The sequence below is a fragment of the Lepisosteus platostomus genome, chromosome 3 (genome assembly GCF_059453375.1).
Source record: "Lepisosteus platostomus isolate fLepPlt1 chromosome 3, fLepPlt1.hap1, whole genome shotgun sequence".
Classification (NCBI taxonomy): domain Eukaryota; kingdom Metazoa; phylum Chordata; class Actinopteri; order Semionotiformes; family Lepisosteidae; genus Lepisosteus; species Lepisosteus platostomus.
Genome location: NC_142613.1, coordinates 73,048,682 through 73,120,770, shown reverse-complemented (window position 1 = coordinate 73,120,770; position 72,089 = coordinate 73,048,682). Strand labels below are relative to the sequence as shown.

Below are 72,089 nucleotides of genomic sequence, written 5' to 3'. Positions count from 1 at the left end.
CATACTTAGCATCTCTCTTTACTCCCAATCAGGGCTTTCTGCCCTGCTGAAGGACACCTTTTATCACCTTCTTATAGGTGCCTTGTTCCACAACTCTGGAATTCATGCCCTGCGAATCTGAGAAATGGAAAGTTTTTAAATCTATACTAAAGATGTATCTATTTAGTCAGACTTTTAATTAGTGTTTCACTTTTCTCCTTTTTTATTTTTATCTTTATTTTTATTCAATTTTCTTTTCAGTGTTCTGTGTTTTGATTAAACCTGTAAAATAATAATAAATATAATATAGCGCTTACATAGTGCTTTTCTGGACACTCCACTCAAAGCGCTTTGCAGGTAGCAGGGACTCTCCTCCACCACCACCAGTGTTCAGCCCCACCTGGATGATGCGACGGCAGCCATAGTGCGCCAGAACACTCACCGCACATCAGCTATCAGTGGGGAGAGAGCAGAGTAATGAAGCCAGTTCAGACATGGGGTTTATTAGGCGGCCATGATTGGTAAGAGCCAATGGGAAATGTGGCCAGGACGCCGGGGTTACACCCCTACTCTTTTTGATAAACACCCTGGGATTTTTAATGACCACAGAGTCAGGACCTCGGTTTTAAGTCTCATCTGAAGGACGGCGCTTGTTTACAATATATTGTCCCAGTCACTATACTGGGGCATTAGGACCCACATGGACCGCAGGATGAGCGCCCCCTGCTGGCCCCTGCTGGCCCCACTAACACCTCTTCCAGCAGCAACCTTAGTTTTTCCCAGGAGTCTCCCATCCAGGTACTGACCAGGCTCACACCTGCTGAGCTTCAGTGGGTTGCCAGTTGTGAGTTGCAGGGTGATATGGCTGCTGGTAATCCTTGTAATCCTTGTAATGCTTGTAATCCTTGTAAATACAGTATGTGTTCGAGGTCGTAACCATTGTAGTTGTGCATCAGCCTTGTGAGTTATTTATTATTATCAAATATTTGTTAGTTGATGGGACTGGACTTGATAATTACTCTGCTAGAGAATAAAGGGCATATGTGCTGCTTAATACGTACTAGTCCATAAAATTAGAGGATACAAATATTAATCTTTATGACTTGCTTGAAGGGAGCCATGGTAGTTCAGATGGCTCAATCTGACGGTTCAATCTCCCCGGTCCACTCAGCCTGCTTTCCAAATGAGTGCCGGGGCTTAATCCTTCCGGGAGAATTAGGCCGGCCAGAATGCAATGCTGACCACATCACCTCCACCTCCAGTGTCGGATGGTTGAGAAAAATAGTGGCCCTTGCCCCCCATTCCCCATGGGCCTTTATGGCCTGAAAAGGGGATCTAACCTGCCTACCATGAGTTGCTTGAAAGATGGGGTCAGGACCTAATCATGTACTCCTTAATTTGGAATTTTAACATCTCTAAATTTCTAACAACATCCTCTGTGATATTTTTAATGTACAGTAACTTCTTTTTACCTCACTTTTAAACTTCAGAAATGATTAATTGCGGCATTAGGTAGCACTCCAAGATAGTAACACAGATCAGCCAGTTTCTTAAACTAAAATTACCTGCTTTCAAATAAATGCGTCATTGTCCATTAGTGCATTGAAACTTTATTTTACTCACAAAATAATTGGTATTAAATGAAAATAAGGAGAAGTGAAATTGTATCGAGCAAGTTAAAGAAATTGAGCTGTCCTCACAAAACAGATTTTTCAAGTTCATGTAATGAAGTGCTAATCCTTTGAATGAATTCTAAATGTAGTATTACCAAAACAAATTTAACAAATGCACCATCACAAAATTGAATACCATTCTCATATCATGGAAGAACACTGGTTTGATACTTTAGGGAGAAATAAGGTGCAAGAAATTATAACTACAGTACTTAGTTTTAGACTACGTTTTAGGGAATATCTAATATTACCAACTCCCTACAGGAAGGGGGACTAGGGATAAGTGAGAAAAGCTAAAAGCCTTAAAAGCATGAAGAGGATTTAAAAAAAATAGTCTGTTGTTAAGACAAGGGGGAAGTTGTGATCAAAGTTTAAGAATAACTTGGCCTCTGAATACAGACAGAACGGTCAGTGAAATCATGGCCAGGAGAGGTGAAATTGGGAACAACTGTCTTTAAGAGCTCTTACATTCTCATTGCTGTACCGGATACATACAGTATTTGCAGTCTTCTGTCATACGAAAGTGTGCCTGGTGTGGATGGTGGCTGTGGACAGTTATGCAAACTGTGGACAAGGTTGCATAGATGAGGAGGTCGATGTTATTAGACAACATAGTCAGCTAGAAACCTAACACACCTTCTCCACGTCTCTGGGTCAATTGGCATTCCTCAATGAATAAATCACTCCACGTTTTTCTCTGCTGCCACCTCAGATGTTCTGTGACCCACAGAAGATGACAATTTTGACTGTCACCTATTATTGCTCCTTGCAAATGTGAACCATCGGAAATGCAAACAACACATGGCTGAATACATGGTCCAATGAAGAAGGCGCTTAGTCGCTCTGATCCAGTGGAAACCATTACCATTACCATGGCAAAGTGTACAGTGATGTGTACAGAACCAAATATATACAGATCAATTCAGGACATGGCCAGGTCTTCACTATTCTTTTAATTATTAAATTCATGTCTCTTTCAAATGACGGTCTTACATCCTTAATCAAGTCATATCATTACTGGATCTCAAGTCAAATACCAGCATATTCAGGACCAAGCACCAGGCATATTTAGGAAATCCTATTATTTCAGTTTAGTATTTTGTTCACCCACAAAACAAAACAATCAACCGATACGTCATTTAAAGTAAGATCAATAGCATAAAGGTATCCAATGAGCTATTGTCGTAATAGTATTGTATTTCCATTGCTGCCTAGCAATTAAACCACCATAAAGGATGGTTAAATAAGATGAATGTTGATATACAGTCTGGTGGGGGAATGGTCAGTGATGAATGACCTTTTATAGGCTGAAGCCCAGAGAAGCAGTCATAACTAGGTCATAAGTTGCATCTGAGAACTTATTTTTAACTTAGCACTTCCTCTTACAGGCACAGAACGAAAAATACTCCTTCTGTAGTCCTTAAATCACGGTTCCCAACAGAGCTCAGATTTTTCCCTTTTGGCTTTTACAGGTTTCCTTCTTTTTCTGTCCCTGCTTCTCTCTCACTTCTGCTTCATTTTCGTTTGATGTTCAGGCACAAGAAAACTGTGTATGACTTGCCATATTCTCTCCATTAGTCTCCCATTTTTTTTTACCCACCTCGACTCTCAAAAAACAGATTCCCTCAGCATAGTTTGTAATGCATGCATGGGTAATGTGAGGGTTCCTGGGAACTGTAGCCATTTCAATGGCCTTGTAGCCATTTGATGTATCCATATGGAAATGTAATAATAATAATAAACTTTATTTTATATAGCACCTTTAAAGGTGGCTTCTCAAAGTGCTTTACAGGATGACAACAACAATAAATAAAAAGACTACACAAGATAAAACACAATTACAATATACAGAGGAGACATGGATGGTGGTACTAAGAAGAGCAGAGGGGTGAAGAATGGAACCAGTTAAGTAAAGGCTTTTCTGAAGAAGAGGGTTTTGAGTCTGGATTTGAAGGAGTTTAGAGAAGGTGGCTCTCTGATATCCTTGGGCAGAGAGTTGCAGAGCTTGGGGGCATAACAGGAGAAGGCCCTGTCACCCATACAATGTAGACGAGCTTGGGGGACAGTAAAGAGAGCAGAATGTAATCTCTCACCAAACATTTTACATCCTTTTAACAGCACTCATTTTTAAATATAATATTAAAAGAGACAAGGATGGTCTTTTTGAGGTGACCAGATGAGTCATAGTAAAACCACAAGGATCTAAAGACTTTTAAATTGAGAGGGATTTAATACAAATGTTTCAAACATTACACCATACTTATGGAATCTGTGTCATTGTCATTACCACCAAATGTGTTTATTGTAAATGCTTTTGCAAGTCTTCGTGTTTCATATCGGAACCATCAAATTCAATTTGAATTACAGAAGATGTCATTTTGAGCATATCTCAGAAATGTTAGTGCACACATTCCATATCTGAATACTCATTAGATTTATTTTGTGTGTGTTTTTAAATGCCGATGTGGAAACTGTTTTGAAATGTTGTTTTTTCTTGTAAAATAGTTTTTATCTTTTACAAGGATATCATGCTCAGTATTTCTACTTCATAGGTCCAGTAGCTTGAGGGTTCATACAAAAAAAAATGTAAGATTGTATGATTGAAGAGATATTTGTAAGCAGAAAATAGGACCTTTGAAATAAATATTTACAATATTACAATCAGTAATGCCTCTTTGTTGGTGTTCTCTGTTTACTGCAGATAAAATCATTGTTTCAAATCTAAAGCAGTTAAAATAAGCATAAAATAACACAAACACATTACAGCATGAAACACAAATCATTCAAACATATGTGTGTAATCTCAAACTACAACTGAGACAATTGCTTCATTTTAGAATTTAAAAGAAGCCCATTTTAATTATGAAGTTCTTTTTGATTTCCTTACAATGTACTGTTCTCATTACAGAATCTTTCATAAGTCAACATAAAAAAATGTAACATTTTGCTACACAGCATACTTGTTTAACAACCACTCATATTTCATATACCATAAAAAGCCTGAAATTTACTTTTTCACATTCCATTAAATTTTTGTTTTTTTCTAATAACCTATGTATTTTCAGGAGAATGAACTTCATAAAACATCAACAGTTCATCTTCTTGATCCGTAAGCCCAATCTAAATTCAGCATATAGTGCATTTTTTTATTTCAGATGTCCACTATGTAATGTAAATTTTCATGGACAATTTAGGACAAGGCCCAGGTAGAACAGTATAGGTTTGCAGTATAATAAAAAATAATGTGTATATATGCTTAGCCTCAGTAGGCAGCGATTTGGAAAGTGTAATTAGCGGAATAATTAGCAGAATAATTGTCTATTCCAAGTGTGCTTAATGCATATTATGAAAAACAGGAAGAGGTAATCCATAGATCCTGTCATTCGGTGTCACTTTACTTTAAGAACTGTATGTTGACCTTTTTCAGATGAACACTGAGGATAAAGTATTTAAAATTGAGGATTAAATCATACTACTTTGGTGATGTTACAATTAATGTGTAGCTGAAGTCTCTAGGGGTTACACATTAGACTCCTAGGGAGATTATTATAACAAACCCAGCTTTAGGAGGAACACAGATGGATTATAATTTCGTTTTGGAGATATGCCTCATACATAAAACAAAACACATTATGTTTCTTTCTTACTTTCAGGAGCATTTAAATCCAAGTAGAATCATGATCCAGAGTCAGAAACCAATCCTTCACATTCCAGTTAAGGTAATAAATCTTAAAATCAATCTAAATAGTCCTAAATAGTGAAGTTGCCTGTTTTAATTAACAGAAATTAAATGTTGCCAGTTTTCATTATCATTTAAAAAATCATATCTCTTTTTTTACCTACTTTTGGAACCACTGGTTCTCTTTTAATTGGACTCACCTTTGCAAGTATTAAGGCTTCATTAGTCCTTTAAAGGAACAAACTTTTAGGGTTTTGCTACTGTTTCTGTCACGACAACCAGGCAGTCAAGAACAAAGCGTAAGCGAGCTAATCAGACCCAGCAGCGGGTGATTATTAACAAACGCCGCCGCACGAGTTAAACCATCTGCGCACTGCTATTTAAACCATCTGCACCTGCTTCCCTCTGCTCGGTATTGAGTCTACTCCTTGAGAGCTCTACCTGGCGTTTTTCCCCGTACCTCGTTTATTCTGGTTTTTGGATTCCCCTTCTGCCTTTTCGACTTTGCACCTCGCCTCTCGACTCGGACTGTCTGCTACCGGTGAACTTCCTGGATTACGACTTGCCTTTCGCCTTTTGACTACGACCTTGCCTCTCGTTCTGGTTTGTTCGCCTGCCTCATCTATCACCCGTGCCTGCGTCTGCACAGGATCCGTGTATCTTCTCACCAGGGATTCCTAACAGAATACCGAGCCAAAAGATGGATCCCGCGGACGCACAAGCTTTTGGCTCACTTTTTAATCGCCATTCCCAAGCTCTCACCCAGCTTCAATCTTCGCTTCACATTCTCTCCAATCACGTCGCTAGCCTTCCGCCCTCCCCTGTCCCTTCGCCTCCAGCACAGACCGCTGCTCCAATCCCTGTAACCCCGCCCACCTCTCCCGTAGCCTCACCGTTTGTTCTCCCGGAAAGATATGACGGCAACACCGCGGGCTGTAGGGGTTTTATTGCGCAATGCTCCTTGACTTTCCAGTTGCATCCTGAGTTTTTTTTTTCTCCCCGGGAGCAGATCGGTTTCGCCCTTTCCTTGCTCACTGGCAAGGCTCTGGACTGGGCAGCTGTGTTGCTTGCTAGGGGAGACTTTCAGTTTGCTGATTTCCAGCTTTTTGCTGACCAGCTCCAGGCACGTTTTTCTCCAGTCAACCCGGACCTGACTCATCTCCGGCTCGCCTCGCTTCGTCAGGGTGATGGATCTCTGAATGATTATGTGGCTGACTTCCAAGCCCTCGCCACGGAGTCTGACTGGAACCCTGAAGCCCTGATTTGCCTTTTTTGTAAGGGTCTCTCTGAAGATCTAAAGGACCACCTGGTGCTCTCGCCACTTCGCAACCGCTCTCTCGAATCGGCAATCGCTCAGGTGGTTGAACTGGACACCCGCATTCGGCTGCGGAGAGCAGAGAGTCATGATGGAAGCAGTCCTGGCCGTCCTGAAAGTACTACCCCCACGGTGCCCACTCGGCATCATGCACCCCTTTCCTCGGAAGAAAAGGAAAGGCGCCGTCGGGAGGGACTGTGTCTCTATTGCTCTGCACCTGATCACCTTCTCTCTGCTTGTCCCTTGAGACCCCCTTATCCCTCTCGAACCCTTCCACAGCCTACTGTTAGAGTCGGTAGTGCTGTTTTTTCTCAAACCTCATCAGGCCCTTTATTCCCAGCTGAAATTTCTTGGGCTGACGCACAACTTCCCCTTTTGGTTTTTGTTGACTCAGGGGCAGCAGGGAACTTTATAGATGTCACTTTTGCTAAGAAGTGGGATATTCCCCTGGCTCCGGTCTCACCCCCAATCTGTATTCAAGCTCTGGATGGATCCCCGATTGCACCTTGACGGATTACATGGCAGACCGTCCCTCTCTCTCTATCAGTTGGTGCAACTCATGTTGAAGAAATCTCACTCCTTCTCCTGGACTCGCCTGCCTACCCGGTAATCCTGGGTCTTCCTTGGCTCAAGAAGCACGATCCCCACATCTCCTGGGACAAGAACGAGCTCATTGCCTGGAGCCACTCCTGTCATGTCAACTGTTGTCGTCAGCCGGTTAAGGTTGCTGCTGCAGTAACCTCTACAGAGGAGCACTCTACCATCCCGCCCCAATACAGGCATCTGAAACAGGCCTTTGATAAGCAGAAGGCTCTTTCGCTTCCACCTCACCGTACCTGTGACTGTGCTATAGAGTTGCTTCCGGGAACCCTTCCACCCAAAGGACGGATCTACCCTCTCACTCAGGCAGAGAACCAGGCTTTACAAGATTATATTAAGGAGGCTTTGGAGTCAGGATTCATTCGTCCCTCCTCTTCTCCAGCCTGTGCGGGCTTTTTCTTTATTGGAAAGAAGGACGGCTCCTTGCGACCGTGTATTGATTACAGAGGACTGAACTCCATTACGGTCAAACATCGTTACCCCCTGCCTTTAATTCCAGCCGCTTTGGAGTCCGTACGGGGAGCCTCCATCTTCTCGAAATTAGATCTACGGGGGGCTTACAACCTAATCAGGATACGGGAAGGGGACGAGTGGAAGACGGCCTTTATGACCACCCATGGACATTATGAATATCAGGTGATGCCTTTTGGTCTTGTTAATGCCCCGGCTGTCTTCCAGTCATTCATGAATGACATCTTTAGGGACATTATTGGGAATTTTGTTTTGGTTTACCTGGATGATATCCTCATCTTTTCTGCCAACCCTAGGGATCATGTCCACCACGTCCAGGAGGTCCTGACTAGACTCATTAACAACAAACTCTACGCCAAGCTTGAGAAGTGCGTTTTCCATGCTTCTAAAATTCACTTCCTGGGTTACATCATTTCCTCAGTTGGTGTAGAAATGGACTCTGCTAAGGTGGCGGCCATCAATGACTGGCCAGCCCCTCGTAACTTAAAGCAAATTCAACGTTTTCTAGGTTTTGCCAACTTTTATAGACGTTTCATCCGGAACTTTAGCTCCGTCGTGGCGCCTATCATCGCTCTAACCCGCAATCGACCAGGCTTGGGTAAATGGAACCCGGAGGCTAACCAGGCATTTTTACGCTTAAAACAACTCTTCAGTTCGGCACCTTTACTACGACACCCGGATCCCTCTCAGCCATTCATAGTGGAGGTGGACGCCTCAGCCTATGGGGTTGGGGCGGTCCTCTCCCAGCGCCACGGGGATAAGCAGATTCCACATCCCTGTGCCTTCTTTTCGAGGAAACTCTCCCCTGCTGAGGTTAATTATGATGTTGGTAATCGTGAACTCTTGGCTATCAAGCTGGCCCTGGAGGAATGGAGACACTGGTTGGAGGGGGCTCATCACCCCTTTGTCATTATCACGGACCATAAGAACCTGGCCTACATTCAGTCGGCCAAACGCCTCAATTCCCGTCAGGCCCGTTGGTCTCTTTTCTTTTCTCGATTTAATTTTGTGATCACCTATACACCTGGCTCGAAGAATGGGAGGGCTGATGCTCTCTCTCGGCTCCATGATCCCCAGGATCTGGACTACACACCGGAACCAATCATTTCACCTAACAGAATCCTCGGGGCGATCCACTGCTCTATTGAAGATCAGATCAGACGTGCCCTCAAGGGAGCTATAGTTCCTGTGTGCTGCCCCCCGGATAAGCTTTTTGTACCGGACAACTTGCGTTCTGCTGTCCTGCAATGGGGGCATGACTCTCGGTTTGCAGGCCATCCCGGGTGCAGACGCACTCTGGACCTACTCACCAGAGATTTCTGGTGGCCTTCCATGCGATCAGATGTTGCAGAGTACGTCCGAGCTTGCCCGGTCTGTGCCAGGATCAAGACTCCGCGTGCCAAGAAGACCGGTCTCCTTCACCCTCTTCCGATCCCACACCGCCCTTGGTCCCACATAGCTGTGGACTTCATTACGGACCTTCCTAGCAGTCAAGGTCATACGGTAATCTGGGTGATATCTGATCGTTTTTCCAAGGCAGCCCATTTCGTCCCCCTCCCAGCATTGCCCACAGCCCAGGAAATGGCATCACTGTTTGTGCAACAGGTCGTTCGGATACATGGGTTGCCCAACGATGTGGTCTCAGACAGGGGACCTCAATTTGTCTCGGCCTTTTGGAAAGCGTTCTGCCAAGCTTTAGGGACCCATGTATCTCTGACTTCGGGTTATCATCCTGAGGCCAATGGTCAGGTGGAACGGACCAACCAAAGCCTCCTTACCTTTTTGAGAGCCTTCACCTCCAACTCGCAGGATGACTGGTCATCGCTACTTCCCTGGGCAGAATATGCCCATAATTCTCTTACCTCCTCCTCCACAGGTCTCTCTCCCTTCCTCTGCTCACTAGGTTATCAACCCACTCTCATTCCTGCCAACCCTCCGGACACGGCGGTGCCGTCGGTGCGTCAATATATTTCCAAGCTGCGCAGGACCTGGAGAATGGCGAGGACAGCTCTCACCAAGTCAACCCAGCGCCAGGCCAAATTCGCAAACCGACACCGCAGACCAGCCCCCCGTTTTCGCAGAGGCCAGTTTGTTTGGCTTTCAACAAGGAACCTACCTCTACACCTGCCTTCCAAGAAGCTCGGGCCTAGGTATATCGGCCCCTTCAGGATACTCTCCCGGATCACCCCAGTTACCTTCCGTCTTGCACTTCCCCCCACCCTTAAAATCCACCCGTCTTTCCACGTCTCCCTCCTGAAACCCTTCTACCGCTCACCTCTGGCGGCTCCCCAACGTCGCCCGCCACCCCCGCGTCGCATTCGGGGGCACCAGGCATATACAGTCCACAAGATCCTCGACTCTAGATGGAACCGCGGTACCCTTCAGTATCTGGTTGACTGGGAGGGTTATGGCCCTGAAGAAAGATCCTGGGTTCCGGAGAGGGATATTTTGGACCCTGCGCTAATCGGAGACTTCCACAGGGACTATCCCGATCGGCCGTCTCGGGCGTCGGGAGCCGCCCGTGAAGGGGGGGGTACTGTCACGACAACCAGGCAGTCAAGAACAAAGCGTAAGCGAGCTAATCAGACCCAGCAGCGGGTGATTATTAACAAACGCCGCCGCACGAGTTAAACCATCTGCGCACTGCTATTTAAACCATCTGCACCTGCTTCCCTCTGCTCGGTATTGAGTCTACTCCTTGAGAGCTCTACCTGGCGTTTTTCCCCGTACCTCGTTTATTCTGGTTTTTGGATTCCCCTTCTGCCTTTTCGACTTTGCACCTCGCCTCTCGACTCGGACTGTCTGCTACCGGTGAACTTCCTGGATTACGACTTGCCTTTCGCCTTTTGACTACGACCTTGCCTCTCGTTCTGGTTTGTTCGCCTGCCTCATCTATCACCCGTGCCTGCGTCTGCACAGGATCCGTGTATCTTCTCACCAGGGATTCCTAACAGTTTCATTCTGAGTCCAGAAGAAGATGAACAAGTGTCAACTGGAAGATAACATGGATACTTCAGAAGCCCCAATGATACCAGCCACTTTTGTGTCACTTTTAAGTCAATTTAACTTTAATGCCTCCTAAATTCTATAAGTTAGATTTGCTAACTAATAATGTGCAGCATAGGCAGACACATCTCCACATCTTCACTGAAGGAATCACTGGATTCCTTGTGTAGTTTCTCTCTGAAATAATGAGATTACCATTATAAACACCATAAGAACAAGTACAGTATAATTAAGGCACAACATTATAATCCTGTTTCAGTCCTTTGTACATTGTATATTTCAGAAGTTTGAACAAATTGCCTGTACAAGGAAAACAAAGGGAGAGGTAGAAAAAATGAAAATAGTAAATCACACAATAATATTTTTTTTTGATCCTGTATTTTTTCATGACTTCCCACCAATGGATTTGATATCTATACGATTTAGGTGTGTTTTGGTTGAATGAGTGCAATAAAGTAAAAATCAAATTTTCTTAAATATATAGCAGCCACTAATTAGGACAGCTACTGTATGTGGCAAACTATGTTAGCTCTTTTGTGATAATATTTATCTTAATGGAGAAGAAGTATCTGGGGTTTTCAATAACCTCTTCTCAGGTGCAGCTGCTAATCTCTACCAGTGATGCTCAATCAATATACTATATGAGGTGGATGAATATAACTGCAAAAGATAAGCTAATTGTAACCAGGTTGGAATGGTCAAGTACAGAAAGTATTTTTTTTTAATTTAATTTTAAGAAAAATCAAAATTGTCCATTTAGCGGAATGACAGGGAAAATGGCACCAGAATGAAAACATCTGCTTGCAAATATACATTTTTTAAGTGACAGTTACTTTGTACTTTGAAAAAAAGACATTTTAACACCATTGCTTATTTAGCACAGACGTCTCTGAAAGGGTTCTAGCATATTTTTGGTATGTTTGTCCCTTTCTTGGTCTGAATATATTGCATACTGTGTATAATGCCCTCCATAAGTATTGACTCTATGTTTTTGTATTTGTTTTAATAGTTTTGGAAGACACTGTATATGCTCTCAGTCTACAAAAAAATACTTATATGTTGTGAGAAATGCCAAGCATGAAGATGTTTTTGTGCAAAGCACCTGAAACAGTGATAAAAGCAAGTTTAAAGTTCTATAATTTTGTACTGTCCCTCATGAAAAAAAAAATGCTGATTATTGGATCATAGTGATTATTGGATCATATTCTAGTTGTTTGTTTTCAGCAGGGGATATAATCCTGAGTGACATCCTCTTCAAACCCATCACTTCCGAACAGTGCTCTTTTTAATACCACCTTTGTTTAAGTTCCTCTAGGTCAGGAAGCTCCTGAACATTACAAAATGTCAGAAAACTTGAGTGGGCTGTTGCCAAGATACAGCACTTTCTTGGACTTCCATTAGTAAATTAAAAGGCATCTCGCCCAGTACATCGGTCTAGTTCAGAACTGCAATGGTTTAAAATAGCTTAAAATATGACAAAAAAAATAATTAAGGAAAAATAATGTATATACTGTAGGTCCACGAATTTTAACAATTGTGCCTTGTTCATTTTTCTTGAGTAGATGCTTTTAATGGTCTTCTTCTGGCAGTATAGTACTGTACAAGTACATGTTGAAGCCATATTCAGATATTTAGGCAGTGAGCAGCTTGAAGTAAGTATCTGTGGATATGGATACCGTGGAATGGCAGGAGAGCGGAAAAAGACCCTATGCATAGCGGCGGGATGGGGATTAGACCGGGCTCAGCAGTTCAGGAAATGGCGTAAAGAAACCTATCCCCTCAGGCAGCAGACATTGCGCGAGTCTCAGGACATCCGAATGTCAATGCTGAGCAAGAAGGAAAGTGTGTCCCGGAAATATATAGCGCCAGACAGAGACACACTGGAAGGACAAGCAAAGCACAGAAAATGTGGGACAGGACAAACTAGGAGTGCCCTCTAGCTGCAGAGGGCTTGACAGTACCCCCCCTCCCTTCATGGACAGCTCCTGACGCTCAACAAATAAATGAGCTGCACAGCATTAGGGGGAGGAAAAACCTCAATTAAATTAAAGGAAACCTCCGGGAGTCCACGGATGAGAGCTGCCCCCTACACCTGGGTATAAACCTTTATTAAGTAGAGGAAAGGGGGGCCTGGTAGAGCTCCGGAGAGTAAAAACAAAAAACAAATACAAAAGCACAAACAACAAAAATAAATCTGGGAGACCAGGCTAGCAAACCACACAAAACAGATAGGAACCAAGAGTTCCACGACACAGAGGTCAGGGGGACCAGAGAGAAGGGGAAACCAGTAAGTGAAAAACCAAAACACCAAGAAAAAACTAAGAAAAAACACAGAAACCCGGGAATAAAAAATTGAAAAACACTGCAACCTGGGGAAAAAATACATTCAACATTCTATCACTGATATCGGAGTAGACAACCCGAGGAAAGCCAGGCACTGGACCCGCTCACAGGCATGGATGTCAGGAAGTGACATCCAGCAATAAGAATAGAAGAACGGAAAAAGGCTCACCATTCTATCACTGATATCGGAGGGGACAACCTGAGGAAAGCCAGTCACTAGACCTGCTCACAGGCACGAATGTCCGGAGTGATATCCAGCAATGAGGATAGGAGATCCAGCTCAACATTCAATCACGGATGCCAGGAATGACAACCCGAGGAAAGCCAGGCACTAACCCGCTTGCAGACATGGATGGATTAGAATAGAAGAACTGAAAAAAAAAGCCCAAAACACTGCGGGGAAAAAAGGCACCGCCCTCGGGGTCAGGAGGTGGCTCAGCATTCTGTCATGGATGTCGGAAGGGACGAACCATGGAATGGCAGGAGAGTGGAAAAAGACTCTATGTATAATAATAATAATTAATTGTTTACACTTATATAGTGCTTTTCTGGACACTCCACTCAAAGCGCTTTACAGGTAATGGGGATCCCCTCCACCACCACCACCACCAATGTGCAGCCCCACCTGGATGATGCAACGGCAGCCATAATGCGCCAGAACACTCACTACACACCTCTCAGTGGGGAGGAGAACAGAGTGATGAAGCTAATTCATAGATAGGGATTATTAGGAGGCCATGATTGGTAAGGGCCAATGGGAAATGTGGCCAGGACAACCGGGGTTACACCCCTACTCTTTTCGAGAAACGCCCTGGGATTTTTAATGACCACAGAGAGTCAGGACCTCGGTTTTACATCTCATCCGAAGGACGGCACCTGTTTACAGTATAGTGTCCCCGTCACTATACTGGGGCATTAGGACCCACATGGACTGCAGGGTGAGCGCCCCTGCTGGCCCCACTAACACCTCTTCCAGCAGCAACCTTATAGCGGCGGGACGAGGGTTAGCCCGGACTCAGCAGTTCAGGAAATGCCATAAAGAAACCTATGCCCTCAGGCAGCGGAAGTGGGGTGACCTGGTGCTAGATGGGTCTCAGGACATCTGAACATCAATGCTGAGCGAAAAGGAAAGCGTGACCCAGAAATATATAGCCCCAGACAGAGACACACCAGAAGGACAAGGAAAGCACAGGAAACGAGGAACGGGACAGAGGAGGAGCACCCAGGGAATATAGAACATTGAAAATGGAGATCATCTGAAGTGTCTGTTAATGTACTAATGATATTTTGCTAAGATTTGATCATTTAAAAGCACACATTCTAAAATGTGTTGGAGGTAAACAACAGCTAAGCAACCCTTCATATTTTGGACTGATCTATAATTCATTCGTTTTACTCAACACAAAAAAGCATGAGAGAGAGGAGTTTATTTGTCATATGTTTATGCATAAGGGGATTCTTATTCATGTCTCAATCTTGGGAAATGCACAGTACAATAGACAACAGCACACAATGTGTACAGTACATTACAAAACAGTAAATAATAAGAGTCACAGCCGACCATCGTGCACAACATAACACAACAACATACAACAGGTAGTATAGAACAATAAACACACAGGACAATAGATACTTGGTAGCCAAGTAAAATGTGCAGAGTGCAGAGGTGCATTTAATTCTGAGGCATTATACAGCAAGCACCGGTAAAAAGTCACCATCCCTAACTGAGGGATAGAAGCACTGGTGTGAGGTTAGCTGGGACCAAAAATAATACAAAAATGATTAAAAATGAAACAAAAAAGCAAATAGAAAAATGTACTGCTGTACATCACGACCTCCAGGCTGGGCTTACCCTATTTAATGGGGGCCAACCTGGGAAATAAAGAACTGCTAGCACAGCTGTGACCAGAATGGACTGACCCTATTAAGTGGTATAGTGGTAGAGCAGGGCACGTAAGGTAAAAAAAAAAAAAAAAAAAATTAGTGTGTGAAAAAAGTGTGCCTTCCCTGGTGAAAATACATGATGGGACAGGCAAAAATAAAAATAAAAATAACATGTTACGAGGGTTAAATCCCCTCCGGGACTGTGTGTAAAAATACTCCCCCATCCGCGGGTGTCCCTGCTCCTCTCTTCGGGGGCTGTCCAGTGTGCCTTTAAAGGACCTGCACAGCGCTGGCTCATCTTGTAGGAACCGGGACAGCTGGGACTACAAAGGCGAGGTGTCGCCCTTCCTCCAGGGCTCCGTCTCCACACTGGGCACACCCCCACGTAACGCCACAACAGTTAGCTATTAATGATGTGCACCGCCATAGGGTAGATGTTATTGTTAACCCTCATGTATTCAAACTGCAATAAGCAGATCTAATGGCAGACTGAAAATAACCCCCAGTTATCCTGAGAAACCGACGCATTCTCACGAGGACACGGTTTTCCAGGGCTTGCTGCTCTGACCGGATCTCCTACTGGTGATCCGTCTCAATTAGTGATGATCAAATCTATTATTCAATCCCTGTTTTAATGCTGAGCCACCACTTTGACAGCACTTCGTTATTATTCATTTAACATTTTCTTCCCAGCTGAAGTACTGCTCCCACTCTCTTCTCATTTTTTCCCGTTTTTGTGGGCTGTAGCTCCAGCAAGCTGAAGCTTCAGAGGCTTTCCCAGATAGTTATGTTGCCATGGGATGACAGCCCTGTGCGTCCTTCTGTTCCTGGGAGCTCGGCCGTGAGAATCCGCTCCCTGAGGCTGAGTGGGTGACACATCCGAGCCGAGGCTTCCTATTGGCTGTTTACGGGCTTCAGGAATCTGTTCTTCCAGGCTTTATAAACTACCCTCGCTCTTCTGCGCTGAATCAGCCTATGCTTCTGAAGCCTGCTCCATTACTCCACCCGTCCTGCAGCTTCAGATTCAAATCTTTAGTCTGTCCTGCACTGCAGCTCCAGTTTCGGTTCCAGTCCGCACTCCAGTGTGCACAGTGGCCCTGGACCCCTGGATTCTTTTTGGCCTCCTCTTCCCCTTCGTTTCCAACCCACTTCGGGAGCCAGCTTTCGTCTTCCAGGCCCCCAAGGCTCTCCCTGTACAGTCACCCTTCCCTCAGCCTAGCAGCCCAGTTTCTACTATGCAGAGAATCCTGTCCTGCACTTTACGGTCTTTTCTCCGACTGCCCTCATACCTTTCTAATGTCTCTCTGAGGCAATCTTTTTCTCCAGACCCTTAGGACTCATTCTTTCTTTCACCTTTTTGGGCAGACTGGGCCACCCTTTCCTTTTTCTGTTTTGTTCAGTTCCTAGCCACCTTCTAGAGCCCCAGCAACTGCTATTCGAAGAGACCCTTCCCCTCAGAGAAGTCGTGGGGAGAGGGACAGCTGTGGTCCTGGGTGGATTTTCCTTTGTTCAGCATGACGGCCTTCGTGCTTGCCGACCTGCAGCCCTGGCTATTCATGAGGGCTTTTTTATGACCAGTTCATTAGAGAAGATCCAAACATTTGGTTGCAACTGGGCAACTATCATAAAAGTAATAATATTTACTTTTTAAAGGATTACAATTATGGGAATTAATTGTTCAGTACTTAAATTGGTTGTAAATTATCACGCATACGAGCATATCTTTCCGTGTATGAATGTATTTAATAACACAGATTGGATGATCCTCAGTTTGACAGACCCTTAGTTTATTTAAGTTCCTTAGTTTATCTAACCTACTAATTTCCACATACAGTACTAGTAATATCATACCAAACATTTAGTACAGTATCAGCAATTGTATTTTGTTTTAATAGGACAACAGCAAATTTAACATTCAAAAATGTCCAAGTCAGGTATAAATTATTAACGCTATTTATTTAATATATGTAAAACTATAAGCAAAGCTGATGATGCATATTCTTGGCAATTTATCTACAATTTTACCTGTGCAAATTCAGTGCATTTTCCATATACTGTACATTCTTCATGTAAAAAAAGTCTTGTCTTCTGCTTTGACATGGAGATATTTATACACCATATTCCACAGATAGATGAATCTCAGCTGCATTTTCTGAGAGTCCATGGGGAATTTCTATTTTGATGGAGCACAAAATGTTTCACTTTCTCTTGGGAATATAACAGCTTTGGTAAGTATGTAAATTACCAGTTTTAAAAATGATGTGAAAGCCTTGCGCTCGGTTATTTTTTTGCAAAATAAAACTGAAAGAAAAATAGAAAATAGGCACGTATAAATATTTTTCTTTACAGAACAACTCATATGTGTAAGTTGTAAGTGGCAAGACTTATAGAGCTCTGTCACATAATGAAAATTGTGTGTTCCTCTTACAGAATAGAAAGTATATGAGAATCTTCCCTTGGAAGAAAGTCACATTTAAATATTCTCTCTGTTCACAGTTAAGAACATGAAAATGGTTGCAAATGAGAAGAGGTCATTTGGCCATCTTGCTCAATTGTTAGTTTATTAACTACTGTAAGTGAATCAAAAATATTTTCACCTGTGTCTTGAAGGAGATGAGAGTCTGGGACTCCATCACCTGGCTAGTAAGCCTGTTCCAAATACCCACATTTGTTTGATAAAAAGTGTTCCCAGTTCTCCATCCTATATTAATTATCTTTTAGTTTCCAAATGTGACTCCATGTCCTTGTTCCACTACTGAGTGTGAAATACTCCTCTGGGTTGACCCTATTAGTACCCCTTAGTATTCTACATACTTTGATAGAATCTCCTCTAAGTCCCCTTTCCTCTAGGTTGAAGTAATTTAGCTAACTAGTCTGTAAATGACAATCTACTGATACCACTAATCATTCTTGTTTCTCTTTTTTTAACTCTTTCTGAATCTGTCTTCAGCTATCTGAAGGTATCTTTGAGAAGCTAATATATTTTTGTGTTATTGTGATTTAAATTAAACACAATATTCTGAATGAATCTTGATGGAAAATATAGAATAATCTATAGCTCTTTCATATGTGTCTTCCTGCACCTTAGATTCACTCATGCAATATGCATAGTGTGTAATTTGCATTTCAGTAGTTATGTGAAATTCTAATCACGATGAAACGAGTCAATGAATATAAACGCATAAAAGGAAGTACTTGAAGTACTTAATAATTGTGTGTTAGCTCGCTTGGCTGAGGAAATGACTGCATTGGCCAAAGGTATGAGCTATGGAGAGAATGTTAAATTGGTCTGGGAGGAGGGGCACTAGAAAAGATGTGTAAAGTGTCGTGTGCAGCTGGGGGCTATTTGTAAGTAAGGTGGAATAAGTGCGACATTAGAATTTGATCTCATCCCTAACTACTCTTACACCATTTCAGCTGCTCAATAAGATTCTAACAATGGCTAAATGAGTCAATGAATGAGTCAATGAGTCAATGAATATAAAGAGATAGTCTACACTAGATCACCAAAAAAAGATCACCAAAACACCAACTCAGATTTTGAACATGAAACTACTAAGAGCAAGTTGGATCCGTTGGAAAGTTTGGAGGTCATCGTGCGTGCAACATGGACTGAATGAGAACCACTTTTGATTCAGAATTGAGCTTTTTTTCGAGTAGGTCTGGATATGCAATGGAATACTGATGCAGAATGAAGTGAATGAGAAGCATGTCTGACGTAAGTGAGCAAGTGAGTCAAAAGGTGGCTGTATAAGCAGCAACTAGCTTAGGATTGTATTTCTGTGGCGGGCAGTGGAAGACACTCCAGGAAATGGGAGGAGCAGCCTGAGTCAGAAGTAGGAAGAGAGCTACCATTTGCTAAAATTTGCTAAAATTGAATGAATAAGAGCACATTCCTAGCAAGATTCCCAAAGGAAGAAAAGATATCAACTAGGTTCACAGATGGTAGCTACAGGATGGGTAAGAGTCGACACAGAACAATTTGGACTGATGGACAGAGTAATGGGTTAGGGGAAAACCCATCACTGTAGCTGTCACAGGCACCAGGGACAGTGAATGTACTGACAGGACTGAGTGGGTGTCAGTGACAGGAAAAGGGAGAGACAAAACAATGAATATAGGCTGGGGCTGTAGGTTCAGTAGATTGGACACTTGAGACCAGAAACAGAGAGAAAAAAGGAGAGGAAGGGAGAGCAGAGAGAGCACGATTGTGAGAAAACAGAAGAGAAGTGAAAAGGAGAGATGGAGTGGCCGCAGTTATACAGAGTTAGAGGAAGGATTGATGACATCAGTATAACTGAAACCAAAACACAGACAGTATGGCGGGAGAAGAGAGTTGAGAGTTTGATATTGAAGAAGCAAAAAAACAACTTCTGTCCTAGCTGGTAGGAGGCAAAGATGATGAAGGTAAGGTCTTAGTAACACATGAAACACAACTGTGTTCAAAGACACCACAACACATGCTAGTGTACTTGGTACTTCCTTCAGGGTCAAGTTTGCACTTACTGTAAAAGTGTGCAATTTAATTTACCAAATGTCAGCTCAATCTATGATTTGTTGGTCTTTTGTAATTCCCTTGCAGTTCTTTCTGTCTTCACCACTCAATGCATTTTGCATGATCTACAAACTAAACTACTTTGCTAAATCAGGTTCAAGAAGTACCACAGGCCTAAAACATTTCCCTTCTACACCACTGCTGAAGACACTTACAGGTCTATCTGAACTTCTCTGGGCATCGGGTTTTGACTGAACCAAAAAGTATGAGTGGGAAACAATCAAGACCATTGATCAAAGCTCTCACAAGTGAATTAGGTTCAATAATGCTTGGTTACAACTTTTGATCTGGCTGGCACAGATTTGAGATACAGTTACTACACGGTGCACCATGCCATCCAGGCCACAGAGAGTTTCTGAAAAAATAAAAAATTAAATAAATAAAATGCAGATCCCAAAGTCCAGCATTGAACTTAAAAATTGTTAAGTAGTGTGTGAATGCTAAAACTAACCCTACCTGGGGTGTCAACAGAGCATTTCTGCAATCTACTGTATATCTGAACATCTATGGTCATCGGATTTTGACATGTTCCCCTAACCAAGAAGTATGAATGGGAAAAAATCAAGATCATTCATCAAAGCTCTTGTATTTGAATGAGATTCAATAATGCTTGGTTACAACTCTTGATTCAACCAACATAGTTTTGGAATACAATTATGGTGCGGTGCACCACGCCATCCAGGCCACAGAGAGTTTCCAGAAAAAAAAAATCAGATAGGAGAAAAAGACCACTAGTGCTAAACCTGACTTGGGCCCCAAAATCCAGCGCTGAGCTTAACAGTTGTCTAAGTAGTGTGTGAATACTAAACTTAACCCTACCTGGGGTGTCAACTGAGCATTTCAGCGATCTGTATCTGAACTTCTCTGGGCATCGTATTTTGACATGTTCCCCAAACCAAAAAGTATGAATGGGAATAAATCAAGACCATTCATCAAAGCTCTTGTATTTGAATGAGATTCAATAATGCTTTGTCACGGATGTCAGAAGGGACGAAACATGGAATGGCAGGAGAACGGAAAAAGACCTTACGTGTGGTGGTGGAACGGGGAATTAGCCTGGGCTCAGCAGTGCAGGAGTTCAGGAAATGCCGTATAGAAACCTATAACCAGGCCACAGACGGAGTGCCGACCTGGTGCTAGGCGGTTTTAATAATATTAATAATAATAATAATAATAATAATAGCTTACACTTATAGCGCTTTTCTGGACACTCCACTCAAAGCGCTTCACAGGTAATGGGGATCCCCTCCACCACCACCAATGTGCAGCATCCACCTGGATGATGCAACGGCAGCTATAATGCACCAGAACGCACACCACACATACTCTTTTCGAGAGACGCCCTGGCATTTTTAATGACCACAGAGTCAGGACCTTGGTTTTACGTCTCATCCGAAGGACGGCGCCTGTTTACAGTACAGTGTCCCCGTCACTATACTGGGGCATTAGGACCCCCATGGACCGCAGGGTGAGCGCCCCCTGCTGGCCCTTCTAACACCTCTTCCAGCAGCAACCTTAGTTTTTCCCAGGAGGTCTCCCATCCAGGTACTGACCAGGCTCACACCTGCTTAGCTTCAATGGGTTGTGAGTTGCAGGGTGATATGGCTGCTGGCCATAACGCCATTGGGCGTTTTCAGGACGCCCAACAACTAAATGAGCTGCACAGCACTGGGGGGAGGAAAAACCTCATTTAACTGAAAGGAAACCTCCAGGAGTCCACGGCTGAGAGCTGCCCCCTCCTCCAGGGTAGAAACCTTTATTGGGTAGAGGAAGGTGGGGTCAGGTATGGCTCCGGAGGCTTATAACAAAAAAAAAACACAAGCACAAACCACAAAAATAAATCTGGGAGACCAGGTTAACAAACCACACAAAACAGATAGGAACCAAGAGTTCCACGACACAGGGGTCAGGGGGACCAGAGAGAAGGGAAAACCAGGAAGTGAAAAATCAAAAAACACCAAGCAAAACAAAACAAAAACACAAAACCCCAGGAAAAAATACCGCAGACTGGGCAAAAACACATTCAACATTCTATCACTGATATCTGAATAGACAACCCGAGGAGAGTCAGGCACCAGACCTGCTCACAGGCACAGATGTCCGGAGTGATATCCAGCAATGAGAATAGAGGAACGGAAAAAAGCTTTGTTTTGACTAGGCCTCTGTTTCACTCCCAGCTTCTGGTATCATTATTCTGGTTTTTGACTCTGGTTTTGGATTTTGTCTCAGACTACTTTTTGTAGTTTATCTTGCCTGTTTTGTCGACTTTCCTTTGGATGCTCCCTTGTGCTGCATTCTGTCCCATTAAGCTTGACTTCTGCCTGTTTCACCACTTCCCAGCTTACTAAGGAAAACTTTGTTTTCTTTTGGCATCTGCCTGCCAGTCACCTGGCTTATAGCCAGAGCTAAGCAATTGGATTCTTTTTCCTGTCTTTCAGTCCCAACACCCTGCTGGTAAACAATGCAACAAAACAGTCAATAAAACAGTACAGACATTTTTTGAATTTTTTATTTATTTTCCTGATTAAGACAAAAGTTTAGGTTGTGGTCGGCTGTTTGGTATGAATTTGAATTTGAATCATCCTTTACACTCAGACTGCGAATGAATAACATTGACTTTGGACCAATAAGTCAATTTGGACACAAAGATGGAGTTCACCACTATACCTTTTTTCTGGTTATTTTATTAAGTGAATTGCTTGACATAAAATCAGACATTCTGTGCGGATGCAGCCAGTTGTATAGAGGTATTTTTTTCAAGGCTTCCTCCTTAAGTACAAAATCAAAAATAAGCTGAAGTGAAATGGAAATGGAATACTTGTTGTGGTGGAGCAAAAGCTGTGATAACTTATTTGACTTTTTAACACAATTGGTAAGACAGATAAAAATGATTGGTATCAGTTAATAAAAGGATGCAGAAGTGAAAAACATATATCCTGCATATTGAAACACTAATATGTCCTTTTAATAACAAAAATCAATTGAGGGTTTTTGATTCTGGTTGAGAGAACTAGAAGGATGTGGCTAAAAAATGTCGCACCATGTTGGGCAGATCCGACTCAATGCTTAAATTTGCAGTTAACATAAACGTCATTTTTTAGTTGTTTCATTAAGGACTGCAAATGAAATACTTTATTTTAAATATTCTCTAGATACATATGTTTTTTTTTACAGTAGTCAAACAATTTTCTAATAAACCAGCAAATTAATAAGATAGCACTGACAGCAATTTTAGACCTGCGTTTAGCCATCATTTTTTAAAGAAAAAATCAAAATACAGCACCACAAACATTATATGAATAAAAAAACAAAAACCTCAGCTTCACAATGTATAAGACAATGCAATCTCCTTTAATAAGACCATTTATCTATCTAGGCAGTTCAGAGACGCTCTAAAGTCCATTGATAATTTACCAATTCTCCAGTAAAATATGATTGCAAAAGCAAAAACTCACCTAAATACAAAAAAAAACCAAAGTCATTACTGGTATTGTGACAATTGTTTGTACAAGAGATGTAAATCCAAACATCTAAACACAGAATACAAACAAATGACCTCAGAATTGAAAATGGATAACAAAGAAAAAAAATAGGAGTCCTCTGGGGGTTCTTTTGATATTTTCAATCTGCCAATCCCTGGTCTCCTAGTGTCCCTAACTCTCCAAGTCTCCCCTCCTCAATCCAATTTAAACACTGCTCTTTGACCATGCTGTAATCAGTGTAGTATTGTTTACACCTCATTGGGCTCTAGATCTTGTCTTTCTCAAGGTTTTCCCTAGTTATTGTATTTTAACCTATTTTTTTGTTTTTGTTCTTGGTATTAGTTTCCTTTTGCGTCCTGATCTTTCCCCTGTTTGTTGTTCTGCGCTCCTGGTCTTTTATTTTTCTCCCTGGATTCCTTACCTGGTTTCTCAACTTCGGTTTTTGGACTGTTTCATAGCTGTCGTTCTGGATTACCTTTCTTCTTCTGGACTTTTGCTTGCTTCAGGACTGTGGCTGTGGATAACTCTCTATTGTTCTCTTTTGAATTTCTGTACCTGTTGGAATGCACATAGGGTTCATTTCTTTATTATCTAAACTGAGGAACAGCCATTACATTTTTTTTATCCAAGATTGTAGAGATATTGGAGGAGTCCTAAAAATAGAAATTGCCATCCTAGGTGTGCTACAAGTTGAAGAGCGGATTTCTGAAGAAAGACAATAAAATGTTTGTTTTTTCCTGTTTTGTTTTGGATATTTCTTTCTAATGTTTGTACTGAATAATACATATGAAAAAAACCTTATTATTAAGGTACAAATATTCCAGGTGGAAATTGACATTAGGTGCCTCTGGGGGCAGGGTATTGCAGTGTCGTGCAATCATGACACTATGAAACAGCAACTAATTTTTATTATATATTGTACACAACCTACTGTACTTCAAAAATTAAAAACAAAAATAAGCAATTATTTTAAAAATAGAAATGTCCCAAATACATAAGGATTCAAACTCTAAATCAACCTAAATTAATTTATGTGTACTAATTGACCTTAACTAGTACTAATTGTACTACTTTGAGGTAGTTCAAGTAGGTGGCTGTGTCACCATGCAAAGGAACAAGTAAAGATTTATTCCATGCTCAAAAGAGAAGAAGAGAAACACAACGTTTCAGCTGTGGAGTTTTCTTCGCGTGTTCACTTGTTCCTAATTATTTGAGTGGTCTCTGTCTGTGTGCAATTAATGTGCTTCATGTGATTTCAGAATAAATACACCTACTGTACAGTATCTCTATAACATCTGTCAGCCAGATAACACTTTTCAAGCATAGAGTCCACGATGAAAACCGAAGAGCTTTCAAAACATTAAAGTTGGATCACAAGAAATCTATAAAAACATTTCAGATCCAACGAATATTTGATCTTGGTGAAGCCGATCATTAAGAAATGGAAGGTGTATTGTACTACACAGACATTGCCCATATCAGGCTGCCCCTCCATACTGAGAAGTCTGCCAGGGAGGAAAGTGGGTTGGTACCAAGAGGCCACTGGCAACTTTTGAAAGTATTACAGAATTCAGTGGCTGTGATGGTAGAAAATGTCCAAGGATCTCTCGACAAAGATGGCTGGTATGGAACTGAAAAAAATCTACTTAAATCTAAATGGACATGGACCTAAACATGGACATGGATACTGCAATATGAGTCAAAAGGTTTTGTTGTTAAACAAAATAGGAATTGTTTGGTGTAAATGTAAAGATACCTGCAGTAATACTATAAATAATAATTAACTTTTTACAGGTTTGTGACTGACAGGAAATCTTAATGGAGTAAATACTGTATAAGCAAAGTACTTAATGTTGTTAGTGGCATTTTTACTTTTAACATTTACCACAATATCTAACAAATTGTCAATCAATTGTACCTTTTAAGTTAACAATATTGCTTGATTGTCAAATCTACTGTATGCTGCTTTTCATTTCATTTCTTAGTAAAGAGAAAACACTTGTCTCTCCACTTTTCAGTCGGTATTAAAATAAAGTTATCAAAACTGTTTCTTATTTCCATAAGGTCTGCACATGTTTCACTGGTTGTCACGATTTTGAAACTATCTGCAATTATTTGCTATATGCAGATTGAGTGGCATCTTCAAAATCAGTTCAGAAACTGCAGTAGCTTCAAGCACAATTGCTGTTTGATTATATTGGTTTATACAAAGCCTGAAGCAGCTGTCTCTTCTTTTCCGTCTCTTCCTTTGCATATTTTGCATTTCACAAGTTGAGGAAAATAATTTGTACAGGCACTGAAATAACATTTCATTTTGGTCTTGATACTTTTGACATGCTCTGATTGTAAAATGGTTGCGTTTCCCATAAATGACCAAATCCTGCAACTGAACATAACATTTTTGTTGTGATGATACTAGGATTGGGTTGTCAGGACATTTTAGGCAACCAAATGCTAACAGTGTTCCATAGCTCTAGGATCAGTGAATAGTTCATAACCTTACACACAACATGTGCTTAAACAGTGATGGACAATGACAAACTTCACTCTAACAGTACTACTTTAACAATGAATCTGAACAAGGTGAAAGATGATTCATGAGATTCCTTCTGGTGAGACCGGTAAAATTCCCAAATAAGTTCAAGCAAAGCCTACCTTGTATGTTAACATCCCTTACATCCCCATGATCTTGTGGCACACAACTGCTTTATTATAACACCAACTGAAATTCACTTTTGAATGCATACTGTCTTATATTGTAGCTGTCCAAAAATCAACTTATCCAATAAAAAAATGTTTTTTGTGGGTAATGGTGTTTTGGTACATTTTCTTACCACTTTGACTTTGTGGAATGACTTTGACTTTGCCTCTTCTGTCAAGCAATGGTAAAAAGGCATGATACCCCCAGGATGGGAAGCCCGCCCATCACAGGACACACACAGAGACAAAAATGCACTGACTCTCAGCAGGGCCAAATTTCCTAGAAGCTAATTAATATACCCGCATGTCTTTCGAGTATGTGAGGAAACCAGAACACAGAGTTGATCACGTTGATGCTTAAAATATATATATTCTCAAGGAATAGTAACCTGGCAACATTTTTGGAAACTGTACTTTATATGCGTAATATGTCTTAGGTCTGACTTAACTTTAATATGAATCAAAATATACTTTTACCAAGTTTAGAGTCTATAATGCCAAAAAATAAATAAGCATATACTGTACATAATAATAATAATAATAATAATAATAATAATAATAATAATAAAAATAATAATAATAATAATAAAAAATAACTTTATTTTATATAGCGCCTTTAAAGGTGGCTTCTCAAAGCGCTTTACAGAATGACAACAACAGTAAATAAAAAGAATGCACAAGATAAAACACAATTACAATATAAAATTACAATTACAAATACATAAATATCACTTTAATTTGAATATAAGAAAGTTTCATTCATAGTGTGAATCTGTACTTTACAATATATTCTGCATAGCATATTTATGCTGCATAGGAAAATCACAAATTAATTAATGAAGGTCTTATATTATAAAACACAGCAACCTTGGTTATCAAGGACACTATATACTGTGCAGTGCATAAATATTTATTAGACCAGCAAGAAGCAAAAACAGACAAGTACAAGAGTACTACTTCGCAAACAATGTTTCATAATGCAGAAATGCAATTAACTTCCTAGAACTGCTCATATTCCATTATTGCACATACTTGCAGTGCAAAAGTAACCAGATGCTTCATGAAACACAGAGTGGCAAATTCTAACAAGAAATAATAAATTATTAGGCAGACTTTTACACTTTCTTCCCTGAATAATTAAAAAACGGACTATCGAAAATGTGGAAAGATCAGTTGGGTTCTACAGTTTTCTGTCCATTGTAGGTTTTGCATTGTACTTGCAGTATTATAACCAAATTCTCTCCATAGTTTGCAAAGGTCACCTGAATAAGCACAAATACCTCCTAGGTGTTGTGTATTTACTGTTTACCCAGACAGAAAGTAAGATAAAGAAATGGAGTGACAGCCGCATACTGTAGGTAGCTGCTTATCAGTGCATCTCTGTACACTCTGTACAATGACCTTTTAACATTTTCCATCTATTGATTAAAATGTTGTCATTGATTTATTGGTGAGGCACTATAATCACACACAAGATTCAATATCTTAACTGCATTTCTACTAATGATTACTTTTGCAAAAGAAAAAGCAGTTCAATTCTTATTTTTAAATTCTGACTTAAATTATATAGATATTCTAAGGAATGCAAGTGCTAAAAGAAATTATATTATTTTTCTTCTGATGTGAAATAAATACTATAATTTATCCTTAAGGAAGAGTCATTTATTCTTGGTAAGGGGTGCAATAACTGGAAGCCTGCTGCAGCAGTATAAGATTCAAAGCAGAAACACACTTCAGATGGAAATTCCAGTTCATCACAGGGGATACAGTCATCAGTTAAAATCTTGCCATAAAAACCAGTTGCATAGAATTTGGTTTGCCCATTTAAAGACATACAATGCACATATACAAAGTAATGTCATTAACAGACAGCAAACAGCCAACCCATTCATAGGCCATCTTAAAAATACACCAGTAATTAAATAAATAACATAGATAAATATATTTTCAAGGAAGACATTTGACACATCCGGCCTGTCAGGTAATTAGTAGTTAATTGATCCAAGGGTCTCATACTGTACAGCCATTTCTTGCAAGAAGAGTTGTGGCTTTAACAACATGGATGGATAGTTCAGGTGGGTAGCTGGGTCAGCATGCGTAGGTTGCAAAGGAACAAGTAACAGGTTTATTCCATGCTGGAAAAAAAGAAGAAAACAAAGTTTCGTCCATGGAGCCTTCTTCAGGTGTGAGAGGATAGTTTGTTCCATATTCCAGTATGGAATCCTGTGGGTTAAGAAGTGTCCAGTTTTAAATGCACTTCCATCTTATTTCCACTTGTGTCATACGTCAGTCCAGGGGGTTGATTTTATTCTGGATTGAGGTGAACTCACACCTTTTGGATTCTTGTCTGGGGCCTGGGTGGCGCAGTGCCCCACGTGGAAATTGTATCCCGAAACTGAGTCGGTGGGATCGAAATTTGTCACCAATATTATTGAATCACATTTAATTACAAGAGCTTTTATCAACGGTCTTGAATGTTTCCCACTCATACGTTTTGGTTTGGGGAACATGTCAAAATCCGATGCCCAGAGAGGCTCATATATAGATCACGGAAATGCTCACTTGACACCCCAGGTAGGGTTAGGGTTAGCTCTCACACACTTTTTAGAGAATTTTTAAGCTCAGAGCTGGATTTTGGGGCTGAAGTCAGGTTTACGAGGATTGGTTTTGAAGTCCTATCTGATTTTTTTTTTTTCAGAAACTCTCTGGGGCCTGGGTGTCGCAGTGCACCGCGTGGAAATTGTATCCCGAAACTGAGTCGGTGGGATCAAGATTAGTCCCCAACATTATTGAATCACATTTAATTGCAATAGCACTGATCAAAGGTCTTGATTGTTTCCCACTCAAACCTTTTGGTTTGGGGAAGATTTCAAAATCCATTGCATAGAGAGGCTCAGATATAGATCGCGCAAATGCACACTTGACACCCTAGGTAGGGTTAGGGTTAGCATTCAGGCACTATTTAGACCATTTTTAAGCTCAGCATTGGATTTTGGGGCTTTAGTCAGGTTTATGACTGGTGGTTAGGAAGTCCAATCTGAAATTGTTTTTCAGAAACTGCCTGGGGCCTTGGTGTCACAGTGTAGCGTGCGGTAGATGTATCCCGAAACTGAGTCGGTTGGAATAAATAATTGTCACCAAGCATGATTGAATCTCATTTATTTGCAAGAGCTGTGATCAGCAGTCTTGATTGTTTCCCACTCATACGTTTTGGTTTGGGGAACACGTCAAAATCCGATGCCCATTGATCAACGGTGCACCACACGGAAATTGTATTCCGAAACTGACTAGGTGGGATGAAAACTTGTATCCAAGCATTTATGAATCTTATTTAATTACAAGAGCTTCGATCAACGGTCTTGATTGTTTCATACAGTATGTGAGTTGGCTGGTGATGAACCAGAGACACCAGGTGTTCTGTTGAAGAGCCCCAGTGATTGAGTGAAAGACAAAGAGAAATGTGATGAACGAACCAGAGGACCAGGGTCGCAGCTTTTATAAGCAGCTGGAGAGCCAGAAGAGATTATCTTAACAGCCACAAACCGAGGGGCTGATGGCTGCTGAGTGAACTAAGTGAGTCTAAGAAACGTTTTTGTTTTTAATTTGCCATTTTTGTGGTTAAGAATATTTGCCATTTGCATTTTTGTGGCACAATGCTTCTGTGCACTGCTGCATTCCACCCCTAAGCACTGTGATCTTTTTAACTAGTCTGTAACAGTAAGTTGTATAGTGCATTAAGAAAATGTATTCTCATTAACTGCAGAGTATATTTCTTTTTTAATTAAAAACCCTGCATAATTTATAGATTACTTCTGAAGACCTTTCTAAATGACAAAGTATAATGTATGGACATAGGAAATTTTCTTAAAACTGCCTTTTATAAGCTTGTGTTATGTCATAAAAGTTACTCACCTTCTGCGTACTCCAAAACTAGGGTACTGATCGTTATTCTTTTATTGTATTACAGAACAGACACTTATTTTTTTCATGTTTAACTGATACAGTACATATGGTACTTATAAACAGAAGCTGTAAAAGAGCCCTGAATGTTCTTAGAGGTCTGAGCCAAGTTCTAAAGCACTATATTTATTGCCTTTATAAACGTATAGTAGATTGTGTACATTAGAGTTAATTTGTTTTATAATCTAATTTTACAACAATTTAAGTGCATTTGGACTCAAACTGATTTTCATTTTAAATGTAATGGATTCAGTTCAACTGAGGAGTTTTTAAAGAATTTCTATTTCCTGGGGTTTTACACACAAGATTGATGGGTCCACATTAGCATTCTGCTATTTTTACCTGTCAGGATAAGTGATGAGATTCTGGTTGGATACAGGTGTAAGTCACATACTCATTGCTTTAAAAAAATATCAGTTTCCTGGTATTAACAAATCAGCCTGCAGGTGACTCAGCATCACCTAAGACTGACCTTTACATTCACACCTCACAAGAAAAAAAAATAAACCAGTTCAATTTTTTATGTTATTTTTTTTTAGTTTTCAATTTTCATTGGGCATTTTGACATATAGACATCCCACGCTCATGCAAAATATAGTAGTTTATTTGAAATCAGTACTGAGGGTAAATCTGTCTGAAATAGTTCCAAAAGCTTGTATCACAACACTTTCAAAATTTAAATCTATTTAGGGAGTTGAGAGATGGGGGTATTTTTTGTCTGAGCTTTCGTTCTAAGTTATTTTGATTGTTTTATAATAACGACTGGTCAAATTATTCATTAATTTAAACAAATTAAAATTAAATAAAATTAGCATTTTTATAACCAAATGTTTTGTTATTTTTGAATAAACACAGAACAAAAATAATCCCCAACTGCCAACATCCATTCCTCCTACTTTTTCCCTATAAGGTGTCACACTTTTCAGAGTTCCTGCCAATAGACTGCAGCAGTAAAATCATACAGAGCTGACGCATGTATAATGCAATGAAGACCTCACCACATTATCATCCCGGAACCTGTCTCCATCTGTAGTATTCAAATTCCTGTTCTCAACAGTAAAAGCTGCTAAATTTTAAATGGCACCTCTAACATAAAATAAATAAATAGCTGAAGTCAATCCCTTAATTTTATCCCTGAAAGTCAGCACATGGGTATACAGATGACCTGGTCCTTCAAGGCACTCCATGGGCAAGCATTGCAGACAGGAAACATAAGTAAAAAGAACTAGGTGTCCTGTACTGAGAACTGAAGTGAAGAACATCCTCATTACAGATACCTTCTGGGATATGAATCCCTTTGCGTCTCCCAAAGTTGAGGAAAGAGAACGGGACTTACCTACTGTATAAGGTAAATGAGGAATGTCTTCTGTGATTTTGTGAATCTTTCCACTAAATGCCAAATTGTAATTAATAGTTATGGGACCAAAGCACCATTTACAGTGTCTAAGAGGGAAAAGCCTTACTTATTAAATCTTGAATTCTACAAGGAGAAACCAAAAGCAGAGAACGCAAAACAAAGTACTGTAAGTAGTATACAGTATATAGATGATAAAGTCTGGCAGATACAGGCTCCACATGGAGCTTTTTTAAGACGTAGAATAGCAAACTTAATATGTGGTCACTTGCTTTCTCATATTAATTTAAAAATATATGCAATATAATGTAAAGTATGGCAACAGAATTTTAAAAAATCCGGTTAGGAAGCATATTCATTTTGAATATGGAGACATAAGCTTGAAAGGAACTGGAAGACTTTACTTAACTTGTCTATTGTTGTTACAATATTTAGAGAACAGTAAATCGTGATAGTAAAGATGCCCAACTCCATTCTTTAGTGGCTACTATCCAGGAGCCTTTACACGTCTCTCTAACTCTTCAGCTTATTGAGAATAAAGACTTGTGCAGTCAGGCAAATAATTAGTTAAAATGGATAATTAAGGGATCAGATGGAAGGCAAACCAGAGACCTTCAACAAGGACTGGAGTTGTGCACCTTCGTACCAAGGCCCCTGAGTGCAAGAATAGCAGGTGTCCTGATTTTAGAATAAAAGATCTGTCTCTGTGAGGTCCCCCAGTCAGGTATTGAATTTAAAACAAGAGTTTCAACCCTGAAAATCAAGGAGCTTCGAAAACAACTCAGGGATAAAAAAAGCAGAAAGTAGAAAGGCACAGATCAGGAACACGGTATAAGAACATTTCAAAGGCACTGAATATGCCTTGGTAAAGCTTGGTAAAGTCAGTCAAGAGCTGTATCTTCCAAATCAGTCACTGCCAAGATCAGGGTATCCCTCCAAGAGCAGCTGGGGCAAGGAGGAAACTCGTGAGCGATACCACTGTGAGACTAACAACACATATGAAAGAAATTGAGAAGGGAGGTGGGAGAAAATGTCCACGAGTCATCAAAAGCTGCCCTGTGTGGCAAACCCATCTCAAATCCCTCTATCAATTGTAATACATGTCTGGCACAAAAATCAAAACTGAAACGAAACTTAAACCGAACACTTTTGAGGGGCGAAAGAAGTTAAATGTGATCAGAAAAATCAAATACTAAAATATGTCGATTGTATAAGTATTCTTCCCACTGTATCAATTTTTGGTGGCAGTACCTTTAACATCACCTAGAGTAAAATGTGAGCCTTTTTGAATAAGTCTCTAGCAACTTTCTTTTGAATTAATTAATTCATTCATTATTTTTCTCAGACTTGCTCAAGCTCTGTCACGTTGGTTGGGGATCATTGCAGACAGCAATTTCTAAGTTCAGTACCAGCTCTCCAGGTTCATACTTTTGCTCCTTGCCCTCAATTGTGTTGCTAATGTCTCCTTTAGACTGCTGGTCCTGGACCACACGTTCCATTCTCCTGTTGTCCTGCAGAATGTGGCTTACCTTGATTGGGCAGTGTAGTATAGAGAAGCCAATAGGGACAAGAGAGCCCTATATTTTCCATGTCAGAGTTTTTATGCCATTTACGGTCATCCAATTCAACTTCGTGTGTGGGGCCTTGCCACTCTCTCGGTCAGGGACAGATACAGTGCCTTGCAAAAGTATTCACCCCCCCTTGGACGTTTTCACATTTTATTGTGTGGATGGAACCATGATGTATTTAACTGAGAATTGTTCCCACTCATCAACACAAAGTACTCTATAATGTCAAAGAGAAATAGAATCCAGAAATCTTACTAAATTAGTTAAAAATAAAAAAAAACAGAGAAGAAAACTTGTTTCGGGCATCCGTAGATGTACAGGCAAAGTAAATAAGAAGATATTTATTGGGGGGAGTACCACTTAGGTAATAGGAGGAAGGGTGAGAAGGTTTGTATAGAATGGGGAATTGTACTGGAATTTTATTTTGGTGCTAATCAAAACAGTTTAAAATGTCTGTAGTTATAGTATAACTAGGTCATTACCTTATGTATTTTATTGTACATGACTACATCAACTGCATATACACGTATATTGGTAGAAATGTATTATGTCCTTAGAAACATAAAGCAAACAGATGGATATTGATCAAATGTTTCTGCCATGATCTTACTTTTTCTGCCATGATCTTACTTTTTTAGAATGATCTTTACTTACATTCATAACTGACCATGATACTCCTGTGGGACAATGACAATGTTTCATCAGCACTTAATCACTTCAGGTGATTCCAATTTAAAGAGATTCTTTTTTTCATTTTCTTCTATTTTTTTTCACAATGTGGCATTGAACTTGTTAGCACTTATAGCATCGACACTGTTCCTTCCAGTTTTTTTAGACAGCTGCAAGACATCACTTTATTTTTGAAAATCTGCTCTGGCAATGACTTCTTCCCCTGGATTACCTATTATCATTGCAGCGTACAAAAAAAAGTTTGCACTGTCTTTGTATCATGATTTATTGCCGATGCAAGATTGTACCTACCCTAGCAGTGATTAATGTTTAATGTCTGTTCTTTATGGTTCAGAGATATTGGTATCCTGTATATTTCTGTTCGAGTTGTTCTTAATAAAAGCCTGTGTATTCTAACAACCTTTGTATACAGTGTATTTTTAGATTCAGTTACAGTATATATCCATCGCCCCATAAAATCAGTCAATACCCTATTTCCATACCTTACAATGGTGTTATTAGATGCCACAGGCAGCTGATGTCTAATATAGAAAAAACAGCTTATTTGCTTACCTCTGGCAATAGTCTTAACAAAATGCCAGTATGTGTCAGTAAAACTGATAGCAGCAAGCAAAGCATGAAGGTGAAAGTTTTAGAAATCATATGTTAAATACTACCCACTTTAATTTTTATGATCTGCCAACTACTAGTGACTTTTACAAATATGCCAAAAGATAGCTGAATCAATATTTCTTCATTTGCATTTTCTTACCAAACATCAGTTCCTGCTCATGTTGAAACCTTTTGCTTTTAAACTTTGAATGTGTGCTTTTTATTTTTAAGTTTTATTTTATTAACTATACAGTATAAGTGCATTTTACTCTCAATATAATTTAATTTCATACTGTACAGAAAGCAAAAAGGGAATGTCTTTCATAAGCATTGTCTTTAAAAATAACATCAATGTGGAAAACAATAAGCTTTTGCAAAGATTTTTTTTCTCATTTAAGCTTCAAACTTTAAAATATGCACTGTGTAAAAACTCACTTGACACTATGTTTCCCAAACGTACTAGCTGCTGCCTGAAAGGACCGAATTTTTTCTAATTTATTATTAATTTACATTTTGATTCATTTTCAGCATGCTTTGTTCAGTTCTTTAATGATTTTCTGTACAATTTCCCAAATGTTTTCAGAGTATTGGAGTGTGTGTACTATTAAAGTTTGTTTTCCCCAGGCAAAGACGCATAAATGTTTAATAGCCTATTCAATAAGGGGGTCATTTCCAGCGTAAGAAATATGTAATAAGTTTTTTTTTTCACTTTTATTTTTCAGGAAATTGCAGCTAAAAGGTCAACAACAAATAGTCAGAGTGATTGTAAGATTTGCAGGGATGTGTAGATCTAAACAGATAAACACGGAGAGGGTTTGCATAATGTACGATTTTCCAGTCTGACAGAAAATATCCGTATATTGGATACTCAAGCAGTACTTCATGATCTTCATAACCCTTTCTTGTGCTTGCCAAGCAAATCTGCCAGTCATGCAACCTAAACCAAGCATCACAGCCATGCTCATTATCCCACTGGTGTCTATGCAAGTATAGTCTGTGCCCACCACAAGCTGCAATCAAAGATCTTTGCAGTAAAGACCTGCCTAAATAAACATAAAGGAGACAAACCGATCTGCTGGTTACCAAGAGCGATGTGAGCGTGAATAAACCCTGTGACTGGATGAGGAGAAGAAAAGTCAATATGACCGAGCCGTCACATTCAACAGACCATCCTCATGTACCCAGGATCAAACTGCTCAGACTGCCGTGTGTCAGGATTAATCTACTTCAGAAGTGATCTATCCATTTTAAACCGCCTTGCAATGAATATTTATTTAAAATATCCAAAGCTGCTTTTCAGAAGATAGAATATGAAGCAAAGACATACAGTAAAACATCTTTGCACCACTGCATAGGTAGTATAAAGCATTTGCAAAAGCGGCGAGAGACGCACAATGGCAGAGCAGATCTTGTGCTTTTGAAGATCTTTCTTGTTAAGAGATTTAAAATTCATTGTTTTCACCAAAAAAAAAATCCAATGTTCAAAAACATCAATGCAATAAAGAAAATGGCGGCCAAATAATTACCTGACCTCTCTTTTTGTAATTAACTCCCCAGCTGTTGAGACATATTCTGGCATACCTGCTGCTTGGCAGGAGGTACAGACTCTTTTATCTATCCCCTTCCTAGTTTTCAGTATCAAAGTGACTGCTGCAAGTTACTCAGCTCTATTGTTCAACTTGATTGTGCAACAGTGTGTTTTTGGACGTAAAGGGTCTTCCAGTCAGTTATGCTGCACAACAGCCCTGTCCAATACCTGTACCCATCGGACATTTAGAAAGGGGATTTTAGTGAAATATCTTTATAAATAAACATAAACTGAAGATTTTCTGTTTGAATAGCAGTAAAGCAAACCCTGGAGTAGTTCATATACCTTTTAAGAGTAACCGTCTGAATGTCTTATTTAAGAAATGTCCTGAATATGGAGTTCCTTTTAAGTGCCTTGACTTTAGTTTTACTGTGTTTTGTTTGAGTAATGAATTTTGTCTTTCATTTTTATTTTTCTTTGTTTTTATTTCTCTGCATTTGCCAGGGAGGGGGGGATAACATTATAATGTATGTACAGTAAATGACTTCAAAATGGTTTTCATTAAGGCGATTCAACAGTATCAGTTTGACTTTTTTCCATTGGTTGGTAGCTATTTTAAGTGTCTTATCAGAAATGCAAATTAAGATACCCTGTCCCAGGTTTTTGATTCTGGTGATCCCCACTTAATGTTGATTAAACAGATACAAATTTGTTTGGACAGGTCTGCAATTTTAACTGTATGAGAGCAATCTGTATCTGTTAAATCAAAATATCACTTTCTTCAGAACACCGCCGCCACCCATATTTTACTACTGGTTTACTCAGCTGGAAGCAGTTGCAGTCGCAGCACTCTTCTTTATTTTCTTTTCTTCTCAGCCCAGACATTTATTTAAAAAAGATAACTGTAAACTGTTGAAAACTGGAAATTGTAAAGTAAATACAGTGGAAACTTTCAGAAATACAATACACATTTCCCCAACCAATTTCACAAAATATGGAGCACTAATTGTTTAACCTGTCTGAGAATGAAATTAGAGGCTGTATTCTACCTGTAAAAATATTCAAGCTCACATCCTGTTTTTGCACACACTGCTCATTATGCTCAAGTACCGTATAATCATGCGGGTTGAGAAATGTGGGCTCATGAGGTTGCATGGTCAAATGTATTGAGGGCTAGAAGTTTTTCCTAAATGAAAGTGAAATGTGTTAAATTTTATGTAGGGTTGTCTTCTTTTTATGAAATATTTTGTGCAAGCAAGAACTTGAACAAGATAAACAGATGATCCCTTTTCTGCCATGTTGACTATTTTAGCTGGAGTGCCAGACTTCATGTAATAACCAGGTGCTATGGCTTAACTAAATCAGTGAATTTGAGCACATCCAGACATAGAGTTACTTCACAGAGGTAAGTTCTTATTGCGCCCACAGTGCAAAGATGTAAAAGATCAATATAATGGAATTTTCAGAAAGATTAGATTTAGCAATGCACAAATACATGTGCCATTAAGCAAATTAATGCTAAACTAACATTAAAACAAAAATGGTGCAGTACATTGAATTCAATAATATGAAAACAACATATAGAAGTGAATTTAGTTTGCAAATATGCCAAATTCCTTGTGTATTAAAATCACCTTTGTAGTAAGGACCTCTCTTTATTTGCTTTTAATCTGCTGTTCATTAATATAGTTAGCTTATATGTATCCAATGTTAAAGTAATTTTATGATACCTAAATCAGAGATATTAAATACTTGCACTCATACTGTATGTTTATTAATGTGTAATTAGAGCAATTAAGTTGTACAGCATTTATATTTAATTTTATGGCAAATAATAAGTCTCTGTGCTTAATGATTTCTGAACATCTTTAAAATTCATCTAATTTTTAATGAATGGGCCTGAATTGCCAATTGATCAAGCGGTATATATCGATCTGATCCTTTTACTCATTCATATACAGTATATAGATTACAAACTTCTAACTTCTATTTTATCTTGATTGATATTTTGTTTTGGAGTGCATTTAAAATAAACCATTATTACTTTATGATACATTTAATGATTACACAGGTAACAAAGAGATATATCAGTGGTGGCTCTGTGGCTAAGGATCTGTGCCTGTGCCTGTGGCTGGAAGGTTGCTGGTTCAAATCCTACAGCTGGCAGAGGAATCCTACTCTGTTAGGCCCTGAGCAAGGCACTTAAACCCAACTACTCCAGGAGTGTTGTACAGTGACTGACCCTAAGCTTCTTTCTCTGTCTCTGTGCCTGTGTCTCATGGAGAGCAAGCTGGGGTATGTGAAAAGACAAATTCCTCATGCAAGAAATTGTATAAGACTAATAAAGTGATGTTATCAATTCATTATTAGACTGTTACATTTAACAAAGAATTGCAATGTTTTGTTTTTATTGAAACCACATGAAAGACACCTATGTACGAAGGCAATATGAGTTACATAAAATGTGTCACCATTCCAGTGATGAGCAGTAACTCCATTATATTTTATTCATTGGGCATTTTGTGGTAGCATTGCTTTCCTGCCCTTGTTAAAGTCCTTCTTCACTCAACTGCTCAGGCTGTTCTGTTGTGCTAGTAATGCAGCATCCCAATGAGTCCACACTCAGCTATTTCAGCTCCTTCTTTTTACTGAACTGTCATTCTCAATGTTCCTCTGTCAGCTGCCAGGAGTACATTACATGCAAATACATGTCCAATTCCTCACATCTTGCAAAACTTGTCCATGTCAAAAAAAAATGATTTTAATACAATTGTAATATAGTGCTATTTTATTACACCAATAAAAATGATGGGTTGCCTTCAGAACCCCATTTCTCTTAAAAGGAAGGCAGTTATCACTGATGAGAAAGTGTCTTGTCACTGACATCATACAAACACAGAACCAAATTAGTCCCAAGGGACCCCAGGAACATCATACCAAAAGTTCACCCCTTCTCCTGAGGCTGGGACAGCAGGAGCTACAGTACCCTTTGCTATTTTTGCTATTTTTAAAGGCAGGCAGGTTGGCTGAGATGAACCTGAAGGGGTTCATTTCATTTCAGGGAACCAAGGTTCTGAAGGCAACCCATCACTCCTCTCTAATACAGAACGCAATCATCGCTGATGGGGTTGAAATACCCACGCAGTCAAGAGTAGGCTAACAGCTGCATTAGATCTAAACTGGAGCAGATACTTGGGAGGTGGCAAATTTAAGAACTTTTTCTGAAAGACAGACTTTGGATGTCAAGCACTTTCAGGTTGCTAGACTATGGCGAACATAGGAGTGGAGAACTACATAAGTGCCATACAGAGTTTGGGGCCTGGGTAGTGCTCTTGTGACTTCCTATTCATCATCTTTGGAGGGTCAAAGGATTTTTCTTCTCAGGACAATGAATAGGGCATCACAGAGGTGGAAGTTTGGTAGTAAAACAAAGATGGTCTCAATACATTATGGTGTTAACTCCTGCAAGGATGGCTATCTTGGATTGACATGTACAAGTATCTTTGGTAGGGGAGGTTCTATAGAGTAACTCATTTTGATGGGTGTAAGAATTGGGCAGAAAACCAGGTAACATTAGTTGTTTAGAGTCTAGCTCTGAACTGTTGATTCTATTGTGGCAAGCATGATACTGCTGTCATGCTGATCTTTAATGTGGCAGATTTTCCCTGACCATGGCGAGATTGTAAGAAGTGGAAAACTGTGGAGAAGGGACTGAAGATTCCATCCATTTTCCAGGATGTGCTCCAGGATGAGAAGAGTCCCTCTTTGTAAGACATGTAAGTACAGTATACTGGTGCCTTCTGGAGGGTGGACACTACAGTACATTATCTATCAGTCTTAGCTCTGAGAGTCTGTGATTTTCAGTAGATAGAAACAGAGTTGCACAGTTCAAGATCACCCATCTGGTTTAGGCGATCTTGGTGAAGGTGAAATTGCCACAGTTCCAAAGTGACCTTCAAAATGGGAACTACTTTCTCACATTAGCCTTCAGGTGACTACCAATACGATTCACAGATCCATTTTACAATTAATTTCTGATGTTCAAAAGGCACAAAACATCTTTCTTCTTGTAATTCACTCCCCAATTGTTGAGACATATTCTCATACACTTGCTGCTTTTTTATTGAATATCTGAAATAATGCTATGATGATATCCTGAAGCAAACAAAGTTTCACATGCAACAGAACCATTAACCTAGTCCAAAAGGTACTAGAACAACTTCTGAATGTAATTACACCCAACTTTCATTTCTTAATTAATGCAAATGTATACTCATGTAGACAAAATTTGCATTTCCCATCAGTCTTTATAATTATATTGGTTATGAATATCCAATAAATAAAAATAACAAGAACTGTAATACATAGAAATAAAAAAAGTTTAGATATACCCTATCATCAAAACAGTGTTTTCATTTTTAGACATGAATGACCACAATCATCAACTTCTTGGGCCACTAATCCTTTGTTATGACTTTCATGAATACATCTGACATTTCTACTGGTGTAATAAAAGATTGTGTGTCAAAGAAGATGTCCACTGACATTTATGGTAATAAAAGAAGCTGTGTGTATGTGTAATTGACCCCATCTCTAGGTGTATATAGACTGCCCATCTGCTTTTGAAGTGTACCATGCATAGAAGTAAATGAAAAACTCAGATAAACAGCAAGAAAGAGGGAAAGGAGTTAGTTCAAAGAAGCCTGTCCAAGATCAACAGAAAGAATGTTTTGCATTCTCTTTCAGAATCAAAATACAATAATCTTCTCTTTCAAACTGGATGCTTACTATAACTTTGAATAAAAACAACACAAACTATCCATTTTACCATAAACTTTTACCCCGGTTAAAGTTTACCCTGTCCTTCATTTCAGCAAATGATACACAGATCGAAATATTATGTGATTAATTTCCATATGTTGTTGTTGATGCTATTTGACCTAATCTTAGGCTTTAAGGAACACTTAAACAGGGAAGAACTTGTTTAATCATCAAAAACACATTGGTGCCCAGAAAGGTCCACTCAAACACTTAGACATCAGATACCTCACATTTGTTAGACCAAGGTGTTCTATAATATGGAATAAACTTTATTTACTCTTAATTTTTAACATATTTCTTACTGTAACATCATGGTGGGTAACATATGGCTGTTACCCACTTTGATGTTTTCTCATGCCACCTGTAAGTCTGAAAATTGCTTTTTCAAATGTGTACTGCGTGCAAACTCTCAAGGGCATTGTAACTACTAATTTCACTGCCTGTAGAAGGAGTGGAAGTGTGGAGTACTGGTTTAGGCTCTGGATTCCTGATTTAGATCAGATTTTATGCATTTTACATAAATTACAGGATAAGCCTTTTGACTAGAAGGATGTGGGTGAGAGTACACCAGCTGTATAAATTGCTGGAGGTAATCCCTGGATATCCCATCCCATGGAATCACATGTCCTCTAGTCTGCCATTTAAACCAGGAAAAAAACCCGTCCAGATGAGTTGCTGTACAATAGCTCTGATGTGGACTTTCTACACAATATATAAGTATATAGTATAGTATCGTATCGTATCGCATGTAATTCTGAAACCTTGCAAGGGTGTTCTTATTGAAACCAATGCTTGACAACATTTTCAGAAGAACTGAGTGATCCACAGTTTCAAACTCCTTAGATACATTTTTAACAATAGCTGAACAGGTGTGCATTTTTTTATCATGAGCCATTGAGACATCATTAAAAACTGTAAAGGTTGCTGTGTCACATCCATGTTCAGAACAAAAACCAGACTGCATAGCAAGTAAAATATAGTTTCTGCCAAGAAAAGCATTACTGCTTGCAATTTTTTTGTCCTTGATCTTAGAAAGGTGAGGCAAAATGGATATACAGTAGACAGTAGGTCTATAGTAATTCAGGTCTGACTTATTACCCTTTTTGACAAGAAGGAGAACAATTGAGAACTTCCAGTCTGCTGGGATTTCAGATGTTTTAAAAGAGAAATTGAATAAGTGGCTCAGATATTAGATGAGTAACAAATTTGATAAAAGAGCTCCAATACTATTGTAACAGGCAGACGTGTATCTGGTAACTTTACAAAGCTCAGTTAGTACGTCTGATTCAGAGCAACTACTCTAACTAAATTTCCCTTCTGCCAGACATCATAGACAGGGGCTCCTTATTTTGCACACAATAAGAGAATCATTAAAAAGAACTAAATAAGACAGTTCTGCTAATATGAATAATGTCAAAACACACAATATTTGTTATAGAATTTATTTTAAACTATAAGGTTTTGACAAAACACGTTCTTGGAAAGTTTCCTGATTGTACAACTCCCAAAGGTTAGTACTTCAGAAATTCAGAACTAGAAATTCTTAAGATATATATGAATGTTTAGGTAAACGTTTTTATTAACTTGTATAAAGAGTACCTTTTGGTCATCACAAAAAATGACCATAATGTTAGTTAAGATAAACCTTATTGCATCACAGCGACCGTTTCAAACAATGAATGCAGAACAGGCTCATTTTACAGTTAAGTGCTTCATTAAAGCACTTTGTTTGATGGAGTTAATAGAAGAAGTTGAACTTGTTTAATTTTGGACATGTATGATCATAAGAAAACAATGACTTCTAACAATCACTGACCTTGTCTAGAATGAAATGGACTGCCTGCAGCTAAAAGGTCTCCAATTGCACTGCTATTCCACCAAGCCACACAGCACCTGGAAACACTTGAATTCCATTTATTTTAAGTGAGTTTCAACTGGCTGGAAAAGCAGCCCAAAGCAAGGATGTCAGGATCAAAATATGGCTTTTGCTATAACAATAGCAGGTAATAAAGGTGCACAATTACCATGAAGACAAAATATTTTAACTAATCGTTGTTCCTATAGTCATAATTCAGTTACCATAATGTACTGTATGTTATTTGAATAACGTAGAAATTATATTATAGAATTGCCAGTCACGAAAGAAGAATAAAAATAATCAGTTAGGAAAAAAAAAACGATGTATCTTTCAAAGTATTTGCTTGTCATCCTATGAAACTTTGAATTTGTTTTGTAAAAAGAAAAACATATGTTCTTGTTGCTGTGAACATTCAGAACATGACAGTGGTTACAAATGAGAAAAGGCCATTTTGTCCATCTGATAAGCATCCTTTCACTTCCCCCATCTTCACTTTTGAAGCGGCTCCCTAGCTCATTCCACGTGAAAGTGAGGGCGGGGCTCAATCTACCTCATCCTAGCAGGCAGACTGCCATTCCCCGACTCACACCAAACAATCTCTAATAACTTTGGTCTCCATATTGCTACTGTCTGATTTTTTTTTATCTGCCCAAATTACTGAAAAGTAGTAGAAATAACAAATGAGTTGAAGAAATGTGTAAGCATGACCTTCTTTTGGTCTCTTTCAATATGTTTAAATCCCATGGGAAACACTCGAGGTCCTTTGCGTGGAGTGAGAGAAGGAAGCAGAGGCCAGTTAAATACAGTGACGGACGCATTATGACACATTATGACAATACATACTGTACCAGTAGGCAGTCTAGAAGCATAAATTTGAGTTCTGCACTTCTTTATTGAATTAAAGTTATAGTTTGAAATGTAATGTTAAAGTCAAAGTAATAAACAACAACCACACAAATGTAAATAAAAATGTATGAGTGCATTTTAAAGCACGGAGAAAGAAACCATGAAGTGGCAATATCAGATTTCTTATGAAATCTGTGTAGCTTTCTCATCCAAACAGTGTGGATTCCTGTTATTGGTCATTTTGACTGAATAATTTTCACACTCATTTTTATCAGCAGTGAATTATCTTTGGACTGCACAAAGGCTAGAGTACACACTTCGCTGTGACTGCACTCAGATTCAAAATATATCACTAAAGCAAGTAATATCCTAAACTAAAGAAAACCAAACACTGTACATTCCTCAGGCGCTTAAAGGAAAAATTACATAACTTCAACAATATTTACACACAGAACTACTTGAGCACTTCCTCTTGACTACACTAAAGTTAACTATCTCACACAGCTATGGTAAGTGACACAGAAAGTCAATGTGACAAAAGAAACAAACAAACTTAGGGAGTAGTGACAAGTAGGGAGCTGTGTCAACATGCTTAGGCTGCAAAGAAACAGGTAAAGGTTTATTCCATGCAGAAAGGAAAAGAAAAGAGACACATAATTTCAGCAATGGAGCCTTCTTCAGACCTTATTCTTCATCAACTGAAGAAGGCTCCACAGCCGAAACATTGTGTCTCTTTTCCTTTCATTTCTGCATGGAATAAACCTTTACCTGTTCCTTTGAAACTTACCAATGACAATGGATCACTTTCTCTCTCAATTTATTCTTCTTTTGCAATGAATTGGTTTTTCAAATGTTAGGTTCCAGGTGAACTGCTTTTGCAATTGTGGTTTACATAAGCTGGTGTATGCTGTATCTAATACCAAAATAAGCTTGAAGTTAAAGAAAATAAGCAAGAATGGTAAGTGTGAACATACAGAAGGTAGTATGTGAAAAATTTGGTTAAGGACACAGTCTTCACACAGGTGATCTCATCTTTCTTCATTCTTTCTTGCACAATTTAATCGTACTTATTAGGAGGGGTTGAAAAAAGGGTAAGAATGCTGGAGAAAAAGAAGAGGCCATCTGAAATTTTGCTCACGCACTCTGTTTGACAGTGCTCACAACAGGCTGAGCAATATTTACCAATATCTACTACTCACTTAACAATGAGTAACAATGAAACATGAACAAGATGAATTTCTATCATTTTATAGCTGCTTTGTACCAAGTATTTGTTTAAATACAAGAAAATGGTTGCTATTACCTTGGACACTGACAGCAGAATTTCTTGGGAAATAGATCCCTTGATGCTTCTGCTGCATGGATTCTGGTTTGGGCTCAAGGTCCCCGAGGGGAACTGTCGTCTCATCACTTATTTAGACAGGCATGAAAGCTGGTTGGCGGCTCACTGAAAATTTCTAGAAGCCGCCAACTTGAGTCCTCTCATTTGGACTGATCTTGAACACTTTCACTGTTAACTAACACTTTTGATTTTGCTGTCCCAATACTTTTAAAGGGAACATCATTGAATTGAGTTTTTGGGACAACACATTTTGAAGGATCAACCAATCTATTTCAGCTCAATGACACACCAGTACTCCTGTATTCATACAAAATTTGGTTATTTTGCTTTTAAGTGCATTTACTTGTAGCTATTGACATTTCAAAACAAGAGATATCAATTATTTTTTGTATTTGAACGCAATATATTTATACAAAATATTTTTAGGAACAATCTTACTTTGGTCGAGTGATCCTGCTTTTTTGAGCTTACTTGAGAGAGCAGACATTTAACACAGATAGCATTTGCATATGTAAAATAACTGCATACTTTTTTCAGTCTGAACTCTTTTGATTATAGAGGCTAATTGCAGAATTCGGTTAAAAGAAAAAATATTTTTAAGTGAAAATCCTGTTAAAAAAAAGTATTTTGTCTCTGGAGATAGCCGCTTTATTATTTATCTATTTCACAAAAAAAAACTTTCCCGGGCACCCTTCTAAATGTTATTGTTGCCACCACTTAGCACATTTCGGAGAGCAGAAGTTTTCATTACAAAACTCACAGACATTCACGTGCTTCTCTGTTTGAGGTCTTATTACAACACATCACTAATGCTGCAATTAGTAGCACTTTTAATCAGATGTTGCAAAAGACATTCATTAGTACTTCAGAAAATATTTTATAAATGAGAGCATGACAATCTATTAATATGTTATTAATAAACATCATTATAACATCAAAATTCTACAAAATACTTACATTAGGATTTGGTTCTGTTAGGGATTAAGGCTTTTGATACTAACAAGAATTTAGTCTACAGTTAAGGTTTAATATTATTATAATCATGTCAATACTTTAATATATTTCATTTATAAAGCATTGGCATTAGTATTGGCACCCCCATTATAAAATGTTACCAATGGCGCAAAGTCCATTGTTTTTGGGTGTACTGAAATGAGAGCCACAGAATCCATGCCTATTGCACAAGGCACTTCTGCAGAAAAAGTCTTACACTGATACACACAGAATGCCACCAAGGGTAACTAGGGGTGACAGCTGAGAGATAATCTGAGTTGAGGATTGACATGGTGAGTCTGATCAAGACTAATCATCCTGCCAAGAACATCTGAGAAAATCCTCCAGAAAGTCACAAAAAAAAACTAGAGTAACCTATAAAGATCTGCAGTTTCCTCCTGTGGCAGCTAGTGTCACTGTTCATGCCTCATCCATCAAGAAAAGACTGAACAGGAATGGTTTTCATCTGAGGACAGCCAGGTAGAAACCACTGCTGTTTAACCTGGTTTCTCCAACGAGCACCTGAATGATCCACAAATCTCCTAAATGAATGTTCTCTGGACAGATGTGTCAAATGTCAGTCTTTTTAGCCACAATGAGAAGCATTTTCTCTGGTGAAAACCAAACAGAAGAATCTCATCCCAGCACTCAAGGGAGTCGTACAGTATCATGGTTTGCGGCTGCTTTGCTTCTTCAGGACCCGAGCAGCTTACCACTGTGGACAGAAGCTTCATATTTTGGACCGTCCAGGTTCAAGTCCAGCTAAACTCTCTTGAAATGTTATAGCAGGAGTTGAAACGAGCTGTTCGTGCAAGAAAATCTTCAAATGTCACCAACATGAATCGGTTCTGTAAGGAAGAAAGAGCCAAATCAAGTGAGTGAAAAAGAATTGCAGGAAAAGTTTTGTTAAGGTCAGTGCTGTTCAGATAGGTGGAACTAGTTTAAATACTCATTCACTTGAGGATATTTATTTTTGAGCATATTCTAAATTCTACTAAGACATGTTATTTCTTTGCATTATGTGTTTCATAATTTTATCTTAATTTTTTTTTTATAAAGGCTTTTATGAAGATCTAATTCCTGTATGTTTTAGATCCAGAAAGTACGAGAATAAGGACCAACCAAGGGGGTTCACAAACGTTTTCTCAGTTTCTCAATCTGTCTTCTACACAACTTGAAACAGCAGTACAATGACGAACAAATTAATAGTCTATAAAGTTAGAAGTGGCAAATGTTAATTAAGGAATATTGTGTTAATACGATCAGGGCTAGATAGAATGAATGGTCCCCTATCATTTGTACCCTTTCTTACGTTCTCATGTCAAATAAATAAAGCCAAGGTCTTGTAGAACGTCTGCTTTCCAATTGAATTCAAAGGAATATCCATGGGAGCAAATTTTCAAAGACATTAACCTGAGACAATCAGCCAGGCTTTGCCACCTGCATACAGCTGCACAGGAGGAATATCCCACAGAAAACTGCTGAGAAGCTAATCACTTCTGTGCCTCTACGCTGCCAGGGTTGTATCAGTGCTCAGGGAAATCATACCTGCTGTGAACTTTGTAATGTTTTCATTCTGACAGTGCTTCACATTTCATACTGAAAACCTTGCATGATTCTTTGATCTATGTTTTCATTCGCATTTTCTGTGATGTTACAGTATGTGATATCTATGTTTATTATTTTATTCAAACCTTTGACCTGGGTATTGTGTTTCTGTTGCACATCACTATAAAATGCATAATGGAGCCGTACAAGCTACCTGGTGGAAAGCAATGACTTTTTCAAGTATTCCAGATTCATTCATCTTGGGATGGGGTCAGCTATTATGATTTCTGTCCTTTTAATGATAAACTGTATTTTAAAAATGCTTCGTTAGTGACAGGTGATAAGGCAGTGAAAAGAACAGTAAAGATAAAAACAAACAGAAGATAAAATGAAATAAGAAAAAAAGCAAACTAAGTTTTTGGGATATCCAGTCTATACAAGTATTTTATGTGTTATTTAAAGTCAATTTTCTTGGAAGGATATTACAGAGTGTTCTAACCACATTAACATTCATGGTTTGGTATTGCTTAACTAGAATAAACAAGACTACTTGGATTCTTGTTTAATACATACTGTGGTACACAAGTAATATATAAAATATGGGATTCTTGAATGATAGATGAATTGTGCTTGAATCTGGGCTACATTTCAAGACTGTACCTTTCCCTATTTTAAATTTGCAATAAATTGCAAGTGCAATTTGTAATTTGTACTGTAATTGATTTACAAACGATCATGCCGGGTAAAAAGAACTGGTATTCATTAATGAAGCCATCACTGCAGCAGTCATGCTGAACCAAGGTGTACTACAATAATTAACTTGATCCACTCAATTAGTACTGTATAATTCACTTTGCAACAAATCTAAAAAATGCCTTTAAACGACTAGTTATATGAAATGTTCTCATGGGATGTTAAAAGTTTGAATCATTTTATTAAGTCAGGAAAGAGATCTAACCATATATACTGTTAAAGAAAAGTGCATAAACAATATCTGTTAGAAAGGTAGCCATGAATGGAAAGTAAATATGACTATTTACTCCATGGAACCTTTTTGCCTTTATATTTTGTATCATATAATTTCTACTCATAACATATTTCACTAATACTGTGAAAATCAAGTGAGGTCCAAAACTGGACAGTATTATTTTAGCCCAATCTAAAAGGGGGAACTGCACATAATTTGCTTTATGTGCATTCGTGTTAATGTGAAGATTCAGTTATCATGTCTGTCTACAGTGTTTAAAAAAAGGATAAGATGCATCATCACTAGACACAAGAAAAACAATCCAAACCACACAGGGGTCCCCAGTCCTGGTCCTGGAATGACAGTGTTTCGACCGGTTTTCCAAGTCTCTTCAAAAAGCGGCACCTGAACAGCTGTGAGGAGATATTAAACTGACCCAACTAAGACAACTAAGGAGCTGACTGAGGGTGTTAAGAGCCCAGCTGGTCAGAAAACATATAAACATGCCAGACCTCCAGGACCAGTGTGTTTATATGTGTGTGTACCACTACCATAGATACAACAATCTTTTTCTTAGTAAAATGTTCTTGGTTCAATTGATCCTATTTGGTAACACTTACATGTTTATTAACAACATCCTATAAACAAACTATTAATGTGAATTTATCGTGTAACGCAAAGGTTAAGTTGAATCACTTCATGCACTCTATTAATACGTTTGTTAGAAACGATTTCACTTGTAAAGCACTTATAATTGCTCTTTGAACATCTAATCTAAATCACCAAATTTAAAGTATTACCTATCATTTTACATGTAGGGGCAACCATTATAAGTCATTTGTCAAAGAGCAGGTTCACTCTGGATTCTTACAGCCAAGCTGTTAGTTTTTGAATAAAATGCAGATTGGAGAAAACAAAAGGTTTAAATGCAGATTAGCTATTGAATATGCATTTTGTTTTCTCTTAAAAAATAAATTACAACTTAATATTAGAAAATAAAATTTAAAACATGCTTCACGGTTGTATTAATCTTGCCGAATGGGGCTTGCATACAAAAACAGCAGGAAAGACATATTTTGATGCAGCTATTTTTCCCCTTATCCTTAAAAAAGGAATATAGGTCAGAGAAAAGGGTGATATGCTAACAAGGACAGAACCAATTTCAAATTGTAAGAAACAGTTTATTTACTTGAAGTCCTCCCAGTAGAAAAGTCCATTTGCTGCCGACACTAACTGCTTCAAAGCAACCTTAAGTTTTACTTGTCAACAGCAGAACTCACTAACACTAAATAAGTACTCCAAGCTCCCTTCAACCGTTCATAAACTTACTTTCTTCTACTATTAATCCCCGGTCACACCTCAGTGTACCTTGCTTTTCACGGTGTCCTTCAAACCCAGTCTTCACCAATACTCCAGAGTGTGCCAGAAATATACCAGTGGGCATCCAGGTAAAGGTTTCTCAAAGCAGTACTTGCCTAAAGCAAAGGCCCTTTCTTTGCCCCATTCTCTTCATTAATCTGAAGGTGAAGGTGAAGGAACAATGTATTGGAAATGAGAAATTTGTTTTCAAAATACTTTGTAAACGTATATAACTATAAAAATATTCTTATGTTGAATTACAAATAAAAGCATCCACAAATGAAGAGACATGTACACATTTAGTAAATTCATATTTTGCTTACTTACTTTTTTTCTCCCATAAAAGTGTTTAGTTTGTGCATTTAAAGTTTTGATTGAAAATATGCACTTAAATGTCAACGAAATGTTTTGTAATTCAACAAAATAGTAATTACATCGAAAGAGGGTGAATACTTTTGCAAGGTTCTGTATAGTATAATTTTTTAGGTATCTACATCCAAGAACAGGACATACAGTATCAGACAACCTTTGTGAAGTTCGAGAGCATCTTTTGAGCAGTCGACAAGTGTGTTACACGCAAGCAGAAAGACACATGCTCTAAAAATAAAATGGGAAACTTAAAATGTAGACACTGAACACTGATCGGTATTATTGGCTTCTTCGGAACTCCTTGCCTCATATTATTAACTTCCTCTTGGCTTTTTGGATACTCGAATTCGGATCTTACCTTTTGACCTTGAGCACGTCTAGCGTTTTGGATTTGTCTGCCTTCTCCTCCTGGATTCTCTTTGGTATCGAACCCGGAACTCGCATTTCACTACGTCTCCACCTTACATTTTGGATAACTACATCTCTCCTCGCTCGGCTCTGCGACTCCGCATAGGGTTCTTCACTCTTTCTACAACGCGCAGCGTTGAACACAGTGCTCAAAGACGCATGACCCACGTAACCCAGCCATCTTCCCATTTTTCTGAAGCCAATTCCCTGGCTTCTGTCAAGAAAGTACTGGATGAGATCCTTGAAATTAGGTAGTTACTACAAAATGGGCTGGATGAGCTGAAAAGCCTCCTCTCATTTGTAACCATTCTTAAAGTTTTATCTGTTCTTGCTGTGAATCTTAACACAATATGAATTCTGTAAAGTGCTTTCCATAGTCTATCGTGTTACATAAGAACTGAAATAGTACTAAACTAATTTCAAAGACACAAAAAGAAAGATTTCTGGACTACATACAACATATATCAATCACTGTAGCTTTCTTTAGAAAAGACCTAAAAAAGAATATTACATAAGGGTGGTCACAAGTATATACTGTAAATACACTTTACATAATTATGTCACTTTGAACAAAGGCATCAGGCAGTTAAATTTCAGAACAAGAGTCATTAATTAGAAAATACCAAGAGGTATCCAAAAACTGCCAATATTAAAACACAGCTTTACAAGTGACGGTCTAGGTAAAGCTCACACCATAACTAGTTATATGTTATTATAAGTTAAAATGTACAGAACTGGGAAACTAATTCTATGAACAGAAAAAATTAATTGACAAACTTTTTGGACACCGTCCTATGACTATTTTTAATTAGTTATGTGTTTGTATGCTTGTTTGTCTAACCAAAGATGCTCTCACAATCAAAATCAGTGTTATTACTTTTAAATTTGTTTTGGAGGTGTTTCTTTGATTTACCAGAACACCAGAATTATGGTGCAGATTAAAGAAATGCACTCATATCCTGTCATGTTAAATTCAGCTTATAGTCTTTTATGAAACACATTTTCATCTCTGCATCATATCTAACATAACACTGTAATCATTTGTCTTAATCTTCTGGTGCTTGCTCTAGCTTCGTTTCACTGACTTTTAATGTGATATAGAGCAGACTATTTGGCCAATGTTCTTGAAAAAGTGCAGTCTGTAGAACCATAAAAATATCAGATGTATTATCATTCATTACAGCAGGCCTTACCACAAAAACTAATTATCTGTAACTTCCCGAAACAAAGTAATAAAAACACATTTGCTGGATGTGTTGTAGCAGTAAAGTCTTCGTATATCACTATGAAACAGTTCATTAGTGTTGTTTGCAGAAATCAGTTAGACATAATTCTGTTATGCTAAGAAATCAGGCGATACAGGCAGTTGTGTGTCTCTGGATGTTTGCAATATCTGAAGAGATCCATTCTAGAATATATTCCCTACTACATCTGAGCTTAGACAAAACTTAGACAAAGTTTAGACAAAAACAAATTAATGCAATGCGGAGATGTATTAAAAAGTATTAAAAGCCTATTGGAGTAACTCACCTGGATGTGGGAATGGCAGACTGCGTGTGAGAGTGATGCTGAGAGGACACAAAAAAAGAGCTGAAAAGAACCCCATGCAGAATTCTTCAGTGCGATGATGGAGTTTGTGGTGCTCGGACATACTATATGCAGGGATTCAGGGGATCACTGATCTAGGGTTCTTCGTCTTCTTATTGGACTATTAGAACAGCTATGAAAAGTGAAGAGAGTAATAAGAATAAGAGACTCATAGGACTAATAGCAGAATCTGTCTAGAAATACTAAATACAGTATACAGTAAACTCCCTGGCCTGTGTGAGGGGGGAGATGAGAAGGAACACGTATCTATCACACAGGGCAACAGCATTGTATAGTGTTTTATATATATTATATATAGTTATTTTATTTAGGTTTATTTACATTCAATATTCACCATGGATTTAAAACAAATCCAAGCAGAAGCATGATTGCAATGGGAGAAATAAAGAACAGCAAGGAAATGGCTATGAAATCTTTTTGGCTTTTTCAGATTTATTGTGTGCCCTGAATCGGTAATTGTATGGTTTTCGTTTGATACAGGTTAAAATAACTATAGTCAAAACTTACTCTAGTATAAGAACAGACTGTGCTTCCCAATAAAGCCAAAAGGCTTCTGTATATGGGTCCATGTTTATGGCTTTTTTTAAGCTATAAAAATAGATTTTTTATAAATCTATTTTTATAGGTTCTTGAATTCTAGAATTCTGCATTCATACTCTCTAAAATAGTTCTAATAAAGCAGATACTTTCCTAAATAAACTGGTGTTCTGCTCCCCCCTCCATCAACCAGATCCCGGACCTAGCCTTTGTCCTAAGCCCCTAACCGTGCTCCTTAGCAGCTTCCCTTGCCCTACGGCACCCTGTGTAAGGGGAGCACCTGTAACTTTCTTGTGCGCTGCATGGGAAACTACAAAAAGCGGTGCTCCCCCTTTCTCTCTCTCCATGCAGTCTCTCCCCCTCCTTATCTCTGACTTGTGAAGCTGCATACCTTCCTCTGGCCTAGTCTGTATCATCGTCCTGCACTGAAATGGGTTTGGGGCAGATTCGCCATTTTGATGTCACGTAGCCGATTCGTTCATTCACCCAAGGTGAAGCTCAGGAAACCGAGGAGTGTAGCTGTCTATGGACCAAAGCCGTGTTGGGACAGAGGATTTTCCCACACTGACCGACCAATAGGTAGGAATGCTATTGTGGTGTTGCATGAAGGTTCTAAGAGTGAGACTACTTCTATAAAAGAAAAAGGAAAAACGGTGCCCAGTGTCTGCCCAACAATCAGAATTTGAGTACAATGACTCAAAGACTCCCCATGATCAGGTGGATTGGTCTGGGTTGCCCCCATCCGGGAAACACGCATCAGGAGGTTGGGTTTCCTTCAGGGATCACAGGCCTAACTGGTCTTCCATTAAGGATCCATTTGTCTGCTAAGGGGCCCAACGTGCTCCTTTAGCACCATCTGACACACTGAGATTACCAAACAGATGTCAGCTCCTTCTCTGCCTCCACTCCCAGCAGCGGCTCCTCCTCACATACCTACACTGTTGCAGCCGCAATAATGGCTCCCATTATAGCCCCGCACGATAACCATTGCATCTTCGATGGTGAACTTAGCGGTCTCTTCTCATCACAGTCAGTGTCCAGAGCCCTCCCAGAGCCAGGCCAGCAGACAGAGGGCAACACCCCCACTAGTGAAGGTTTCCGCTTGGCCAGAGCACTCAGAAGGTGGGCGCACTCTGATGCCACAAAGCCAGGTCGTGGAGCCAGCAGAGGACACTGACACGACACCTTGACCCTCACTCCTGGAAGACAGCACCAAGCAGAACCAGGAACGGGGAAAAGGATGGTCCTGATTCAGACTGTGGGGAGAGGAGCGTGGGGGGCTCGATGAAAGATCAGGTCTGAGGCATTTCGAAGAGACAGACCACCATCGGAAGAGAGCCCCTAGTTGACAAGAGGCAGGAACTGAAGCCTTTAACCTTCGACCAGTGTCCAGCCACTGGGGTTCCAGTCCAGGTGTCCCTGCAGCTAGGTCCTCACCACTGAGCAAGGCAGACACAACAGCCAGCCCATTCCCAAGACTCTGGCGTGTTCTTCGGGGACGAGGATTCAGGGAGGGAGCTATGTAGCTTTCCACTTCGCCCAGATCTTGAACTGTGCCCTTACCCCCTATGTAAGGGAAGCACCCCTACCTTTCATCCTGTTTCCTCCACATGGCAAGCTACAGAAAGCTGCACTCCTCTCTCTCTACAAGTAGTCTCTCTCCTAATACACTACGACACCTTTTACATATGTATTTCTTTCATTACAGTAGTTGACCACCACGTTACTGAACAGCCTTACGCAGGAATTATCAGCATTTGTTTGTGGCACAGTCACTGTAGCACATGAATTTATTTAATTATGTAAATACGCTCATCTATGAATCAGAGTTAGCACAAAATTGTATCCATATTATTTATTATTGCTATTATTTTTCCTATTATTATCGCAGCAATAGACACCATCCCTTCCTCTGTCACAGCTTTAAAAGGCGTTTTTTCCTTATGTGTCAAAATTAAGACATCTTGCTCCGAGCTATACATACACCCACCACAGGAGTTTTTTTTTTTGCTTACAGAAAGGAAAAATATGACATGACTGAAAGTGGTCTTGAGCTTGAATACAAATAAGTTCTTGCCTGTCGAAGATAATTCTTTGGGGAAGAAGTGTGATAACCAAACTCTCACTATGGGCTAGTCATCCACCATACACATAAAATTACAATTGTGGACCAAATCCGCATATCATGTCATAGTAATAATGAAAATGTCATACTATCAGGGCTTTAAACACTTATTTCAAATAAATGGGATTCATAACCTCACTTACTGGTATTGTAAGGCCTCTACCTGATCTACTATAGGCTTGCCTAGTTACCCCACTACATTACCTGTTTTTTAAGTAGTCCTAATTAACTGAAGGCAAATGACCTCTTTGTATTGCAAGGATTAATTTTCTTGTAGTTTACAATTTACACTGTTTTTTAAGATTATACTACAGTTAGCAGATACAATACTTAAATGCTCAATGCACTGCAGTATATGTTGAATATTATGTTGAGCACTTCACAGTGTTAATTGCGAGAATAAAGTTTCTTTCGCTATGTGCAGGAAATGTTCACAATAGCTTTTTTTCTTTGTCAGAGGCCACTCCTCCTTCTTGTACCATGTGGACATAATGTCCTTTCTGCCTTCTTCACTGCCCTTGGCCTCAGGAAAGTGTTTTTCATGCTCTGCTATCTCCACAGTAGACATCTTCAGTATCCCTCCAGAGAGTGAAGAATTAACTTTCTTTCATCAATGTGCCCTAAAATATGAATAGGATTCTACTATATGCCAAATTTGCTATTTTCCCTTTAATTATACCAGTGTTTTGAATATAAGTTCATCATTATAAATCTTTTAAGGCATAAATTGCTTGTTCATTTAATATCAACATCAAATGTAAAGATTAAAGGATTAACACATCTTGCACATTAGACTGCTTACAAACCAATTATTTAGAACATGAAAATGTTCAGATAACAAAGCCTTTAATACTATACTACATTCACATCTAAATTATCTAAAATAAAAGAAATACAATATTTTATTATAGCAAATACCTTTACATTTTTATTTTATATTTTTGATATATTGAAAACTGGCAGCTTTCTTGAGGAAAAACATTGAAATTTGTTTAACTATGCTCGCTGTTTGAGAACTGCCCTGATAATGGATGTGAGCTTTGCATATCAGATGGCAGTTGTCAAACAGATTTGAATGGCACAGATTGCAGAGGATAAAGATTGAGACCAAAGGTTTTCCAGTACAAAAAAGAAATATTTTGCAAATCTGGTTTAGCACTGAAGCATAAAGAACAATGCCGCAGTGTTCTATCAGTGTATTTTTACTTTTTTTTTTCTTTTAAACATCTACAAGTCCATAGTTAACAGTTAATACTGTTACAAGAACAAATAAGAGTAAGCCTTTTGGACCAATTTGTGCTTTGAGTTGTTAGTAGCATATAGATCCACAGGTCTTGCCCAGTTGTATCTGAAAGGATCCCAGCTTTAAACACATAACTGGTTTCAGACCTTCAAAGCTATTTGAAGAAGTATTGTCACGAAGCGTTTTTCAGGACCCTATGCAGATGGCAGAATCCGGAGGGGAGTGAGACAAACACGGGGAAAAAAGACTGGGATTGGGGTTGGAAGAAGAACAGGGGGGTGTGTCAACGGTGTGCTGGTGCTCGGGGGGCGTGTCCATGGCAAACAAGTCCGAAAGGGTCCGTAAGGAAATCCATGGGAAAGCAAATGTCCAGAACCAGGTGGTCCATCCATGACGAAGAGAAGATGAAGTAAAAAGCCGGAGCCAGATCCGGTGAAGAGTTGGGAAATAGAAGGGGTAATGGGGCCAGGCGCTCCAAGCCCTGGACCCAGATGGTCAGGACGCTGTTGCAAAGCCTATGCCGTCGAACCTCTCCTGGACTCGCTGGTAGGCGGGCTTCCGGGCGTCCATCTTCCAAAGCTGAGCCTGGAATGGTGGGAACGTCTGGCCATTGTAGGACAGGGGCTGGAACAGGGGGCAGGTGTAGGAAATCAAAAATAAACAAGGAAGGGCTGGAGTGTCCTTAAGAGGAGGGGCTTACGATCGTGACAAGTACCTCCTGTTTTCAAGTCCTAAAACACCATCTTGGTTATTATTAGTGATCTTGGGCCCATGTTCTACTATTGTCCTTGAAGCAGCCCTTGGGGCTAAACATGTTTTAACTTTCTGAACATCCTCATTCCCATATTACCATATTAACCTTGATTTCATAAGATCCCAGGAGCTAAACAAGATTACGCCTTGTCACTGTTGGGATCAGAGAAAAACTAGAGAGTTGCTTCTGTAAATGGTATTGGTAGATCCAAAGATAAATCTAGAAATTTAATCATTTTCCCATAATAATCTTCTTGAATCAAAGAGAGTTTTATGTAAATATTGTATCTAACAGGGTTTATAGTAACCCAATCCATATTTCTTCAAACAAAATAATGTATGAATTAAACAATGAGTAATTAAGGTACAGGGGAAGTGAAAAGGTTTTATTAGCTCAATTAAGGGAATAGTTAGAATCAGGAGCCTGGTCAGTACCTGGATGGGAGACCTCCTGGGAAAGCTAAGGTTGCTGCTGGAAGAGGTGTTAGTTGGCCCAGTAGGGGGCGCTCACCCTGCAGTCTGTGTGGGACCTAATGCCCCAGTATAGTGCTGAGGACACTATACTGTAAAAAGGTGCTGTCTTTCAGATGAGTAATTAAACTGATGTCCTGACTTTCTGTGGTTATTAAAACTCCTGAGGTGTTTCTTGAAAACAGTAGGGGTGTAACCTGTGCATTCTGGCCAAATTTCCCTTTGGCCTATACTCCCAATAATCTCCATCTATGAATTGGCTTCATCACTCTGTTCTCCTCCCCACTGACAGCTGGTGTGTGGTGAGTGTACTGTTGTACTATGGCTGCTGTCGCATCATCCAGGTGGTGCTACACACTGGTGGTGGTGGAGGGAAGTCCCCATTACCTGTAAAGTGCTTTGAGTGGAGTGTCCAGAAAAACACTATATAAGTGTAAGGAATTATTGTTAATAATAGTAGTATTAAAACACAAGTAGATCCACAAAACAGACATTCCACATTTTTCAATGTCCTAATCAAAGTCCAGACCTGAAGCGAGCTGGTGATGCAAGGCAGCCCTTAAATGAGTTGAAGGGGTTCTGTAGGGAGGAAGGGCCAGGATGCCTCAAAACTGACATGAGACCTTTTCGAACCCTTCCGATCTGGTTTCCGTCAACTTCACAGCACAGAAACTGCCCTGGTCAAAGTCACTAACGATCTTTTAATAGTTTCTGATTCTGGTTCTCTTTCTATTCTTTCTTTCTTTCTTTCTTTCTGGTTCTCTCTATCTCTTTCTGGTTCTCATCCTTCTTGATCTAATGATCTGCTTTTGACACTATTGACCATAACATCTTACTTTCTCGTCTTGAGACTGTGTTTGGAATTTCTGACACTGCTCTCAGATGGTTCAAATCTTCTCTTACTGATCGCTGTCACTTTGTCTCTCTTAATGGGTACAGGTCTGAAACTGGTCTTGTTAAGATGGTAAATTGAACATCCTTGGGGTTATATTCGATTCTGGCTTAACATTCGACCCACATGTGCAGCATATTGTCAAAACATCTTTTTTTCACCTCAGAAATATCACTAGACTACACCCTATGTTATCACTAACTGTGGCTGAAAAGCTGATCAACACATTTGTGTTCTCTCGAATTGACTTCTGTAATGTTGTACTCGAACTCTACTCTAAACTATTATCACCCTACTCCCCACCTCGCAACCTCCGCTCTTCAAATTCTGCCCTCCTTACTGTCCCCCAAGCCCATCTACATTGTATGGATGACAGGGCCTTCTCCTGTTATGCCCCCAAGCTCTGGAACTCTCTCCCCAAGGATATCAGAGAGTCACCTTCTCTGAACTCCTTCAAATCCAGACTCAAAACCATCATCTTCATAAAAGCCTTTACTTAACTGGTTCCATTCTTCACCCTTCTGCTTTTCTGCAATCCACGGTCTCCTCCGTGTATTGTAATTGTGTTTTATCTTGTGTTTTCTTTTTATTTATTGTTGTTGTCATTCTGTAAAGCACTTTGAGAAGCCACCTTTAAAGGTGCTATATAAAATCTTTGTTGTTGTTATTATTATTATTATTATTATTATTATTATTATTATTATTATTATTATTATTATTATTATTATTATTATATACTCCAGTTTGGTGAATCTCCTTCACAAAATACCAAATTAAGAATGAAATTCAAAGGAAATCTGGGACCAAAGTAATATTTTTTTTATATTTCATCTTAACCATTTTCAAAATATTTACTGTATGTCAATGTTCAGCAACATTTACTAATCACATAAAGTAAATGTGATTACCAAAGCAAGTTACCTTTTCAGAATCTGAACTCGATATTCTGACCTAAAACTAGTTTGTGTGAAAAATGAATGAACAAGGAAAATATTTACAAATATTTCTTGTAAAATTGTTTTAATCATTGCCGAGAGAGGCAAAAGAGAGAGATTTAATATAAATAACACATAAAATTGTTAAATAATGTTATTATATAACTATATATATGTTGATATATATTATTGTTTTAAACAAATACCAGGCTGCACTCCTGCTCCTGTCCTGCCATATTTAAGATATACAGTAAATGCAGCAGAAAATGTCATTTTAAAACTCACAGTAATTGTGCATCAGATCATTGCCAGATGCCTGGCTACCACTTAAAGCAATAATAGTGACAAGGACTATAAAGGCTAATGTTTTCAGACAGTCTGCAAGGTTTTATCTCTGCAGAAAACTTCTAAATCTGAATTTAGCTCAAGAAGATCTCAACCCTTAGGCAGCACATGTCTGCAATATTAAAAAAACACCAGTAATTAATTTAAGGATTAATATATTGACTTAGATATTATTTCAGGGATGGAGGGTATTCTAGATATACTGTACCATTTTGCTCCCAGAAGCAACCTTTAAACTTTCAGTAACATTTAGCGCACACAGGCCTGAAAAGAATGAGGGCACACAGGTTGCCCTGAGTTTGCAGTATGTTACATTTAGACAGCTATGCAGTTGCGCAGATCCCAAGGTCAGTCTGGGTTGTTGTTTAGATTGTCATCTGCATCTGCTCACTAAGGCACACTTGGACATAGGCATGGCCTAAGCGGTCAGACAGAGGTGAGACAAAAATGCAAATTGGGTGTCAACCATCCTTAAGCCCATGCGTCTGTCAGGAAAGGCACAATTAGAGAGAGGTCTGTGAGTGGGGCCCAGACAAGCAAGGCAATGAAAAGGTAAACTAAGAGCTGAATGTCTGGCCCAAGAGGATCAGCTAGTACAGTATATCAAATGTAGGGTCAGTCACAACTCTTTCTCTCATCCTCTAAAGCGGGAATATACAGTAAAAAAATATGAAAATTTACAAAAAAGAGAAGGCCATTCAGCTCTTCGAAGTAGCTTTATAGTTAGTAGTTGATCTCATTAGGTTGATCACCCTTAGGTTAAGATCCCATTCACACTTTTCTTGAAAGACGTCAATTTCAATAGCATAGATGGGTAAATTGTTCTAAACCCCCACATATCTTTATGTAAAAAATGCATCTTGATACTCTTTTTCTTAGTTCCTACTTATGTCCTCTGGTTCCCTTGGGTTCATTTTTCACTGTTGATTCTGAAGACGTCCTCTTGGTTGGATGTGCCTTTGTGGATTTTATGCTTTATACTATATATAGTTTTATACTTTAATACAGCTGAAGAGGAACAAGCCAGTTAATACTTAGAGAGCGTATACACTGTGTAAACTATTGAAATATACTATCCACTCTTACCATATCTATCCTTCCATCTCCCAAAGATCTCCAACTTCAACTAGCTTCAGCAGACCATGAATAGAGAGGAAAATCGTTTGCACCCACCTGAACTCTCGAAATATCTCAAATTCTTATATTGGATTCCTCACCAGGATCTTGCAGAGGGTACCCTATGATAACCACTGAAATGTGGCGTCCCCTTGGAACCAAACGTCAATCTGTAATAAAACACAAACCTTGTCCTTATACTTATCTGGCTTTTCTATGACATACAAACGTCCAAATGCCACATTGTAGCTGCTACATACTGTACAGTAGAAAAAATAGGAAAATCAATCATCTAATTAAGTTTTTTTTCTTTTAACCATGATAAATTGGCAAATAGCTTAAACAGATATTTCCTGAAATCTAAAAGAAGAGTTAAAATCCATCAACAAAAAAGCCTCATTGTTTGGCATCAAATTTGTGATGGCAGGAGGAGCCAGGACATTTATAAATATGATATTGATGCACTTGAGGACTGATTATTGAGGTTTAGTGAGATTTAGTTTAACCCACATGGCTGAGTACCAGGCTCCTGGTCATAGGATAAAGAGGCACAGATTCCCCTGCAGAGCCAGGAATGAACCAAAGGGCAGCTACACAGGTGGATCCATGTGGAAATATGGGATGAATCGGTGTTGATGCGCAGTATATATCATATGAAGCCACCTTAAACAAGAGATGACATCAGGAATGATCAGGATTAAGAACTGCTGAGATGAAAGTGACTCCGTTGTTGTCATCCCCCCTAAACTCCAGTTAAGAACTTCTATTCCTCAGTTCCTCAGTTCTGACTAATGTCACTGACTAACAACAATGACATGACCTTCATGTTGCAGGTGAACCCACTCCCTTCAAAGTTATTTTCTGTCGCTTACCAGGTTTAAAAAAAGCACATTACAGTATGTCTTGCCCTTGTTAGTAACTGAAACGTGAATATGACTTTACATCAGTATGAACATTTGCACAGTATGTCTTTCGCTTACATTTTTCTATTGCTTTCCTATTTATCCATGAAAGAAGAATAATCCCAGACTTCACTAAAGTTTCAAATACTTATTTTATGTAGAAAGATTGATCTTCATGTCTTCATTATTTTTTTATTTTATTTAATATGTAATGTATTATATACTAGAGTTCAAAATTATTATGAATCGACAATGCCCAAATTTAAATATTTATTTACATTTAATGTAATAGGTCAATGCAATTCTCTTTTGTTATGAATTATTGTTTGATAACAGAATAAGTGTAGGTATGTATATGAGCATAAACCTATTCATAAACTAAATTCAGGCATACAAAAAAATCATAAGGTGATTATATATTTTAATTACCTTTTGAAAGGATCTCCAAATGAACATGCACATTAATATAATTTTGACATTTCTATTATTGTTATTATATTACGTTTTATCAACTATCAAACTTGTCATCTTAACAAACTATTAAGAACAAACTAACAAACTAGTGAATAGTGAAAACAATATAATTACTCTCCGTTTTATCATGTTTACTAAACAAATTATTTGAAAAAGAAAAACATTAGCTTCCCTCAACATTAAGCTCTGAATCCTGAATATAAAGTTATAATTTAGTTTTATGATATAAATGCATAAAGCCAAAATTAAAAACAGCCCAAAAACATTAGCCCAAAGAGGAATTACTAGACCCAGAACTGTATCCCACTGATGCTTCCTCTCCACCCCAACACCCCTTCTATTCCTAGGATAATCATCTAAAACCTTAAAATTTCAGAGTATGACACTGCAACGGGAACGGTTTTCCCCAGACTCCATCATCTCACAGCCTTCTCTCCACCTTATCTTGTCCACATTTAAACCCACTTAACCACCCCCGGCCACCCTCCACACCAGACACACCTTCCTGTAACAGCAGCTGTTGCATCACCTGGAAATATAGATCAGGCATCACACATACAGTACACACATGGCCCCTTGCTTCCATCTGTGAGGCAGATGACATGTTTCACGGAAGATGTCAGAGCAGTGAGGATCAAAGATCTAAGCCGATAGCTCCCCACTTCACCTCTCCTGGCCACCATTTTACTGACCTTTCACTCTGCATCCTTTTACGGGGATTTGGGGATGCCTATTCAAGAGAAACTTGAAATGCCAAGATTATCCTGAAGCTTGGATCACACCTTCCCATTTCTCTCAACAACAAAACTAATTTCGTTTTAAATCCTCTCCGTTCATTTACAGATTTCAGGTTCTTAAGCCTCCCCCAGTGAGTATCCGCAGGGATGGGGAGTGTGTGTACTTGCTCTTTGTCACCTGTGATCCCATTCTCACCTACTCTGTCCTTTGTTCTCCTGAATTTTATATTCTTGCCACCTGGCTAACTCTCACGCCTGAAAATGTAGTAAACTATAAAATAAACTTTTCTGTTTCCAGTTTCAGCGTTGCTGAAAATGGATCTGTGGCTGCTGAAATTTACAGCTGTAAATAATATTGGTTCCAAGAAAATACATACAGTAGTGGAATTTGTGCTGCGTCATTGGACTTTTTGCACGGCACATTTTGCTTTGAAACACTATTGAACAAAGTGTAATTACATTTAAAAAACTCCTAAAACTAATACATTTCTGACTTAAATTTCTAAAGGTTTTTAATGAAAAGCAGCTGTTTTGTCTTTAAAATTCATTTGCATTATTGTTAATATTGAAACACTGTAGAGTTGTGAAAGTTTCACTTTTCTATTTTTCAGCGTGGAATCAACCTTTTCTTGTTCCTTTGCAGCCAACACACACTGACACAGCTCCTTACTCAAACATCCTCAAAATTACAAACATCAACAATCAGCACACATCTTCATTTTGTTTCAAAGGCTGTGTAGGAAATATTGAGGCATGATGAAAGCAGCAAACCTAATACAGGTAGAACCTTGCAAGCTCACTTTATGAATGGCTTGGCTTTGTACTGTAATTAAATGGATGTAAAAATCTATTAATCAATGTTTCAAATGTGTGTACTACATTGGTTTGGATTGATAAAAAAGCATATTTTAACTGTAATTGCTCTATCTTAAAACTGGAAAAATAAAGTGGCCCCTAGACTTCTGCGGTTATTAACACCATCTGTTTGCATACTGTATATGTTTTATGTTACTCTTCTACCATCTTCTGTGCTGCAGATATCTTGACAAGGTAATCAGTACCGGTGTTGGCTTCAAATAAGCTAGGGCTAGAGCTGTATTAATGCAGCAGTAGACATGTTCAAGATTATTACTTGTGATACAGAGAGCTGCTTGCTAGCTCAGGCTGTGAAGAATGTGCAGAGGGAGAGAAATGTGTGTGCCTTTCCTCTCTTGACTCATCCTTTACAATTATCTAGGGAGCCATATAATAAAAACCACAAGGTACTCTGAACAACCTGGAACCAATTCCATTACTGTTAAGACACCTCTCTTTATATCCAACATGTTAAACTTTTCTGTTTCAGGTGGGATTTAGTATGCAAAATAATTTGTTTAAAAAGAGCCTAATATAGTACATTTAACTTTCTAAACAAAATGTTTTGTGAGCTGTGAGTCAGTTAATGCAATGCTTGTACAGTACAGTATCAATACAGTACATATAATATTTATAAGAAAAGGACTTAATCTGTGACGTATCAGAGGCTTTTAAATGATAATAAATATAATATATGTTACATTTCTGAAATTAATTATAAGTCACAAAGAACAATACAGTACATTTTATGTTCAATATTGAACTAGGACACAGGAAACAGTTCTTGTATCCATACATTAACATCAGCCTTGGGCAAAACTGACTCAAACTTCAGCAGTTTATCAAGCTAAAAAAATGATGGAAACCAGATCTTAAGAGCCTTAGGGCTCTTGTACTGGTCAGCCCAGCTACTGTACTTACTGCACCACGTTCATTCGAGCTGTCAGCGAGTCAGGTCATCTCTGACCACATTCACAGGGACAAGTGCAAAAAATGGGTCAACAGCACCATCTTCATTATATCGGAAAACCTAACACGTTAAATTACAGGATCACTTTTCAACAGCCATGGTGTACTGCTGTGTTTCCCCAACAGTTTAGAAGGAGACGTTCTTAGCAAGGCTAATTATGTACAGCATTTCTACAGGAAAGACTACATCCATTGCTTTATATCACAAGGTTAATTATAATCTCATTTTATGTCTCTGTATTTTACAGTTAAACTGAACCAAACAAATTCAGTTTTATCCATGACTGAGTTGAGAGACAGAAATATTCATGGAAAGTTTGTGCTTCATACATTCTAGCCCTGATACTGACAAGAAATGTTCCACTTCTCCTAAATTATGCATGAAGTTATAACAAGATTGTTATAACTTGGGTATTATGGCACCCATCAGAATTAAGCGAGTAACTTTTATATTAATTTATGCTAAGAATCTTTCTTATTATAAAATATAATTCAAGTGAAAGAATTCATATATTGAAAGATGAAAAGGTGATCTACAAAAACATAAAAAATGCTTAGTTTTGCTTTATAACATATACAGATGGCCAAAAGCATCAAATCAACTGGCTTGGCACTCTTAATCTCCCCATAGCCTGGAAGTCACTGGTTCTAATCCAGGCTATGCCAACAGCAGACTGTGAATGAGAGATTCTCCAGAAAAGTACACAGTTGGACAAGGGCTTCTGGCTTGAATGTGTAAAGCCATCTGAAGAATTCGACCCACTGTACACCAGTGACCCCTGTTGCCAATCAGTTGCTTGCAAGCTGTCCTGTTATTAGGACGGCTTTGAAAACTCCGGAGATTAAACAAAATAAGCAGCCTGTATTTCAGTCTAAACTCCTAAACTGCCAATCAAGTCAATCCATTGAGACCAAATGAAAGACTCATTAAGTAATCAACTAATAGATAAATTACATCCTCTTATTCTAAATCTCATGAATCATCTCAGCCAATGGGGTTTTGAAGCAAAGCAAATGTTTTGCACCAGGCAAAGCTCAAACAGCTCCAAAGTCTAAATTTCAAGATTTCAAAGACAGATCAGCTACAGAAATGTTATATCCAATTCCTTTAAACTTCAAGTTTCTTATTAGTAATTACTGAGCACTACAGAGCGGAAAACAGATGGAGGATTACATTCTGTAAATACAATACATCCAATTGATTCAGAAGTTTCACTTTCTAAGGTGGCATTAATACAGCAGAGAATTTTGTTTGTGTCTGCCCTGAAAGATAGATTAATATAAAGCACATCAATATTCTCACTTCCATTGAAGTGAGTTGAGTTTCAGTAAGACAGCTGAAAACACATATTCCCTAAGGCCTAAGATTGCTTTTCTTTAAATTAGCTGCAGGCCATTATCAATGTTTTGCAGTCTCTAGTCCATTAAAAAACAATGCTCTTGTAATATGAGAATGCATAAATGTGCAGCACAGACTGCAGGCAGCATGCATTCTCTGATCTTTAGTAGGATTGGCCTCTTGAGACCACAGCTCTCTTCTCTAAACAATGCAACCCCTTGGGCAAAATGCAGTGAATAATGAAGACACAATATACACATTGCAATGGATCAGCTGCCTTTTTATTAAGCAAGACTTTTCGGGAGCTTGCAGATCTGCAAATAAAATCCAGCGGTTGCTGAAGGTGATTTTAATTAATTTTGCTACAGCCAGAAAAGGGAAGTGAGAATCTGAATAATATCTTCTAGACTTATGCACACTGAGAATTTAAGCTATAAACGCAACGAATTGTGCACTAAACTGGTATTGGCTTTGAAGCAGAGAATAAAGAAATGTTTAATAGAAAAGGCCATATCCTAAATTATTAAATGCCTTATGAATTGTAAATATGTATTGCATTTTAAATTTGTTTGGCATAAAAGCACAAGATCTTCCCAAATGGACCATTCAGTCTTTACTGAATGGAATGGTATTTAAAGGGCATTCGGGTTCCCCTTTCAGATTCTGTTCTTTCTGAGTTCACAGCGAGCCACCGTGTTGTAAGAAAGGCATTACTATTTATAAATGATTACAAACGTAGCGTGGCAGAGAAATTCAACTTCTGGAAATTGGTTGGTAAATATGGACAACTAAAAGCACTATGGCCTATCAGTTTTCCTGTTTATTTCAAACACTTCCAAATCTCTGTCCCTCTGATTTCCTCAAATATGTGAGCACAGAAGGAAATTATTTCTTATCGTCTTGGTTTACCCTCTTTGACTGTAGTTACATATTCATCATCTTTGTATAATTCAATTAGACTGCAAACTATAAACTAATTCTGACCTTCCTAGTAAACAGCCCCTTCCCTGTTGTTTACAAATACTCACATGCTGAGGGCTGCATGTTTACCTTTACCCAAAATATAAATACTGTATCAGAAAATCAATTACAATGCATACAGAACCTAATGTGTCAAGTGCACAATGTTTTCTGATTACCAAAGCAGAATTAAAGAGGGCACTTATTTTAAATACTTTAAAACCTGGAATTTGGTGGCCTCCTACTTATCCACCTTCATGTCATGTTTGATGTCATTGATTACCAGTTTTCATCAGTACAATTTTGTCAGATGTTAAATTTACGGAACTAATCTAAAATGTGTTTGATAACAGTTTTCTCCTAAACATTCAGACCTTTTGACTTATTTTTTTTTACTCCAGCACATTAATGAAGATAATGCACATTTAATTCCAGAAGTACAAAGTTGCATGAACGCTGTTTAATTCTGCTGTTTTTCACAGTGTCCTGCAATTATGTGCTGTAACATCTACTTATATAAAGTGACGTTGCTGTTACTCCATACTTAACCATAGGAATGGGAGCTACTGTACTTGTACAGTGAAAGTGCTCTTAGGTGAACATTATGTAATGACATTCTCCATTTTCACTTTGCATTTACTTTGGAAATGGCGAGTACAGAGTATAAGTACAATAACTCAAACCTACAATGAATTTTGAATATGTTTAAGTTTTTTGCTATTAAGTCTATTGAAAAGCTAAATCTTTTCATGTACTGTATATTTATTATTACACCTTTGAGGCACATATTGCAGTTTTACAATCTCTGCTTTTTTCTTCTCTGTGTTATTTTAAAGACGTGTATTGCTATTCAAGCTTTTGTAGCCTTTTATTTTTCCCTCTTTTTGTTTTTATTATGATTTCTCCCTATTTTTTTCCTATAATCCGATTGTCAAGACAATCTCCTCTGTTCAGAATCCTGTTGCAGGCTTCATTATCATTTTTGTTTTCCAAACCTATTTCTTGTCTGGTGGTGATCCATGCAGCAAGTAAAAAGGATCTTATATTCTTATTTTCCCCAGCAATTTAGCAACATTGTCTTTGATTGGCATAATGGAGGGTAAAGTGACAAGGCCACTCCTGTGATTTCAGTTCCCTAGGGTCTCCTTAGTATCTTAGCATGCTTATCAGCCACCCTCTGCGCAGAGGAGTAGTGGACACTGTTGAATTTAACTGCCCAATAACCTGATGCATTCAGCAGTCTCCGTTTCTTATCCTCCTGTTATTTATCTTTTACAGTTCCTATTTGTTTTGCTTAAAAATGTACTTCCTATCTGGGGATAATAAAATATTACTGCTAGTGTGCAAGATCCTTTCCGTTGTTGTAGCTAATTGGCCTAGCCATGTGACATGACTTTTTACAAATGAGAACATAAGGAAGTGTTGGGATGAATTCCAGAAGATGCATTGTCTTGCCTTAAATGCCCCATTAGGCTTTAGCCAAAGGACTAGAATACTCATTAGTATACCTATTTCTCACTATGCCACAGGATCTATTACCATGTGGTGCTACTCAGTCAGGATTGTTAAAACTGTTTTTAAGCAGGATAATTTGTTTAAGAGAGAAAAGAAGAAGTAACGTCCTTATTGAGCAATTTATATCCCTATACAGAAAGCATACAGTAATGCATAACATTATCGGGGTGGCTTAATTGCTACCCTAACTTATTTAGATGGTGAATGTGATGACATTTTTGGCTCGTTATGTGCCAATAAAAATAATTCCTCCATAATATACGGTGTAGTTTATTGATTACAATCGGCATCGCACAGCAGTTAGCACTGCTGCCTCACAGCGTCTGGCTACTGCACTCAATCCTGGCCCTAGGGGGCTTCATTGTGCAGTTTGTGTCTTGTTCCTTCAGTCCCATGGGTTTTCTCCAGGTGCTCCAGTTCTCTTAATCCGTCCAAAGACCTGGTGGTAGGTTTAATGGTGTTTTTAAACTGTCAACTTAAGCTTATATGTGTGTGCTTCAATGGACAGGCTCCTATCCAGGTTGGTGTCCCACCTTGTGCCCAATGATTGCAAGAAAGGTCCCAGGTTATTGGAACCCTTACCAGGAATAAATTGCTTTTTGATAATGGATGGATGATTGCAGTCATTCCCGTTCCTTCATTTTTTGCCTGAGGGAACATAGAGTTAACTCTTATAGTTGTGTGAAAATTTGAGTGGTTTTGCTTTTAAAAAAGAAAAAAAAGCAGTTAGACAATGTATCTTGCCACAAGGATATTACCATGGAGCATGCAAAGCAGGATTAACTTTCAAATAGCTGCACAGATTTGAAGTCATGGAAGCTTAGCAGCATTTACAAGAATATTGTAACTTTCTGGCTGCATTTTATATAACAGCTCAGTAACATAAGGAATTCAGACATCCAGTCTGACACAGGCTTGTTGGCAAGACAACACTGGTACAGGAGGAGACAGGCGGGTGAGTGAGGGTTATCCTTTTCTGAAAGAGTCATAAAAATAAAAAAAACAATAAAACTATGAGTATAGCACATATTTCTTTGCAATTCTGAAGAAAGTTAATATATAAATAAAATTCAATTGGTTTTCATTATATATTATTTTTAGCTGATGTATAGCTGTAATTATATAATATAAAGAGACATCTTAACCCTTTTTATGAACATGCAGTAAGCATTTCCCTCTTGTTATTTTAAATGACACAATAAGAATCAGGATCGAATGTCTCCTGCTGTTTTCCAGTCCTCAAACAATCCAAGTAACATACAAGATAAAAGGTCAGTACGTGAAACATTTGTTGAAATATTCACCTATCATCCAATCCAAGGAGTCATTCATCATAGTCTCTATTTATTTTTATGCTGTATGTTTATTAGACTGTTGCAAATCATATTCTTGCAGGCTAGGTTACACAGTGAGAGCTTCTTGGGTATGAAAAAGGGCTCAAAAGAGTACTAGTACTGGGGCTGAATCTCAACTACATCAACTAGAGACATTGATCACTGCCTTCAAAAGAATACAGGTAAATCCATCAGCATAGCAGGCCAAAGATAGCATAGAAGTACAAGATCATCCTCTCATCTATAAAGGGGCAGTGCGATCAATGCAAAAGCTCTTACTTCAGCTAACACTGCAATAGCTGCAACAGAGTTCCTTAGCAGACTCTTAACTTTGTCCTTGGAAGAAAAAAATGGTAAAAAGAGACTGTGCCACTGTATATCATTTGTGGTTCTCATGCATATTGACATTAATAATCCATGAAAAACAATAGTAAATCAAAATGGAACATCACATAAGTAAATACTTTATTTGACAGTTTCAACGATATTCAGAAATTTGATGTGTGAATTGAGCACAATGTAATTTAATAGCCTAGAGTATCAGGGGGAAAGTCACAGAGCTGAAATATATTCTTTCCTAACCACCAATTCTTCAAACTAAGCCAAGAGCATTGCATTCTAACGTCACCGTTCACTGGGGTAAGCTATTTAATCTTTTTCCCGCTTTATAAAAATATGGTCTGGTATTGAACTTTGAACAAATCCAGACAGATACAAGCAGAATAGACAGACGCTTCCATTGTAATGAATTTTGCATATTATGCTTTTCCTATTTTTAAGTTATGAATTATTCTTACGTTAGTGTATCATATTTGGAGACGTTTTCAATACATACTGTACAATGAAATAGAATACTCTTCCATTAATAAGACCCCTAGTGTAACAATTAATTAAATATCACTTACACAATGTAATATTTAGTGGTAAGACAATGAAACATGGATGAAAACCAATCCTTCTTATTTAACTGAATGTTATATAGTTTACTAAAATATAGAAAGGTATTAATGCTTCCATTATACTGTACACTGTATGTCCAAGTTTATGATGTTTAATTTTCTCTTTTAACAATAGATATTGGATATTAAAGATTTCAGTCTGTTTTTGGCTGCCTTTTATTTTTCTAAAGTATAACTGTGCTTAAGTCTGAATATAATATATGGTAAACAACAAGAACAGTTTAAAAAGATATTATCTTTGCCATGAGAGAGATGACACGACATTAGAAAAAAGGTATTGCTGTCCAGAGTCTCTGGAATCAGTACAGAGACGTGCAACCAGATACTTCCCTGTCAAATAAACGATATCCTTCAAATGATACTAATCATTGCTCTAAACAGATATTCAGTGAGGATTCAGGTTTATTTTTATCACAGAGACTTAAAAGCAGCTTCTAAAACCTGTCCGTGCGGAGCTCCAAGTTGTACAACAATAGCTGGATAATACAAGTTAACGTAGCCATGCCCCATAACGTACAGAATAATTTTGTGATCCATCCAGTGGAGAATCCAAGTCAAAAGCAGAGTTTTCTTTGAGGTAGATGTGTCTCCTACTAGAAGTAGTAGGTAAAGTAATTAAAAGTAGTTTCACACCAGAACACAGCAGCTCATCGAAAGCGGAGCTCATTCTGGTTTCCACAGCATTAAGCAGACAGAAAGAGTGTGACTCCCACCTACAGATGAGACAATGGTCCATCGCAGGGATATTCAGTGGTACAGTATGTTGATCTACACTTGCAGCTGGATTAAATAGAGCAACTGGCGTCAAGTGCCTGCTCAGGGGAATACCAGCCATGTTTGCAACAAGGACTTGAACCCACGTCCTGTCAGTTGTATTAACTAGGAATACTCTATACTTTATCAGTGATCAAATGCGGAGAGTATGATTAAATAAACCACAAAATAAAAAACAAAAACAGAATAAAACCAGATTAAGCCAAATTTTTAGCCGTGTAGTGTAATGTATGGCTTAAAGTATTTATCTTTTCAGAAAGAGTTTGTCACAATCCAATTCTAAATGACATCTGAGAAATAGGTATTGGCAAATGTGTAGTTAGGAATCCTTGGAGATCATTAGGGTACTTACATTAGCCATATGTTTTACTGACACAGACTTTATTGCTTTGCAGTTCTGTAGCTCAGACTCTCCCTCTACCCAGTAGAAAATTAAAATGTTTTATCAAGGAAAGGAATTAAAGTGATGTAAAAAGTGCTGCAGTTAATAGGGAAATGCGCAAATAGATAATATTACTAATAATATAAGAAAGCTGTTAATTCCAAGAGTCTTGTCTACAACATAAATTAAAGCCATTCATTGTTTTCAAGAGATTAAAGAACCAGAAGCATTTGCTTTATTTTGCAGAGAGCATTTAATTTATTAATTGTTCATAAAAGTGTTTATGCATGTGAGCAGCTGAAGTCTCAACACAGATTTTTCTCTGATTCATCTTGTTTTCATGTTCAGTATACAGTAACTTAGTACAGGGATTTTCATCTTTTCCTGATCAAGTTGTGGAGTTGGGGGGGGAGCTTTTGAAGACATCCCTGGCAATAAAATTAAATTAAACAGAAAAAAATTAACTAAAATAATCAATTATAAATAATGTCATTTGTAAAGTTTTATTTCCCTGAAGACTGTGGAGAGTCTTTAAGGACCCTTTGTTGTAAACCCTTTAGTCCTGAATAGGACTTGCTTACCTTAATTTCTACATTACAAAAGCAGTGTACTGTATGTCTGACAGTGTGTGTCCTATCCACACGGTAGAAATGAGAACCAGGGACAGGTCACGAATAACAGGAGTACAGAAACTGGATACCTGATGGTGGCAGAGCTCTTTAAACAGTGCTGACTAAAACCAAACACTGCTGCTCACTAAGGGCCCTATGATCAAGTAAAATATCAGGAAAATAAGGAGTTAATGTCAGAGGTGGGAGGAGGAGGGATGAGACTCAGACAGCACAGAAGCACTGAAGGCAGTGGCTGGGGAAAATCATTCTGACCTGCAAGAATTTAGCGTAGTTTCTTTTCAGCACTTCAGGGAGAAATTCAAAATCCTTTACAATCTAATATCACCTTACCGACCTAATTGAT

The 72,089-nt window shown here is 38.6% G+C and overlaps 1 long non-coding RNA gene across 1 annotated transcript; it reads right to left on the bottom strand.

The window, feature by feature from the left end:
* Positions 1–42,895: 42,895 nt before the first annotated feature.
* Positions 42,896–49,996, bottom strand: LOC148675434 (uncharacterized). The gene is made up of 3 exons (XR_015935596.1): positions 49,840–49,996; positions 49,083–49,270; positions 42,896–46,086 (listed from the first exon to the last, which is right to left on the bottom strand). It is a non-coding gene; the product is annotated as an uncharacterized LOC148675434 (long non-coding RNA).
* Positions 49,997–72,089: the final 22,093 nt, after the last annotated feature.